The sequence below is a fragment of the Dipodomys ordii genome, unplaced genomic scaffold, assembly GCF_000151885.1.
Source record: "Dipodomys ordii isolate 6190 unplaced genomic scaffold, Dord_2.0 Scaffold203, whole genome shotgun sequence".
Taxonomy (NCBI): Eukaryota; Metazoa; Chordata; class Mammalia; order Rodentia; family Heteromyidae; genus Dipodomys; species Dipodomys ordii.
In genome coordinates this window covers 2,550,366-2,622,454 of record NW_012267419.1, presented here as the reverse complement: position 1 = coordinate 2,622,454, position 72,089 = coordinate 2,550,366, and positions in this window count along the sequence as shown.

Here is a 72,089-nt window from a genome sequence, read left to right as displayed (position 1 = left end):
TAGCCACTGTTCCATTTCTGGCTTTTTTGATACTTAATTGGGGATAAATCTTGTGGACTTCTCTGCAGAAGGTGGCTTTGAACCATGATTTAAGACTCCAGAGTTGCTAGGACCACTGGTGTGAACCACAGGCCCTAGGCTAATATATTTGCTTTATTTCCATGAGTCCACAGTACTAATGCATATCATATCATATACCTTGCTTTTTGATATAATTATAATTTATCCTTTCAATTGTTTTGATAAGGTCTTTATGATGATCATTTTAATTTCTAAAAGTAGATCAATAAGTAAGCATCCTACTTATTTTAGCTGATAACAATATTTTATATTAATATTATTTCCATATTTCTATTATAATTCAATATATGACTTTACTGAGATAATCATAAACTTCTAAGTAGGAGGGAGTACAATATTTTAAAAATAGGATAAAAAATTAAACAGGAAAGTAGAAGAATAGACTTGAAAAGTCAATATCAGAAAATAAATAACTAATGTTATAACAACAGAAAATATACAACTTTTTATGTTTTTTATTGTAAAAATAGTATACAGAGGGGTTACAGTTACGTGAGTAAAGTAATGAGTACATTTCCTATCTAGAATTATTACATCCACCTTTATTTTTTCCTTACCATCACTTTCCTCCCCACCTCCCCAACTACTTCCTCCCCTCCTCCACCCCCACCCCACCCTGCCAAGATGTAAAGTTCGTTTTCAGCATAGTGTTTTGTATATGTCATTATTATAATAGGTCAAACTGCATCTTTGTTTCAGCATTTTATTTCCCTTCTACACCTCAAATTAGAAAAAGGTCTATACAACATGCAGGGAACCGACGTCAAACACAGTGAAAACAGGGTTCCCAAGGGGAAAGAACATACAAGAGAAACAAAAAAATCACATAGTACATTTTAGATACCTTAATAACAATAGCAAGAAAGTAAAAACAAATTGTGTCCCTACCTTTGAGTTCATTTCACTTAACATCATCTTATATGGTCATATGCACATGGTTTTTTTTTTACCTTTTCTGCTTGTCCTAAACTTATACTAGTTATTGCAAAGAAGGGAAACCATGGGACCTATGTTTCTTTAGGCCTGACTTACTTCGCTTATCATAATTTTTTCCAAGTCTTTCCATTTCCTAACAAATGTGGCAAGGTCATATATATATATATATATACACATATATATATGTATATACATATATATCACATTTTCTTGATCCATTCATCTCTACTGAGGGGCATCTGGTTTGCTTCCATATCTTAGCTATGGTAAATAACGCTGCAATAAACATAGTTGTGCTGGGAGCTTCAGTATAGCCTTGTTTGTGATCGTTTGGGTAAATACCCAAAAGTGGGATTGCTGGGTCATAGGGGAGCTCTATATGGAGTCTTTTGAGGTACCTCCATACTGATTTCCAAAGTGGTTGAACAATTTTGCACTCCCACCAACAATGCAGTAGGGTTCCCCTTTGGCCACATCCTCTCCAGCATCCGTTGCTTTCAGATTTCTTGATTATAGCCATTCTAACTGTAGTGAGGCAGAATCTCAATGTTGTTTTGATTTGTATTTCTTTTATGGCTAGAGAGGTTGCGCATTTCTTCATGTGTCTATTGGCCATTCTTATTTCTTCTTCAGAGAAGTTTCTCTTTGAGTCTTTAGCCCACTTATTTATTAGGCAGTAGTTTCTTTGAGGATTTGTTGCTGAGGGATTTAGTTTTTTGAGTTCTGTTTTAGATATGAGACCCTTGTCCGTTGTATGGCTAATGAAGATTCTCCAATTCATGGGTTTTCTATTGATCTTGCTAGCTATGTCCTTTGCCATGCAGAAGCTCTGCAATTTCATGCAATCCCATTTGTCCAACTTTTCCTTGACTTGTTGTGTTTTTGGGTCTTTATTAAGAAAATTCCAGCCTGTGGCAAGGAGCCCTAGAGTTTTTCCCATAGCTTCCTGTAATGTTTTCAGGGTGTCTGCTTTGTCTTCGAGGTCTTTGATCCATTTGGAGTTCATTCTGGTGCAGGGTAATATATAAGGATCTAGCTTTACTTTTCTACAGGTGATTAACCAATTTTGCCAGCACCATTTACTGAAGAGGCTGTCTTTCTTCTACTCTATTTTTTTAGCTCCCTTATGGAAGATTACGTGGCTGTAGGTCTGTGGGTTCATTTCCGGGTCTATTCTATTCATCGTCACATCTGTTCTTGTGTCAGTACCAAGCTGTTTTGATTACTATGGCTTTGTAGAAGAGTTTGAAATTTCGTATTGATATTCTTCCAGCACTGTTCTTTCTGTTAAGGATTGTTTTTGCTATTCAGAGTCTTTTATTGTTCCATATGAATTTTTGGGTTTCTTCTATTTCATTGAAGAATGAGGTTGGAATACTGGTAGGTATCGCATTGAATTTGTAGATAGCTTTTGGCAGTACTGCCATTTATAAAATAAATTTTACAAAAGAAAAAACAAATCATTAGAAAAATAAAAGAAATACCTAAGCTATGTGCATTTCAACAGTCAAAGCAAGACAAATTATAAATGGAACATAAGCAAGAGTATTTAACACATAGTGAATGAGGAAAATAAAGAACTAACTCCTTAGCAGGCTTAGGGGAGGGGGGAGGCTGGGAAGGGATGTGAAGGGTAAACCAAAGGAGGAGGCTGCAATGCTTGGTAAGAAATGTACGCATTATCCTGCCCATGTAATTGTAACCCCTCTGTACAGTATGTTCACAAATAAAAAATAAATAAATAAATTTAAAAAAAAAGAAAATGAATGACAGAATGCTAAACTAAGAATGGCTGACTGTAATCCCATTGTATAGTATCTTTACAATAAATATAGATAGATAGATAGATAGATAGATAGATAGATAGATATGTATATATTAAAAAAAGAATGGCTGAATCATGATGAGGAAATTCACTTAAACTGGATGAATATAAAATGTAGGCAGTAATTGTATCTTTGACTAGTTAAAAACTGTCTATTGCAGTCCACTTTTATTCTCGTTCTGGAATGTACAACTTCAGGAGTCAAAAAATACAAAATGTTTAACTTTTGGAATAAATTGCGAATCATTTGTAAAAGATTTAATAAAGCTAGTAAAAAGGCAAAGTTTTAAGAAAGAATACTGATTTATAATCAGTATTATATCACATATTGACCAAAATAACTGATACAATTTCACATGCATGCTAATATTGAAACAAATCAGAGAAGCTAGAATATTATGCCTCAGTTTATAAGTTCACCAAGATAAATTAGTTAAAATATATCCTTGATTCGCTGATTTTTATATTTGTTTTTGTTGCAATTTAAATATAATATGATTATGGGGTAGGCCCTGAGTATACAGAAAAATAACTATTGATTTTTTCAAAGACTGTATCTTAGTGAGAACTAAATTTTATAAACACTTGAAAGGAAGACCTATTTTATCCTCTTGCTTTTAAATGAGAAGAATAAAAGGATCATTCATTTTTGTCCTCAATTCCCAAATGTTTTTGTGATGGAGGTTGCAATTTGAAGGGATTGTGGCTTTTGAGATTCTGGGGGAATGCAGAGAAGAAAAATGTCAAAGATATTGAGATAGTTTTACTTCTGGAGGATACTTCAGTATGGGTGAGTCATTAAGGTTATCATCTTGTACATTTCAGTTTTGAAAAATAAGAATACAGACTGGTGTACATAGAGAATGGAAATAATTCCCAGAAATGCTTCTTGTCTACACTTTACTTTTATATTGTTTATTTTTCTGTTTCCACTCATCTCATTAATTAGGTCAAATTCTTCCATTTCATGTAATAACACATTTCTCACTTTCAGAATTTATCATATTTACTCATTTGTATATGTTGTAATTAGTATTATTTTGCAAAAAGATTATTTTTTTAACCCTCAGAATAAGGAAAAGACATCCTCTATCATCTTTTGTGATAGCCTCCTTGGGATTTTTTTCCTTTGAAACAATCCTTTGCTGACAAAACAAGGTTACAAAAAAGTTTTCTATAGGGGAAATGAGAGAGGAGAGATTTTGAACAGTTGAGAAACTAAATCAGTATCAGGTCAAGTAAAAACAAGAGACTTTTTCTTCCTACAAACTAATGGATAAAAAGCAATGCAATCTTTTCTCCTTTGCCCGCCTAAATTAACTTTAAAAACAGAATAGGTAAGTTATATTAAAGTATTCAGTCTATTCATTTACTTCACCTTCATTACTATTTTTATTATATAAGCATGTTTGCTTCATAATTAAGCTGAGTTTCTCCCCGTTTGATTTTGTCTTTAGTTATTTGAGTTATCCTGAATGAGCTGTGAGAATCTGGGGTTCCCAAAACAATATCAAGTTTTTGTGAGTCAGATAAAACTATTTTAATGAATCTTACAAAAATGCAAATGATATATGTTCTTATCCTTGACAAACTTGGTAAAATGTGTTTTTTGTATTAGTATAGATACTATGAAAGAAAATTATATAAAATATTCCATATATATATATATATATATATATATAATTTTGAGGGTCGTGGGTCTTGAACTCTGTGCCTGGGTGCTATCTGTCAGCTCTTCAGCTCAAGACTAGTGTTGTATCATTTGAGGCACAGCGCCATTTCTGGTTTTCTGGTGGTTAATTGGAGATAAGACTGTCATGGTCTCATGGATGTTCCTGCCCAGGCTGGCTTTGAACCACGATCCTCAGACTCAACCCTGAGTAGCTAGGATTACAGGCATGAGCCACAGGCACCCAGCTCCTTTATCTTTTGTTGTTGTTGTTGTTATTGTTTTATTGTGAAAATACCATTCAAAAGGGTTACAATTAGGTGGGCAAGATAATGAGTGCATATCTTATCAAGTATTGTTGCCTCCCCCTTTGTTTTCCCTTCCCATCCCCCCTCCCCTGGCCAAAGTTGTAAAATTTGTTTTTCAACATAACAACTTGTACATCTCATTGTTGCAGTGGGTCCACTTGTATCCCTACTTAAACGATTTGTTCTTGCCCTTCCTCTCCACAAATTATGCCAACATCAAAAACAGTGAAAGCAAGGGTCATACCGTGGGGGAGGGACATACAAAGCAACAAAGAAATCATCTTATAAATATGTTAGAAACAATCGCATGAAAGGAAAAAAACATTTGAACACTTATCTTGGGGTTCATTTCACCAACTCCTTTATCTTAAAATGAATTTATTTTACAATTTCACACTTTTTTTTGTCAGTCATGGGCCTTGTACTCTGGGCCGGGACACTGTTCCTTAGCTTTTCAGTTCAATGTTAGCGCTCTACCACTTGAGCCACAGTGCCACTTCTGGCTTTTTTCTGCTTGTGTGGTGCTAAGGATTCGAACCCAGGGCCTCTTGCATGCAAGGCAAGCATTCTAACACTGAGCCACCTTCTCCGCCCCAAGTTCACACTTTTTAAACTAAAATTAATTCTCAAAACTACTGTCAATTTTTTTGTTTCTGTTCATATGATTCCAGATATATGGAATGTCTTTTGGGCTCATATAGTCCCATAGGTTTCTTTCCCTATAGTGCACTGCTTCTTACAGGAGCTTCGTGTTTGTCCTGTCCATTCTATCTATCCTATATGGCAATTAGTGTTGTTAAGAATTAGAGGAGAATAAAAAGACAAGTAAGTGCTGATGTTGTCACTATAGCTCCATATCTTTATAATTTTCTTTAAATCCCTGATCTGGCTATTAAATGACATAGCATAGCTTAAACCACTTCTTCTAAAGTACAGAGCATTTAACTATCTTAACACCATATGCTCATTAATCAAAAATGTTTTATGTTCCCAGATAATCCACTGCTAAATGCCATGAAAAGATTCATCTAAAACATATAGACTTAAAATATCAGAATGGGCTCTAGAGGTATATACAATGGGGACTAATACCTGACCTCTTTCTTGATAGTAATCTATGAATCACTATCCTTTAAATCATTTTTCCTGCTTCTGATGCTTTCATACTGATGTAACTAGGAAGAAAGACCTAGGTAAATTATTCAGTCAATTTACTTGATTCCCAGACTCTAAGGTGATCATATTTGCTAGACTTAAATTGGACCTAGAAAGCTATTAAATATGTTTCAACTTATTTTTAGATATTATAGTTAGTTTAAAATATGTATGCTTTTTGTGAGATATTATTACAATCCTCATTTCAAATACTCTATCTTGAAAAAATTCAAATGACTAATTTTGCTACCAATAACACCTTTCCGTTAATGTGAATAAAATAGTCTCAAAGAACTCATGATATATGTCAAACATGACAGTCTGTTTTTTATATTGCGCTCAATCCCTCTAAACTGTAGAGGACATTTTAAAATTTTCACTTTCTTCCTATTTTTATAAAGAATGTTCCCATGTACATAGCTAAATAATTAATTCTTTCAATATTTAACCCATGTTAGTGGCAGTTTTCACTGACTACCTGGCTGCCATGAGTAGTGGTACCCTTTAATATATATTCTAGGAATGTTGAGTATTATTGTGCACATAAAAATATAGGTTTGGTTGCTTAAAAGCCATGGCTAAGTTCATACTGCTATTTGTGTAGCCAGAATGTATAAACAATTTTATTTAATTGCTTGAATAATCTTGCTAAGTTTCAGTATCCTTATACAAATTTTAGGGTAGTACTTGGTACAGAAAAATAAATGAGATTAGGGTATAAATACTGGTAAAACATATTTGATACTAACAACAGTAAAAACAATGGGCTAGGGCCAGGCATGTAACTTCAGATTTGAGGAAAACATAGATTGGAGGATTATGATCCACAGGCCATCCCTTGGCAAAAAAAAGGACAAGGCCTCGTTCAAAATTTATGTAAAATATAAAAAGATGTGCCTATGGTTCAAGTGGTAGAGCACTTACCTAGGAAGCTCAAGGCCCTAAAAGAATTTCAAATCCCATTATAGCTTTTTAAAAAGTGGAAAAATGGAATGGGCTGAATGTGAAAGATATTGAAAGGTAAGGAGAAAGAAAAAAGAAAAAAATCATATGAATATACCTAAAATTTGTTTCAGGGACAGCTAAGATATTTGGTAAACTAATTCCCCAATATACATTCAAGTGCTATAATTCAGTGATACATTTTTGTTTCACAACAAATGGGCTAAGAGAGAACTTGTCTCATTGCCTATATAATAACATGTATCTATTTTGCATATAAGAGACATTGGGAAGTTGAACAGCATTGTGAAGAATTGGAAAAACTTACTTAAGAGCCATAAGTATGCTTTTGGCGACACATCAGTAACCCTCTAACAAAGAAGTTAACGTCTCTCACCTGGACAAGTCTCTAGTGGAATGAACATTTCTTGACAATGGTGTCAGAGTTGCATTGGTTATCTGAATAGTCAATGGAGATAAAAGAATTAATAGAATAAAATTGTTCAAAACAATTCCCTCTCCACTTCTTCATGTTAAAAAAGTGACTGACAAACATGATAGCAACAGGCCATATATCTTGGAAATCAATAAGCTGCCTTGTAAACAGCACAAAATCATTTTTGCACCCAGTTCAGATGGAACAATTCTTAATGCACAACTGTAAGACCAGATATCAGGATTCTCATGTAAAGATGGAGCTCTTTCCATTGAGCCACATCAAAAGGTGATGGAATAGTGTTATTTGGTCACTAATAAGAGACCAAGACTCACCTCCAGTTAAAATAGCAAAGATATGAACTTTTGAAAGTAGAAAAATAAAGCTTTCTTGTTAACAAAGTAAAGCACAGTAAGATAAAACCTTTCTAAGTGCTCTACACAACAAATCATTTTCTTTTCTTTTTCTTTTTTTTTTTTTTTTGGTCCGTCATAAGGGCACTCCCTAAGCTCTTCAGCTCAAGGCTGGTGCTCTACCACTTGAGTCACAGCGCCAGTTCCAGATTTTTCTGTTTATGTGGTGCTGAGGAATCAAACTCAGAGCCTCATGCATGCGAGGCAAGCACTCTACCACTGAGCCACCTTCCCAGTTTGTTTTGAATATACCAAGTCCTAGTTGCTATTTTGGAGGACTGCAGCAGAACAATTGTCAAAAATTAGCAAGAGACCTATCATTCTCAACAAAAACAAGCCATTTGTGAGCCTGTAGTCCTAGATGCACAGCAGGCATAGGTAGAAGTATTCTGGTCTGAGTATGGCCCTGGGTAAAAAGCAAAATGCTGCTTAGTAACATAAAGCAAAAAGTGTTGGACATGTGGTTCAAATGGTATAGTGCTTGTTTAGAAAGCATAAAATCCTGAGTTCAAATCCCAATGCCACAAAAAAGAAAACATACCAATCTTCTTTACCAATAAGTCAGCATCAGAAATGGAAATCGTTTCTCTAAATAAACAATTATTTTCAATACACAACTTTCCTGAAGTACAACTATTTATAGTTTAATTTTCAGAAATTGTTGGATTTTCCTACTTCACTTTATACACAAGAATTAGAGTTAAGCTGTGGCTCATGCCTAGAATCCTAGCAACCCAGTAAGCTGAGTTTTGAGGATCATGGTCTGAAGCCAGCTTAGACTGGAAAGTCCAAGAGACTCTTATCTCCAATTAGCCAGTAGAAAATCAGGAGTGGAACTGTGGCTCAAGTGGTACAGTGCTAGACTTGAACAAAAGAGCTTAAAGGACAGTGCCTAGGCACTGAGTTCAAGCTCCAGGACAGACAGGCACACACACACACGCGAATTAGAGAGCATTATTATTATTATTATTATTAATGCACTTTTAGCATTGAGATCACTGCCTAACTCATTCTCTTTTCAAACAGTGATGTACTATCAAAAAACTAAATTTTATTGAAGCTATTTTTAGTTTATAATCAACAATATGAGGATCTCTCATGATGATTTTGCAACTTGATAGCACAATTTTAGAAAGCCTTGGAATTGTGTAGTAAAATTGAGATAATCATGTCATATATCTTCAGGAAAGAAGATAGCAATAAAGAAGGCAAATTCAATGTCTCCTGGATAGAATTGCTGCTTAGTCTCTCAGTTGAATTTTATTTTCTTAGAAAGAGTAAAAGATAACATGGAAACTAAAATAAAATAAAATGGAAGCAATGTCCACTGTTCAATGTATGATTTTCTTGAATGACCCAGTTTGGCTATATGATATAGATGTATCTGGACTGGAAAGTGGGAGTATATTATCAATTTGTCTCATAAATCCTAAATAAAGCATAGCTATAACTATTCTAGTAAAGTACAATGTTTAAGAACTATATACTATCTCTTGGTGAGTCCACCACTGCCAATTCCTTTTTTATTGGAACAGATGGCTCTGTCTTCCACTGAGCACCAGATAAAATCACTGGATTACATTTAGGGGCCATACTGCATGAAAAATATATATAATAAAAACAAGAAACACATTGAACATGGCAAGATGTTTTTGGTATGAGAAGTTATTGAAACGTAGAAAATAGAAGGATCATATGGAACCTCTCACAATCACTACAATGCATATGCTCATTGAGTAAAATGGCAAGCTGAATTGTCCATTCAATTTAAAGTCTCTATTCTTGAATTCTTAAATAAGGAACTATCTAATTTCATTTTTATAAATTAAGTGTGTAAAAGGCAACTCCAATAGAGACATGAGGTTTCAAATTCAAGATCTCCTCTGATAACAGATTATTATCTGGTTGAAATTGTGTTGGGGACAGTTTGATAAGAGGTCGATATAAAATAATCAAAACCTGAAAATTCTTCACCAAGATATCTCTAAGAGGATTCAGCAGCATACTTCCTATTTGCAATTTCTTAAGGCAAATCAAATAATTTAAGGATGAATGTAGCTGCATGAGTTAATATGTAATATAATCAATACATAAAATTTCAATAGGCTTGAAAATGATGTAAATCTAGCATCAAGTGAGATGCACGACTTATATAATAACTGAAGTAAGACATGTGGAATCTATTGCTCCACAAATGCCATGTAAATATTGAGAGTTTATAAAGACCAACATTTTCAGAATTTGAGAAATTAACCTGTTTTCAAATGATCCCAAGGAAATGTATACAAGTAAAACTTAGCCTTCAAAGAAAATAGAAGGGTTTGAGGAATTTTTAACTTACCCTATTCACATTTACCTATCTCCAGCTCCACGGTACATTTTTGGAGAAAAAAAGTACATTTTCAGCCATAAGGTGGAAGAAAACAAGATTTGAAACTAAAAAGTCTCATCCCCAGAGCATCGTCAAAATTTGACCTGCTTGGAAGGTTTCTGTGAAAGCTCCATACACAGATTATTTGTGCTATTTGATCTGGCTCAGAGCTTGTGCCTGGGAAGTCTCTATTCCCCAGGTGTTTTCTGAAAACAAGCAGCTGCTAATTGTTTAATGTTTCTGCTATATAAAAGCCATGGTATTATTTGGGACAAACAAGAACATAGCCAAAGGGAAGATCTAGTTACAGGATGATTACTGGGACTTCAAAAACTCTGATATCTTCTTGGGGATCTAGAAGGCTATGAAAGAATTGTATATGTAAAGGAAAGACGTGAAAAGACCCTAACATTTTGCTGTTGATATTGAGGTCCTATATAAGCAAGAAAAGAAGACTCAGGCACTTTTTAAATTTATTTGTTGATTGTAAAAATATACCTCAATATAAAGACAGAGCTTCTCAGGAATGGATAGGCCTAATTGAGCAAAGATATTTGAGGCAATTTCTACCAGCTATTTGATATCACTTAACCTAGCTGAGCAGACAATTCAGTGGTTTCAGATTATGTAAAATATAGACTTTAGAAAATTAATTAGAAAATATTTTCTAAAAACAGGAGAATTACTAAAAAAAGACCAAGAAACACAGAAAGAAAAAGAAGAATGTATAATATTCAATTTTTATTTAAAAACTTATGAGACATGAAGGCAGGTTATGGTGGCTCATACCTGTAATCCTAGCTACTCAGGAGTCAAATTTGAAGATTACAATTCTAAGCCAACCCAGGCAGGAAAATCTATGAGACTCTTATCTCAAATTAGCCACCAAAAAGCCAGAAGTGGAGCTTTGGCATGAATGGTACAGTACTACATTGAGCAAGAAATCTCAGGGAAAGTGTCCAGTTCCTGACTTTAAGCTATATGATACACACTCACAAACACACACACACACTCACACACACACACATTCATGCATGCACACACTACATATTCATATAGGAAATACATAAACAGGAAAGTACAGTTATTCAACTGATCAAAGATTGTCAATAGAAACTGTCATCAAGAGTATCCAAATCACTTTAAATTAAGTAATGTAAGTATGCTCAAAGAGTGAAGAATTCTATCTAAAAATATAAGGGAAATTTAGAAAAATGAAATAGAAATTTGGATAGTATACTTCGAATGGATCTAAGGGTATGGGATATATGCCTGAAAGATTTAAAGATAGATTGGGCTAAAATTATTTATGTGGGGAAACTCTAAATGAATTAAATGTGAAACAGAGATTTGGCATTTAATGTTGCAGCTCAGGAAATTAGAAAAGGCTCTAATACTGTGGTTGCTTGGCTTAAATAGAGGAAATGTGTTCAATATTTGCATATTTTCAAATAGGAAAAGGCTGATCTCACTTTCTTGAACCCGTTTACATGTCCGAAAAGCACCTTAATTGAAAGGCTAGTGGAGGAAAGACTTTGGTACACTACAGAGTTTGTATGGTTAATCTGTATTTGAGCCTCCCCCCAAAAAAACCTATGACCTTGTACCACGTAACTGAGTTAAAGGAAGTAGAGAGTCTAGGAACCAATGGGCAATGACTACATACTAACTCCAGGAGAATGAAAAGATTACTGAAGCCCTCCAATCAGAGTAGAAAATTAACATGTTCAGATGGTCAGATCTATCACACAGTGGGACTATAAATCTTGCTTATGCCATGGTTAGTCCTCCAGTTCCAGAATGTTAATTGGAATAGTCTTGTCTAGAATCTGATACAAAGCTTTCTGATATCTAAACCATGGTATGAGGTTTATTGCGATGAGAAATGTCAAGTGGAAACCATTATAAACTACCTCTACCCCTGTCCCCCAAAATAAAAAAAAGATATGGATCTCTGAAAGAATTGCAGAAATCAGTGTAATCATCAAGGGCTTATAAGATGTTGTGATAGTGATTCCTATCATATTATCGTTTAAATTTACTATGTGGCCTGTGCAGTAGATTATCATAAGATTAACAAAGTGGTGATGCACTTGCTATAACAGATGTGGTTTTGTTGCTTGATTGAATTCATTCATCTCCTGGCCCTTGTATACAGCTATTGATCCAGAAAATTCACTATTCTTTTCCCTAGTCCATCAGGACCACAAGAAGTAGTATGGTTTTACATGACATGGACAACACACATTCAGGTACTTACTTAAGGAGTACATCCTACCCCAACACTCTATCTAGTTTTTAGTGATCTTTGTAACTTCTGTTCTAAAAGATATCATACTCATGATACAATGCAGATTGGTTCTAGTAAATGAGTAGTTAGAAGCTGGCAAATAAATCTGAGTCTCATTCACAAGCCTCTGTTTCAATGAACTTTCTAGGGATCCACTGGTGCAAATGCTATGTATTCCCTCTAAGATGAAGGATAGTGGGCATTGGTCCTCTCTATCACAAAGAAATAGTCAAAATTCCATTGAGAATATTTGGATTTAAAGGCAATTCATTCCGTACTGGGGACTATTACCCCAGCATAATCAAACTACCTGAAAAATTCGATAGATTTGAATCATGTCCAAAATAAAACAAGGAGGTGGAATGCTTCAGGCTCCTGTTCAAGCTGTGTTCTCACTTGGACAATAACTACAAAAACTACCACACTGTAATAAAACACACTTTTTATCTCATATATATGTATTACATATGCATAGTATATATGTATATTATATATATGTATATTATATATAAATATTTATTTATATGTGAACCTAGAGATGAATATTTATCTGGAAATCCTTGATCAGTACAGATAGATAAAAATACCATTGACATTTTCTCTCTGTGATCTATGGCTGTCTCTTCCTCTGTCTTACATTTGCAGTTACCCACAAAACTTGTGTTGAAGCACCTCAACATACTCTTCTGTTCTTTGTTTTGGATTGATTATTTTAATTCAATTGAGAGAATGAAAGTAATTGTTTTGGAGGAAATGGCACACAAATTTCCCCTTTTTTTAAATTACAAGAAATATTTGGGGATAAAGGACTCAGTGGAGGGGCCTTATATTGGGAAATGACTCATGTGCTATATTCATCAAATATTTAAAGGACTTCACAACACCAGTAGAGGATATTTTGCCAATAATTATAATGTGATAAGTAGTGAGTACTATATTTTCTTTCTTGGAAATAAATCTTCTTCTCTTTTGTATTTAATCACCTACTTTCATTGACAAAAAATGCATAGACAGAGATAAAACTGAGATCCATATGTATCATATCTATATGAAAACTGACTGGAAAAGTATTGTCCCTAAACTTGAAGTGATTGGTAATCTTCTGAAGAGTTCATGATTTCAGCCACTATGTTAAAGTTGCACTGTCTTATGTGTAAATAAAAGGGAAATAACCACAAAACTAAAAATCCTTATGGGTTTTTATATCAGCAGACATGCTAATAAGCCAAATGTTTCATAGATTTTTTTTGCTTGACTTTAAAATCAACTACAGCAAAAGACAATTGTTTTACATTTTGGAAAGGGTTAGATAAGCAAGGTGAAGTTTTCACAATCCAAAGTGATAGACAAAACAAGAATCCCTAAGCTTCATTATTTCTCATCTTAATAAAAGTTATAACAAAATCATTAAATGTTGGAGCATTGGTAATCCAGTGCACTCATACAAAATTGTTAGTCTTCAAATGGACGCATAAGTGTTATCCAGGTGATTTAAACTTTTATATAAGCTCCAGCTTCATTAAAATATAATTTATTTTCATAGTGGAATCAAGGAATCTGAATTTAAATTGATTATTGATATCTTCATACCTGAGTATTCAAGTTTGAAAAAAAAATAACTTGTACTGAGAGACAAAAAATCTTTCCCATTAAGAACAAGTAGAAAATGTATGTAAATTAAATGATATAAAATTATGTACAGCTATGCATATTTATAAATATCTGAAACAAAAAGCCAATGAGGAAACCTCAAAATATATAGCAATAAAGTTCTATACAAGGGAGAACCTTATAATAGTGAAGACATGGTTTTTTTCTAGATATTTGCTAATATTTGGCAGTAGGCAAAATGTGTGAAATTCTAGATCTTCACTACCTTCTTTTCTACATAACTCAAGATCTACTATGAGTTAAGAACAGCAAAATGATAACAAATTAAAGCAGAATTTTTTTTAATTTTTGTCATCTCCATTAATGGTAAAAAAAAATTGGAGATTGCTGTGTCTAGGATATCACTGAAAAGAGAACAGGGCTGCTCTATTTCTAATAACTGTGTCTCTCTGTCTCTCTCTGTCTCTCCTCTCTTTCTCTCTCTCACTCATGCTGTTGATGATAAAACCAGACCCTCACATACAGTAAACATATGTTCTCCAACTAAGTTACCTTTGTGCATTTATTTATTTATGATTTTAATTTTATTGTAAAGATGCTGTACAGAAGGGTTACAGTTACATGAGTAAGCCAATGAGTACATTTCTTGTCAAGCATTTTTACCCCTTGTTGTTCAAGTTAACTAAGTTGGAATGCTTCTGTAAACACAATCAGAAGTTTTGTTTATTGGTTTTTATAATCTTTGGTGCATTTGGGACAATAGAGACTGTGTGGCAAGGATTATCTATCAAATTTTCTCTACTTTGGAAAAGAATTAACTCAGATGCAGTTGGAGTCTTACATATACTTCAACAGCCTCTACTTGGTATTACAGAGAAAACAATGGATTCTTTAAAAGAAAAACCTATCATTCATATACTCTATACATTTTTATATTCAATATCAGACTATTGGTAAAATCATAAAATTCATTTTTTGTTTAAAAAGTTTCATACACATACACACACACATACACACACACGCATATATGGTATTGGAAAAAAAATTTTTCATGGAATAGGAAGGTAGATATCACTACCAAATTCATTCTGTGAAGCCTTACAGTCATTCCAAAACCAGACAGGGTCTCAACAAAAAAGTCACTTTGATGAACGTAGTTGTAAAACTCCATAATAAAATACTTGCTGAGTTCATTTATAATGTTCTGAAGAATTTTTATGTTTTTTATTTTATTTCTTCAACTTTTGTTTTATTGAATATATCAAACATTAATACTCCATAGTCTCTTTCTGCAAATATAATAATTGGATTATCTATAAGACTCTTGTCACTTTTAGTCATTGATAACTTTCTTATAGCCCTTTGAAATCCCACTTTTGGGCATTTACCCAAATGATCACAAACAAGGTCATACCAAAGCTACCAGCACAACCATGTTTATTGCAGCATTATTTACCATAGCTAAAATATGAAACCAACCCATATGCCCCTCAGTAGATAAATGGATCAAGAAAATGTGGTATATACACACAATGGAATTCTATGCCTCCATCAGAAAGAATGACATTGCCCCATTTTTAGGAAATGGAAAAACTTGGAAAATATTATATTAAGTGAAGTAAGCCAGGCCCAAACAAACATAGGTCCCATGGTTTCCCTTATTTTCAATATCTAGTATATGTATGAGTGATAGTGTGTGGGTTTCTGTTTTTTTTTTCTGTTCACAATATGGTATGCCTATGAGCCACTGGAAAAATTGTTTTTAATATTTCTGTTTAGTTAGGACTTTTCTGGGAATTTTGTTTTCTGGGAATTTTGTTTTTACTGGTACCCAAATTAAAGAACAAGCCCTGTAACTTTAAAGATAATAATAAATAGGAAATTATTTACATCCTCCAAGGTATGTGCTCGTGCTTGAAAACTAGAGATATCCTACAACCACTCTAGGGTTGTCAATTATGAGACAATTATCTTCATTTCCCTTTCCCCAATTTATTCCTAAGGATAAAAATCTCTCAGGGTCCTCGAGTTTTCTTCTCAAAAAAGGGAGAAAAAAACTAGTTTCCAGATTCTAATTTTCCAGGTTCATTTCCATTGTATAGCATGAGATATATGCCTATCATATATCAGTAGAAGTAAATACTTGAGGCAAAAAGAATCAATCTCATTTTTTGTGTGTGTCAGTCATGGGAATTGAACTCATGGCCTGTTTGCTGTCCCTGAGCTCTTCAGCTCAAAACTAGTGCTCTACCACTTTGAGCCACATCGCCACTTCCGGTTTTCTGGTGGTTAAATACAGATTCAAATCTCTAGGACTTTCCTGCGTGGGATGGCTTTGAACCTCAACCCTCAGATCTGAATAGCTAGGATTACAGACATGAGCCACCAGCTCCTGGCCCAATCTCACTATTCTTATTTCTAGTTGCATCTAGAAATACTACAGAAAACTTTAGATTAATCTAAACAAATAAGATAAACAAATAATAAATTTATCAATACCCATTATATAGGAAAGAATCAAATAAGTGGTGGATATGAGAGGGCTCTTAAAAGAACTTAATATATTATAGTTGATGATTGTCACTCATTTTCTTTGGCTGCTGTTCACTGTGCAATTAAATTACACATTAGTCATAGTTTTAAAGAATGTCTAGAGCAATATACTGTAACATTTGAAATTTGTTTATGCATTTCTAATGTCATCCTGGGATCCTGATGAGAGGAATTTTGAAAGCTATTAGAACCATTCTTATTAATTATAAGCTAAGAGAATTTAAATGGCTACCTAGGTACCAGAGGCAATTATAGCAATTGTTATACCTGGACCTCTTAATTTGTTATTGTCAAACTTTTGAAGCAATGATTATCTCTTTAAAATAGGGGAAGATTTTTATTTCAAATTATGGTACTGTGTGACAACATTAACATTGGCAGCCGGAATGTTTCTTGCTGACATGTTATATTAAAACATTGTGAAATGCCTTCTCTAAAAAGGGATGTAATCCCTTTAATAGCTGTTTTTTTTTAGAATTCTATACCTTTCAATTGTGTTTGACATATTCACTTAGAATATTTATTTCACCTTTAAATTTGGAAACAAAAATCATTTGCACCACTTTAAAAATTTAATAGTCCAGAAATATATCACCTCATAAATGAGGCAGTAGTCAAGAGAATTTTTTAATATATCTTACCTTCCAATGGAAACAGCTGAACAGTTAGAGGACAACCCAAAGATAGAGTCTTCCTTTCAAGGTAATGTCATATACATTTATTCAACAAGGCAGCCTTTTCCAAATGTCAGTTACAGCCCCAAGAAATTTCTCTGGACTCAGCAGAAAACACAGCTATTTAAATAAACTTCAATTTCCATCAGCATTCTTTCACACAATTAATCTCTAATAGGGAAGTTTACCACTAATCTGACAGTGATAGATCTGTAGAAATAAGAAGCAAAATCTCTACAATTGTTTTTTAAAATATTTTCCTAATTTTAATTATTGTTTCAATTTGTATTGTTTCTTTGAACTATTTAAGAAAAATTAATTATCCACTATTTGCAATATATTTCTTAATTATATATATATATGTATATATATATCCACAAAATGTGCATCTATCATATACAACTACATACATTTATAAAACATTCTCTGCCACACTCTATACTGAGTATTTCTATTCATTAATTATCATTATATATTTATATAACAGGTATTATTGCTGTCTCTATTTTATAGATGAAGATATAGAGACTTAAGTGTATTATTTGTCTGTAACTAGTCAGTGGGTAGCCAGAAACTTTTTCTTTTTTAATTAATTTTTTTATTGTAAAAATGTTGTACAGATGGGTTACAGTTACATGAGTAAGGTAATGAGTACATTTCATAGTGAACATTGTTCCATCCTCCTTTATTTTCTCCCTACCATCACTTTTTCCCCAACTCCTCCCCCCCCCACACCCCGACATTGTAAAGTTTGTTTTCAATATAGTGTCCTGTACATCTAGTAGTCACAATGGGTCAGCCGGCATCCTCATTTAAGTGTTCTGCAATATCCCTTCTCCTCCCCAAATTACAAAAATGTATATACAAGGTGCAGAGCACCAGCATCAAATCCAGTGAAAACAGGTGTTATACCATGGGGGGGGGGAGAACATACAATAGAAACAAAAGAATCACATAGTATATTGTAAGTACATTAAAAACACTAGGGAAAAAACCTCTTGTGTCCAACTCTTGGGGTACATTTTGCTTAACATCATCTCATATGATCATATGTACATAGCCTTTGAAAACTATTCTGCTTGTATTAGATATGTCCTGGACATGTACTAGTCAGTGCAAACAAGGGAAACAATGGAACCTATGTTACTTTGGATCTGGCTTACTTCAACTAATGATTTTTCCAAGACTTTCCATTTCATAACAAAAGAGGCAATGTCATTTTTTTCTGATGGAGGCATAAAATTCCATTGTGTATATATACCACATTTTCTTGATCCATTTATCTACTGAGGGGCATATGGGTTGGTTTCATATTTTAGCTATGGTAAATAATGCTGCAATAAACATGGTTGTGCTGGTAGCTTTGGTATGACCTTGTTTGTGATCATTTGGGTAAATGCCCAAAAGTGGGATTGCTGGGTAATAAGGGAGCTCTATGTGGAGTCTTTTGAGGAATCTCCATATAAGTTTACACTCCAACCAACTATGCAGTAGGGTATCCTTTTGGCCACATCCCCTCCAGAATCTGTTGTTATTAGAATTCTTGATTATAGCCATTCTAACTGGAGTGAGAGGAAATCTCAACTTTGTCTTGATTTGCATTTCTTTTATGGTTAGAGAAGTTGAGCATTTTTTTTTTGCCAGTCATGGTGCCTGAACTCTGGGCCTGGGCACTTTCTCTCAGCTCTTCAGCTCAAGGCTATTGCTCTACCACTTGAGCCACAGCACCACTTCCAGCTTTTTCTGCTTATGTGGTGCTGAGGAATAGAACCCAGGGCCTCCTGAATGCAAGGCAAGCACTCTACCACTCAACCACCTTCCCAGCCCCAAGTTGAGCATTTTTTCATGTATCTATTGGACATTCTTATTTCCTCTTGAGAGAAGTCTCTCTTTAAGTCTTTAGCCCATTTGCTATTGGGGCAGTTGTTTCTTTGAGGATTTGTTTTGGGGGGATTTTGTTTTTTAAGTTCTCAGTAAATTTTAGATATGAGACCCTTGTCCATTGTATGGCTAATGAAGATCTCCCAGTCCATGGGCATTGTGTTGATGTTGCTAGCTATGACCTTTGCCTTGCAGTTTCATGCATTCCCATTTGGACAACCTTTCTTGCATTTTTGTGCTTCTGGGTCTCTATTAAGAAAATTCTGGCCTGTGCCAAGAAGCCCTAGAGTTTCTCCTATACCATCCTGTAGCCTTTATTTCTAGGTCTTTGATCCATTCGTGGTTGATTCTGGTGCAGGGTGACATATACAAATCTAGTTTTAGTTTTCTACAAGTGTTTAAACAATTTTGGCAGCACCATTTACTGAAAAGGTTGTCTTTCTTCTAATTCTTTAGCTCCCTTGTCAAAGATTAAGTGGCTATAGGTCTGTGGGTTCATTTTTGGGTCTTCAGTACTATTCCATTGGTCTTCAGGTCTGTTCTTGTGCCAGTACCAAGGTCTTATGATTATTATGGCTTTGTAGTAGAGTTTGAAATTTGGAATTGATATTTCTCCAGCACTGTTCTTTGTACTAAGGATTGTTTTTGTTATTCCGGTCTTCTATTGTTCCATATGAAGTTTTGGATTGCTTCTATTTCATTGAAGAATGAGATTGGAATGTTGATAGGTATCGCATTGAATTTGTGGATAGCCTTTGGCAGTACTGCCATTTTCACGATGTTAATCCTCCCAATCCAAGAGCATGGGAGGTTTTTCCACTTGTTTAGTTCTTGTTTAATTTCCCTTTTCAGGTTTTTAAAGTTTTCCTCATACAGTTCTTTCACCTCTTTTGTTAAGTTACTTCCTCAGTATTTTATTTTTGTGGGACTATTACAAAAGGGGTTGCTTTCCTAATTTCAGCCACACTCTTGTCATTATTGGCATACAGGAAAGCCATTGATTTCTAAGGGTTAATTTTGTACCCTGCTACTTTGCCAAAGTTTCTGATCAGCTCATGTAACTTGGGAGTGGAGTCCATGGGGTTCTTTAAATACAAGATCATATCATTTGCAAAGAGGGAGAGTTTTACTTCATGGTTCCCTATTTGGATCCTCTTTATGTCTGCATCTTGTCTTATTGCTGTAGCTAGGCATTCTAATAATAGTTGGAAAAGAAGTAGGGAGAGTGGACACCCTTGTCTTGTTCCTGAATTTTGAGGAAATGGCCTTAACTTTTTGCCACTAAGTATAATGCTGGCTGTAGGTTTGTCATATATAGCCCTTATTACACTGAGGAATGTTCCATGGATTCCTACTTTTTCCAGAGCCTTCATCATAAAGGGGTGTTAGATCTTGTCAAACACATTTTCTCCATCTACCGAGATAAACATGAAGTTCTTATCCTTGCTCTTGTTGATGTGATGAATTATATTAAATGTTTTGCGTATATTGAACCAACTTTGCATCCCTGAAATGGATCCTGCTTGATCATGGTGTATGATTCTTTTGATGAGCTGTTGAAGTCGATTGGCCAAGGTTTTGTTGAGAACTTTTCTGTTGATATTCATCAAAGAAATAGGTCTATAGTTCTCTCTATTTGATTAGTCCCTGCAAGGTTTTGGGATGAGGGTTATATAGACTTCATAAAAAGAGTGTGGTAGTGAATTTTTGCTTTCAATTTCATTAAAGAGATGGAGGAGTATTGGTGTGAATTCTGCTTTGAAGGCCTTGTGGAATTCAGCTGTAAATCCATCCGGTCCTGGACTTTTCTTGGGAGGGAGGTTTTTATTCCTGCTTCTATTTTGATGCTTGATATGGGTCTTTTAATTTGTTTTAAATCATCTTGGTTTAGTTTGGGCATGTCAATATTTGCTAGAAATTTGTCCATATCTTTAAGATTCCCAAACTTATTAGCATAAGGGTTTGAGAATTATCCCCTTATTATATTCTGAATCTTGGCTTTTTCTGTGGTGATGTTTCCATTCTCATCTCTCAGTGTGTTTATTTGGGTGTGTTCTCTTTTTTTCTCATAAGATTTGATAAGTGTCTGTCAATTTTATTAATGTTTTCAAAGAACCCACTCTTTGTTTTGTTATTTCTTTCCATAGCTTTTTAACTCTAATTCATTTAATTAGGATTAATTTTAATCATTGTTTCCATTTACTGGATTGGAGTTTAGCTCGTTTTCTTTTTCAAGAAGCTTTAGGTGCCTCATTAAATTGTTGGTTTCAGATCTTTCCCATTTGTTGATGTAGGAACTCAGAGCTCTAAACTTGCCTCTGAGTACTGCCTTTGCTGTGTCCCAGAGGAGCTGGCAATTTGTGTGTTCATTTTTGTTGAATAGTATGAACATTTGAGTTTCCTTTCTAATCTCTTCAAAGACCCACTGGTGGTTCAACAGTGTGTTGTTCATCCTCCACATATTACAGGATTTCCTTTGGTGGCTTTTGGTGTTGAATTCTAATTTTATTCCCTTGTGGTCTGAGAGAATGCAGGGTATAATCTCGATGTTTCTGAATTTGAACGGTTTGTGTGGCCTAGAATGTGCTGTATTTTGGAGAATATTCCATGTACTGCTGAGAAGAAGGTGTAATCTGATGCTGCTGGGTGAAATATTCAGTAGATGTCTGTTAAATCTAGTTGATCTATGCAGATTTTAAGATCCAAAGTTTCTCTGTTGAATTTTTGCTGGGTTGATCTATCTAGTGGGGATAGTGTTGTATTAAAATCTCCCACAATTAATGTCTTTGGATCGATGTGAGATTTGAGGGAAAGTAATGTTTCTTGGATAAATTTGGGTGCTCCATTATTTGGTGAATAAATGTTTAGAATTGTAATCTCCTCCTGAAGGAGAGATCCTTTAGTTAGTATGTAGTGACCTTTATCTATTCTCAATGATTTTAATTTGAAGTGTATTTTATTTGATATTAGGATTGCAACTCCCACCTGTTTATGGGAGCAATTTGCTTGTTAGATTTTATTCCAGCCTTTCAGTTTCAGAATATGTTTATTTTTGTGAGCAAGGTGTGTCTCCTGAAGACAGTAGATAGAAGGATCTTGGTTTTTGATCCAATGAACAATTTATGTCGCTTAATTGGAGAGTTAAGGCCATTAATGTTAAGGGTTAGGACTGAGAGGTGTCTGTCTGCCCCTACGTTTTTATCCATATTTTGGGGGGAAACTGTACCTTGGCTGTTCTTTTTGTGATTACATATTTCTTTGTTTGTGGACTGCTTCATTGCCTATATTCTGTTTTTGTTGTTTTTCTATATGTAGAATGTCTTTGAGGATTTTTGGAGAGCTGGTTTGGTAGAGATATACTGCTTCAGATTTTTCTTGCTCTGGAAGGTTTTTATTTGTCCTTCTGGTATGAATGAGAGCTTGGCTTGGTAGATTATTCTTGGCTGGTAGTTATTTGATTTAGGCCATGGCATACCTCATTCCAGGCCATCCTTGCTTTTTTGGTGTCTGCTGAGAAGTGTGAGGTGATTCTGATTGGGTTTCATTTTTATGTGATTGTTCTCTTCTCCCTGACAGGTTTAAGAATTCTTTTTTTAGAGGCTATTGAGGCGGTATGGATTATAATGTGGTGGTGAGTTGACCTATTCTGGTCTGGTCTACTTGAGGTTCTGAAAGCATCTTATATCTGGATGGCCTGTCTTTTTGTATATTTGGAAAGTTCTCTGCTAGGATTCTGCTGAATATACTCCCTAATCCATTGGCTTCCACCAGGCCCTCTTGTATACCTATTATTCTCAAATTAGGCTTTCTGAATGTATCCTGTATTTCCTGCAGTGATCTGTCATGCTTCTTAGTTTTGTTAGGAATAATTGTGTGCTCTTTCTCTATGGAGTCTCAGATATTCTCTTTTTGGCCTTCTCCATTGTACTTAGAAGGCTTTTGACTTCAGTGGCTATCACCTTTGCTTCTTGTTGGTCTTTCTTAATGGTGGCCAGCTCCTTATTAAGGTATTCTTTTAAGTCTTGAATAGATTGCCTTACCTCCTGGAGTTGGTTCTCAGGCTTTTCTTTCCACTCCTTAATCTGGGTTCCTATCTTTTCATTAGCTTCTTTCTCCCTCTTCTGGAGTTCCTTTATTTAATTGTGGAGGCCATGAAGTCATCCATTAACTTCTGGTTGGCCTCATTGTCTTCTCTGATAACCCTATTCAGGGTGTCCAATTTTTCATTCAGTAGGTTTACCAGTCATGTTTTTCATCTATCTTGAGCATTATCCTCTAGGTTGTTCTGGGACTGCTCTGTAGCTTGTTAATTTGGAGATGGTGTTGGTATTTGTTGATTGGCCATGTTCCTTGTGTTTCTGCCTTTAGTTCTATCCATTTGGAGACAAGAACCACACTGGTACAACAGTAGGGCAGTCTATTTTTTGGATCAGAGCCAACTCGGAGTCTTGTAGATGTATAGATCTTAGGGTTTCAAAGTTATGTGTAGGTGTTTTCGTATTTAGCTCCTTTTCTTTGCTTCAAGAGGGATGTATATGATGGCTTCTGGGTCGAAATTATGTGTAGTTGTAATTTTTGAGACAATCTGGGTTTGGCTGATAAGTACTTTGCTCCTCAGAATTATCAAGATTGGCCCCTTATACTCAAAATAGTCAATTGGAACCAATTTTATGGTTAAATGTAGAACCAACTTTAAGTTGGGTCAGATATAAACCCTTAGGGATCAATGAGCTGGTACAGATGGAGAAGTGAAGGGTTAGGATTAGAGAGATATGAGTTCAAGTTCAGAAAAAGATGGGTATAAACAGCTTAGGGGAGGGGTATCATAGTAGGAGGAGAATAAACCCTTTTTACTGAGTGTAAGAAGTGGAAAAGAATTTAAAGAAAAGTTATATAGGGAGTAACTTAGAGATCGAGATAAAGGTAAGTAGAAGAAGTTATATATAAGTGTATTTGGGAGACTTGCTGAGATTAGAAAAAAATATTCAGATATTATTGGAGACTCACTTAATCTAAGATAACTTCTGTAACTATTGTTTACACACAGAGAAGGAGGCTGTACTTTGTCTATAGAACTAGGGAGGGTAGCTCTGAGGGAGTAGTAGTGTAATGTGGAGAGAAAGAAGGAAGGGAGAGTGAGAGGAAAAGAAAGAAGAAAAGAAAAAAAGAAAAGGAAAAAACATAGATTAGGAATTTGGAAAGTGGGAGAAAAAAATAATAATTAAAAATAGAAGCTTTAAGTGGAATAGCAAATCCTAAATCACAATATACATAAGTAACACATACAAATAAAAACAAACAACAAATGATCAGAGATTAAAAACAAAACAAAACAAAAACAAGAACAAAAAACTAAAGAATGGGTTTTTCAAGTTCTTTGGGGGAGCTTTAATTCTTGATAGAACCTTGTATGCCTTGCTGTTGTCCACTTTCCTTGTAGCTTGGTTGGGAGTAGATGGCCTTTTGATGAGGGAGACTGCCTGCTATCTATAGTCCCACACTCAGGCCTGGTGGAAAGGAGTTTTGGGGTTTTCAGGTTTGTTGACTGCTAACATAGGCCTGGAGCTGTGTTCCCAAGCTTTCCCAGGTAGCCACAGGAGCTTTAGGAACAGAGCTTATGTCCGGTTCTGTTCTGGTATGATCCCTCCCTTTTGGAAGCGGGCTTGGGTCAGAGTGCTTTGGGATCCTGCAGTGAATTGCCACCCAGGGAGTGGAACCTGTTGTGTTACTCACGAGGTCTGTGTCTGGTGGTATGCTGGACCACAGAGCCTGTGCTGTGGCAGGTAGGATGGAGTTGGCAGGTTCTCAAAGGGTCTGGATGTTAGCAGGTGCAGGTGGCAGGGTGGCTCTGCTGATGCTGAAGGGTCTCCTCTGGCAGCGTGGGTAGTCCTGGCATTGGGTGAGCCAGGTGGAAGTTTGTGCAGCCAGCTGGTGTGGGCTGCGGGGTCCGTGCTGGTCTGTAGCAGAGGAGGTGGGAGGTGGCCAGCTGGCAGCAGGCAGCCTGGGGGTGGCTGCTAGTGGCTGCTAGGTGGGTCTGTGGGGATGCCTGTAGCAGTCTGGTGGTACCTCAGCTGTGAGAGCCTGGGGTGGCAGCAGGGAGAAAGCAGGTCCCAGCAGAGTGCCCAGTCAGCAGGGAAGTTGACACTTAGAGCTTAGAGCAATGGATTGGCTGCAGCTGTGGTTTCCTGGGAGCTTTGTGGGAGGTTGGCGGGTGCCAGTCCTGCAGTCATGGACTGACATTAGGGGCTTACCCGGTGGTACCAATTTCTGGCGATTGTAATGGCAGTATTGTTGAGTTTGCTCCTTCCCCGTAGCCACCCTAGGGGGGCGGGTTGGGGTGGGGGCCATTTGTCAGCTTAGAGGCCTTCACCAGATTCCCTCCTAACTTTCCATGGATCTAGTGTTGAGTGCTTTCTCCAGTTTTTGGGTGCTCTTCTGCTTGAAGTCTGTAGAGAGCCGCATGGTGTAGCTGCTCTGCAGGGGTCGTGTTCACTGTTTCTCTTTTCTCTTTCCTTATTTGCTTGCCAGGATAGTCCTCTTGTAATAGAATTTTTTTTGGTATTTAAAGTTTTATTGGAGTAGATCCCTTGAGGTAAAGTGTGGCTGTGCCCCTATATCTTCTTTTGGTTAGAGACATGTAGTGGGGCTACCTGTGAGAGCCCTGCCATCTTCCTTCCTTCAGGGAGACAGAATTTTGACAAACTATATACCTATGTTACAAACAAAAATTGAATTTTAGTTCCAATCACCAAATGCCAAACATCATGAATTTCAATAAAGCAATATATTGCTTCTGGAAAACTGTGATTATTTCTCTCAATGACTAGAAAAGCACACAATCTAAAATAATTTTCACTTAATTTAGTTGGTAGAGAAGCTAGAATTGCCAATGAACTTTTTTTTCCTGGATGTTTCCTTCTACTTAACGTATTTTGAATTCTAGTTAAGAAAGCAACCCACCTCACTGAAATGTCAAAACTTGATTTGCAGAGTAAAGCAAAAGGTGATCATTTACTAAGTACTACAAAAAACTCTGTCATCATTACTAATGTTTAATCTCTGTAATTACCAAAACTTCCTTTAATGTTTGATGAAAAGATGTTCAATCATAATAATAACCTGAGGAGCATTAAAACAAGTTACCCATCTTTGCTGTACAAACTCACAGCTATTAAAGTAATATCTAATATGAGAAATATATAAAATCATCTAAAATTAATGGAAAATTATTTTATTATATAAAAGTATCCTAAAAGTATGTCTAAAATTATATCTTAAGCAAATTATCTAAGGAATACTTTCTTACTCTCTATTCATTAGTAGGATGAACATTGTATTTAGGTTTAAAGAGATCTGATTCACTTTGTGAGATTGTTGTCATTGTGACAAAATACCTGCAAAACAACGGGAGGAAATATGGTTTTGACACCATTTTGGAGGTTATAATCCATGGTTATTTTGTTTCAATGTTTCTGGACCTGCGATAAAGTAAATCATCATGGTTGTGGGAACAGGTGACAAAAGAGGATACTAACTTCATGATAACTGGGAAGCAGTGAGACAGAGAATGCCTGAGCTGGTGGGTTTCTTTCTTCCCCATTTTGTTGCATCTGAACCCCAACGTTATGGGATGTTTCTCCACACATTTAGTGTAGGTCTTCCCCTCTTAGTTAATTTCTTTTGTAAACACTGTCCTAGACTCATGCTGATGTGTGCTTTATTGTTAATCTTCCATGTTGACGAAATTAATAATCCAGAATCCATGTCCTGTAAAATATACTCAAATACAACTTCTTACACCATGTTGAATATCCAAATAAAGACAATAACATGGTCACAATTCTATCTACTACGATGTAACTACCCTAAGTACAAGAAAAGTACCCAAATTCTTTTGCCGATAATCTCAACACTTCCAGCCTTACACAAAAATTGAAATTAAAAGTCTTTTCTGAGATTTAAGGCAAACTTAACTCCAAGTACCCATAAATTTTTAAAGGAAGCTACATATTTCCAACATTCAATGCCACAGGGTAAAAATTTCCATTCTAAAGGGAAGAATGGATAATGGAAAGAAGGGATAGAAATACAGGCCAATTAAAGCCCAGCAGATAAATAATTAAATGTCTGATTTCTACTTTTTATTCCATAAGAACTCCCAAACTATTGAATGTAGCTAATCACATTCAGTGTGGGTCTTGAACTTTTAGTTAATCATCTCTAGAAAAATACCTTTCGAGAAGTACTTCTCAATCCAATTTAGTTGACCACTACATTAACTACCACATTAACATCACAAATACACAAGTGTCGTTGGAAAAGTAATTAGACACCTCCAAGGAGAGCTAATATCGATAAATTTTTTAAATATTTTGCATAAACACATATACAAGGATTTTGAACAGTTTGGGACTGATTAAACCCTTTTAGTTTTCCCCGTAAATATAGAGATATTAGATATTTCTGACACTTGAAATTGAATTCTTTTTCTCTTACTCCTTCAATTATAGCAGTTCTGTCTTCTGTATAATGAGAAATACATATTCAACTACCCCTTGCTATGATTTGACTATATTCCCCAAAGTTTATATATTGAAAAATCAATTCCTAATGCAAAAGCGTTGGGACATAGGCTTAATGAACAGATTAGATCATGAAGCTATGTTCTTATTAATTAATAAATGCCATTAGAGTGGGAGTGAATTAGTTATTTGTGAGAGAGGATTCTTTTGAAAGTGAGATGAGCCAATCTCACCCATTGTCATGCACTATTCCTCTTCTGATCACTGCAGTGGAGCAGATTCATCAAGGAGGACTTCATCACACTTTGACTTATTAATGACAACCCATGTAGAAGAGCCTCAATGCAAATATATTTTTCTTCTTTATAAATTACCCACTAGGGGCTGGGAAGGTGGCTCAGTGGTAGAGCACTTGCCTTGCATGCAAGCAGCCCTGGGTTCGATTCCTGAGCACCACATAAGCAAAAAGAAAAAGCAGAAGTGGCAGTGTGGCTCAAGTGGTAGAGCACTAGCTTTGAGCTTTGAGCTGAGGGACAGTGCCCAGGCCCAGAGTTCAGGCCCCACGACTGGACCCCCCCAAAAAAGATCACCTATAAATTACCCAGTATATGGAATTCTCTTATAGTGTCATGAAACAGTCAAAGATATCATTGGTATACTTATATTATGTAATATGATATGTACCCCACAAAACAGATCTAACTACTTGCCTGACAGTTGACTACACAGAAATAGTTGAGTCTTGAATAAATCAGAACTGCTCAGCTGAGCCCAGCCCAAATTACCAACAACAGATTCACAAATTAAATTAATTATTGTTGAATTTAGCCAGTAAATTTTTCAGTGGATTTATCCCATAAATCAATTGATGAAATGTTTCTAACATTCTCTTCTTTAAGCAACCACATTAACTGAATATTCAGAGGAATATTCTTTTGCATCAAAACATACTATTGGTTAGAAAGATGACAGAAAAGAATCATAAACATATTTTTGTCTATGGTGTTCCAAGTTATTATAGATAAGATGAGAATAACATCAAGAATGGATAAAATCAAGTCGTATCTATAGGAACAAACTAGATCATTAAAAAGGAAAATTCATTCTTCTAGAGTACTTGATCCCTGTCAAATAAATGTACCAGTATGCATTGCCATCATCTGCGTGTCCTTGTACTTGAACCGAAGCAAATTAAGAGAACTGGATTTGTTTTAGCTGAGGAAAAATAAAACACTGGTATGGGTGTATGACATCCTTCTTTGCTCCCAATAGAAAGTCCTCATTGGGTTGATAGTGATTGCTAAAAGCTTTAATGATGAGTTGGCAGAAAAATGAGAGAGAGGAAGCATTTCCATCTGTGAACTTGTTATAGAACATGTTAGAAAGGGGATTGATGTTTTCCTCTTTCTCTTTGCTTCCTGCTGGGAATTCCCTGCCATTGTTGTTAAACACTCCTACCAAAGCTGTAAATCAGTATGTTTACATGATCTTAGACTGGTACCTCCAAAATCCTGAGCAAAAATAATTCTACTGTGTTTATAGGTTACATATTTTATGCTAAGTTGACTAACATAGGGGAAAATAGTGTCATTTCATGGAACTGTTGTAAAGACAAAGACAGTACACATATACACACACACACACACTTATCTTACCCTGTAACTGGTATGTTTTATTAGCTGAAAAATTACAATTAATATCACATGTGTTTATTATTGTTGTCTTATTTTCTTTGCATTATAAGAAAAAGCAACTACTGAGCTGAAAACCTGCACACAGGGGTTTGAGAAATTTATTTCTACAATGAGTTAAAAGTGATCTTTCCACTCATTCAAAGAAAGTCCAGTTGATTTCAATTATATTTAAGAATTCAACGTGCTTAAATTGTTACACCTTCTTTCTTTTGCTGCTTTTCCATTTCTTTACATGGAAAATGATATACTTTTTTTTTCCTTTGGATTAATTTCTGTATTTAAACAGGATCTTTGAATGTCTGAATAGCAGTACATAGAATTGGAAGAAATTCTACCCTGGTCAATTGTGCATTTAGCATGTGGGCTGTGGAATGTGGAAGGCTTATAAAGCATACTGGGATTCTTTCAAATGGATCCCTATTATGGAAACAGTGAGTGGTGCTAACTATGACCTTAAAATTCTCTAGGCAGCACCACTCCATTCCCAGTTTCTGTTCTCTATAACTTACTAGCTAGGAATAGGATAATAAGACCCTTGTTTCACACACTCTATCTCTTCTACAAAGAAAGCTATGAGGGGCTGGGAAGGTGGCTCAGTGGTAGAGTGTTTGCCTTGCATGCAAAAGCAGAAAAAACGTGAAGTGGCATGGTGGCTTAAGTGGTAAAGCGCTAGCTTTGAGCTGAAGAGCTGAAGGACAGTGCCCAGGCCCATACTTTAGGCCCCATGACCAGCAAAATAAAATTTAAAAAAAGCTATAAGAGCCTACTTAGATCATCAATTACAATCTCTTCAGTGGAATTCTTTTCATTTACTTATGTATGTTTCCTTTTGCTTTCTTGTTTTCCATAAATGAATTTCTCTCTTTAACAACCTTATCTTTAGCCATTATTTTTAGTCAAGCTATAGTCACAGGTTTTGGCTAGCTTTTGTTCTGTCTTCAAGGATATAAGAGCTGGGATATACAGCTTATACTCATCTGAATAAAGGAGCATTTTGTTGGTTGTTAGTGGTATTTGAAATGGGAAAAAATTCATTGGCAGAAGAATCTTATGTTTTGTATCTCAAGTGCTATCAGATTTCCTTTTACTCTTTGAGCTGGCATATCCACTGACATTTTTATCCATTACACAGGCTCATCAGCCAATGCATGTGAAGGTACTTTTGAAATGCTGAGAAAAGAAAGTGTTAATACTGAATTTTAACAAATTTTGCTTCCTTTGTGCCTCCTTTGAACATCTGTCATTTGTATCCCAAGAAATGCAGAGGTTAGAGTGTCAATGATTCACTTTATAGTTCTGACAAGGTTGTTATGAAATTATCTGTGTTTTTAATGACATACAGTGATGAAGAAAGGAAGACTCAGAGCTCTTCACATAGTGTGCCCTTGTTATTCTTCTCATTTCGATTGCTCTAGCCCTAATTCCCAAGATTTCACACAATCAGTTTTCAATGTTTCCCTCACTCCTAGCAACTGAGAAATATAAATACATAAATAGAAAAAAGGCATGTCTGGTTGTAATCTCAGAAAATATATATAATTAGAAATTACCTATTATTTTCTGTTAGTTAATTTTTTCCTCAGCAAGAATCATCAAGTGGTGGCTACATAAAACAAAATGGAAGTAGCCAGGCACTGGTGCCTCACAAGTGTAATCCTAGATAATAAGGAGGCTGAGTTTGAGGATAACAGTTCTAAGCCAGCCTGGTCAAGAAAATCTGTTAAACAGTTATCTCCAATACACTACCAAGAAAAGCTGGAGGTAGAGATATGGCTCAGTGGTAGAGTGCTAGCCTTAAGCAAAAGAAGCTGAGAGACTGTACCCAGTTCCTGAATACAGGACCAGTACTAAAAGAATGGAAATAAAATTTGCTAATTAGAAACATTTCTAGTTTGTGTAGGGGTTTGATCCATTATGGTAATTAATGATGATATCATAAACATTTCTAGAGGACCTCCTATTACTAAGATCATTATCTGCATTATCTTAATTATTACTAATAGCAACTTGATAATGTAGAGTGCTAGCTTTGGGAGAAAATGCTCAAACACAGTGCCAAGGACTAGAGTTCAAGTCCCCTCTCTCAAAAAAAGTCCTGATTAAAAACTATATTCACCTTTTTTTCTAAATCAATACCAATATCTCTTAACCTAAATACATATTTAAAAAATAATCCAGGGGAGCCGGAGGAAGATGGGGGAGGACAACCTGGCTGCTAAACAAGCTCTCACATAGAAAATAGTTTTAGTGTTCTAGTGAACAGTCCAAGCCTACAGAATCACACCAAGTGTGTCACAACAGTACAGAGAGTTTAGCAAGAGAGGGAAAATCCAGGCAAGGAGACAGATCTGAACACTTGCTGGTAGTTGCGGCTGCCACAGCAGCGGCAGCAGCTGTAGCCTCCATACCTACAACAGAGTCCGGGACAAAGGCACCAGATGCAGCAAGCAGATTCTGCTCAACACCAGCAAGAACTGACAAGGATGAGATATCTTCATCCTGCAGATCACAGAATAGAGATGGCCTAGGAACCAAGACTCTGGCGTGAGTAGAACCCTGACATCCTCCTTCTCAATGAGCAAAGAAGGAAGGATGCCCCTCCCCCACCACCGAAGATCACCATCTTTGATACTGACACAGGCCCCTCTGAGCAGCTAGCTCCAACTCAGGCACAGGAAGAAAACAAGAGTCATTTAGCAGGTCACAGGAACCTGACCTGACCTGCCAGGCTCAGTTCCACCCAGGGGAAAGTCATCTAGCCCAGGCAGAGACAGCTCTGTCCCTGGAGGATTGACTGTCTTCACTGGGTAAACAGAGCCAGAGGCTGTCCCTCACTAAAGCAGCCTAGATAATCAATTGAAATTCTGTAAATATAAACCCTGAGATTGGCTCCAGGCTGGGCTTTGTGAGTGTCTCAGGAGCTAGCTCCTCAGGGAAAAACTACTGTTTGCTGGTATTGCTGAAAGGCCTCAACCCTACTTAGAACCTAGCCTCATCACAGCATCTCCAAAACAGAGGAAACAGCCATCTCCTTATTTTGTGATACTCAAAGCAGATCTCCCTCCCACTGAGGAGGACCACAAAATGCTGGGTAATGAAGAGAATGTTTCTGCCTGCTCAAACAAACTGACTTAAGAAACCAATCAAGCCAAGGGGGTGGGGGGAAGGGGAGGACACAAGAAGACCAGAGACTCCATCAAGAAACTGGTTACAGACAGGGAAGATACAGGATCTTCACATTCTCCCTCCCCCCTCCCCCCCAAAAAAATCAAAGAACTCTTTTGTGAACCTTTTTTAAATGTTTATTTATTTTTAAAAATTTGTTTTCTCTTAATCTTTTTTCCTCTCATAATTTTTATTTTAGATGTAGGTGTGTGTGTGTGTGTGTGTGTGTGTGTGTGTGTGTGTGTGTGTGTGTGTGTGTGCTTTTTCATTTTATCACTTTTGACCATTTGGTCCTTTTCTTTTTTTTATTCTTTTCATTTTTTTCTTTCTTTTTTTGTGTCTTAATTGCTGTTCTGCTCATCCCCAGATATATACCCATCATGGATTATTAGACACTATCCCCCATTGTGTACATACTTAATGCAGAAATGTATTACTCAATTCACAACCTCTTAGGCTTAACTTCTTTAATAGCAGTATTATATCTTTATACCTATATAATTTTAAAGTAACTAATTTTAAGAATTTTTTTTTTACTTTTTCATGTCTCCTTTCTATCCCTCCCCTCCTGTCATCTTATCCTTCTCTTCTCTCAGTATCACTTCTTTAAACTTGCATAATTTTTGTGTTTCACTTTTGAAATTTAAATTTTTGTTTTTCCATTATTTTCTTTTTTTTTAAATCACTCTCCTACCATTCTTTCCAATCTATTTTCATCTCTGAGATTAGGACTTGATTAAATTCACTGTCCTTTTACCTCTCCACATCCACATCCCTCTAATCATATTATTTCCCACATTTCTCCCTAAACATAATAATTTCTGGTTTGCCAAATTCTTCTTTGCTGTTCTTAGCCCATTAATCCATAGTTGTTTGATGTTGAATAGATTGTATCTGCTGAACTAGATTGTATCTGCATCCATTTTGACTGTGCAAATACAGGACTCTGGTTGATGCTTGCCATAAAATAGTGTTCTAGCACAAAATTGGTGTTCCATTCATACTAAATAGGCAGAACAAGCTGGGAAAACACAAGAAAAATGGCAAGTCCAGGTATCTCAACCCCCATTCCTGATAATCCATTGACAGGACTGTTAATAAATAATCCAGAGGAGAGATCCCAAAAAGCTACAAACACTACTGGTAAACATGGTGAATGAAAAGATTGAAAACTTGCAAAGTACTCAGTGTGAGTGTGATGAGAGAGAGGAGGCAAATGAAAAATTAATACAGGAATCTCATGAGTGTGATGAAGCTACTCAAAAACTGATACAGGACTTGTGTGAACATTTTGAGAACAGGCAAAGAGAAATAAAAGAATTGCATGAGCAGGCTGAGAACAGACAAAGAGATAGGAATTTCGTGAGCAGGCTAACAGTAAAAGAAAACTACAGGAATTGCGTGAATGTGAGGAATCTAATCAAAGAGTAATACAGGACTTGCAAGAGTGGGATGAGAATAGAAAAAGATCAATAGAGGCATTCGTGGAATCCATAAACAGACAGCTGAAAGAAGTCAGGGAGACCACAAAGGGAATGCTGAATGGAGCCAGACCGAAGGAATGGGAGTCCAAGGAAACCATAACCAATCAACTAAATGATTTGAGAATAAACACTGAACACCAAATTAAGGAAGTAAAGAAGTTCATACAAGATCTAAAACAAAGCTCCAACAAGGAATTTGAGGTCATTAAAGGAAAAGAAATAAAAAACAAAGTAGAAAGTCTTGACAGTTGATTAGACCATGCTGAAGATTAAATCTTGGGGATTGAAGACAGCCTAGATATTATAGAGAAAGAACATACAACTATCCAAAACAAATCCAAGGAACATGATAGATCTATTCAACATCTGGAAGACACCATCAGAAGGTATAATCTTAGGATAATGGGTGTAGAGGATCTCTCCTTCAGGAGGCTATTACAATTCTAAATATCTATTCGCCAAACAATGGAGCACTCAAATTTATACAAGAAACACCACTTTCCCTCAAATCTCACATAGATCCAAAGGCATTAATTTTGGGGGACTCTAACACACCACTATTCCCACTAGATAGATCAACTCGGCAAAAACTCAACAGACAATCTGCAGATCTAAAGAACTGCATAGATCAACTAGATTTAACAGACATCTACCGAATATTTCACCCAGCAGCATCAGAATACACATTTTTCTTTGCAGCATAAGAAACATTTTCTTGATTAGACCACATTTTAGGTCACAAAGTAAGCTTGTCTAAATTCAGAAACATTGAAGGTATACCTTTCATTCTCTCAAACCACAAGGAAATAAAATTAGGACTCAACACCAAAAGCCACCAAAGATAGTCCTGTAACACATGGAGGCTGAACAATGCACTGTTAAATCACCATTGTTTCACGGAAGAGATTAGAAAGGAAATTCAAATGTTCATGATAGTCAACAAAAATTAGCACACAAATTACCAGCTGCTCTGGGACACAGCAAAGGCAGTACTCAGAGGCAAGTTTGTGGCTCTGAGTTCCTACATCAACAAATTGGAGAGATCTGAAACCAACAATTTAATGAGACATCTGAGCCTCCTTGAAAAAGAACAGCAAGATAAACCCCAATCCAGTAGACAGAAAGAAATCATTAAAATTAAATAAGAATGAAACAAATTAGAATCCAAGAAAACATAGAAAGTATGAACAAAACAAAGAGTTGGTTCTCCAAAAAAGTTAAAATTGACAGACCCTTGCAAAAAAAAAAGAGAGAACACACCCAAATTAATAAACTCAGAGATGAGAATGGAATCATCACCACAGAAACAACCAAGATTCAGAAAATTATTAGGGAATATTTTCAAACCGTTATGCTAATAAGTTTGAGAACTTCACAGAAATGGACTTTGTCCTAGCAAATATCGACATGCTAATCCTAAACCAAGATAAGTTAAACCATCTTAACAGGCCCATATCATACATTGAAATAGAAACAGCAATAAGAGACCTCCCATGCAAGAAAAGCCCAGAACCAGATGGATTTATTGAGGAATTTTACAAGGCCTTCAACCAGAACTCACACCAATACTCCTTCAACTCGTCAATGAAATTGAAAGAGAAAGCTCACTACCGAACTCATTCTATGAAGCCATCATAACTCTCATCCCAAAACCAGGCCTATAGACCCATTTTTTTAAGAACATTGATGCAAAACTTCTCAACAAACTTTTGGCCAATCAACTTCAACAATTCATCCAAAAAATCATACACCACGATCAAATAGGATTCATTTCAGGGATGCAATGCTGGTTCAATATACGCCAATCAATTATATAATTCATCACATCAACAAGAGCAAAGATAAGAACCACATGGTTATCCCAATAGATGCAGAAAAAGCATTTGACAAGAACGAACACCCCTTTATGATGAAGGTTCTGGAAAAATTAGGAATCCTGGGAACTTTCCTCAATACAATAAAGGCTGTATATGACAAAACTACAGACAGAATTATACTTAATGGTGAAAAACTAAAGCCATTATCTCTTAACTCAGGAACAAGACAAGAATGTCTACTTCCTCCACTTCTCTTCAATTTAGTATTAAAATGCCTAGCTACAGCAATAGGAAAAAATGAAAACATAAAAGACATCCAAATAAGGAAAGATGAAGTAAAACTCCCCCTCTTTGCAGATGACATGATCTTGTATTTAGAGAATCCACAGACTCCACTCCCAAATTACTCAAGCTGATTCAAACTTTGGCAAAGTAGCAGAGTATAAAATTAACCCTCAAAAATCAATGGCTTTTCTGTATGCCAACAATGAGAAAAGTGTGGCTGAAATTAGGAAGGCAACTCCATTCATAATAGGCCCTCAAAAAATAAAATACATAAGAATTAACTTAACCAAAGAAGTGAAGGACCTCTATGGTGAAAACTTTAAAAACTTGAAAGGAAATCAAAACAGAAATTATAAAGCGGAAAACCTCCCATACTCCTGGATTGGAAGGATCAACATGAAAATGGCATTACTTCTCAAGGCTATCTACAAATTCAATGCGATACTTATCAATATTCCAATCTCATTTGTCAAGAATATAGAAGAGGCAATCTAAAAATTCACATGGAACATTAAAAGACCCTAAATAGCAAAAATGATCCTTAACAGAAAGAACAGTGCAGGAGGAATACAAATACCAAATTTCAAACTCTACTACAAAGCCATAGTAATCAAAACAACTTGGTACTGGCACAAGAACAAACCTCAGGACCAAAAGAATAGAATTTTTTTTAAATTTTATTTTATTTGTGAACATACTGTACAGAGGAGTTACAATTACATGGGCAGGATAATGCGTACATTTCTTACCAAGCATTGCAGCCTCCTCCTTTGTTTACCCTTCACATCCCTTCCCAGCCTCCCCCCTCCTCCCCAATCCCAATCCTTCTCCTTCCTCCCCCTTCGTCCCCACCGCACCGAAGTCACAGAAAGGAACCCATAGACCTATAGCCATGTAATCTTCGATAAAAAAAAATAGAATGGAAGAAAAAAAGTAGAAAAGAATGGAAGAAAGACAGCCTCTTCAGTAAATGGTGCTGGCAAAATTGGCTAATCACAGGTAGAAAATTAAAACTGGATCCTTATGTATCACCCTGCAACAGAATCAACTCCAAATGGATCAAAGACATCAGAGTAAAAGCAGACACCCTGAAAACAATACAGGATGGAATAGGAGAAACCCTAGGTCTCCTTGGTACGGGTCAAAATTTTCTTAATAGAGACCCAGGAACACAACAAAGCAAAGAAAGGTTGGACAAATGTGATTGCATGAAATTTCAGAGCTCCTGTTAAGCAAATAACAAAGCTAGAAAGATCAATAGAAAGTCCACGAATTGGGTGAAGATCTTCACTAGCAATACAATGGACTAGAGTCTCATATCTAAGATATGCCTGGAACTCAAAACATTAAATCACCCAACAACAAATACACAAAGAAACAACTGCCCAATAAATAAGTGGGCTAAAGACTTAAAGAGAAACTTCTCTGAAGAGGAAAGAAGGCTGGCCAATTGACACATGAAGAAATGCTCAACCTCCCTAACCAGAAAAGAAATGCTAATCAAACAGTATTGAGATAGCACCTCACCCCAGTTAGAATGGCTATAATCAAGAAATCTATTAACAACAGATGCTGGAGGGGATGTGAACAGAAGGGAACCTTACTGCATTGTTGGTGGGAGTGTAAACTTGTTCAACCACTTTGGAATGTAGTATGGAGGTTCCTCAAAAGACTCCATATAGAGCTCCCCTATGACCCAGCAATACCACTTTTGGGCATTTACCCAAATAATCACAAACAAGACCATACTAAATCTACCAGCACAACTATGTTTATTGCAGCATTATTTACCATAGGTAAGAAATGGAACCAACCCAGATGCCCCTCAGTAGATGAATGGATCAAGAAAATGTAGTATATATACACAATGGAATTCTATGCATCCATCAAAAAGAATGACATTGCCCCATTTGTTAGGAAATGTAAAGACATTGAAAAAATTATGTTAAGTGAAGTAAGCCATGCCCAAAGAAACATAGATCCCATGGTTTCCCTTATTTACAATTACTAGTATCTATCTGAGCAAGCAGAAATTGTCAGATAAGTTGATGTTAGGCAAAATGAACCCCTAGATAAGGACTCAGATGTTTTTTTTCTTTCTTACTATTGTTTCTAACATATTTATCAGAGGATTTCTTTGTTGCTTTTTATGTTCCTCCCCCAAGGTATAACCTCTGTTTTCACTGTATTTTATGTTGGTATGATTTGTGCGGGGGGAAGGGAAAAACAAATTGCTTAACTAGGGATACAGGTGGACCCATTGCAACCATTAGATGTACAAGATGTTATGTCGAAAAATGATATTTAAAGCTTTGGCCTGGTGGGGTAGGGGATAGCAGGGTTCATGTGGGAGATGGAAAAACATGGGAAGGAGAAACAAAGGAGGAGGCAACAATGCTTGATGAAAAATATACTCATTAGGCCTGGGAAGGTGGCTCAGTGGTACAGCACTTGCCTTGCATGCTTGAGGCCCTGGGTTCAATTCCTCAGCTCCACATAAGCAGAAAAAAAAGCTGAAAGTGGTGCTGTGGCTCAAGTGGTAAAGTGCTAGCCTTGAACTGAAGAGATGAAGGACAGCGCCCAGGCCCAGAGTTCAGGCCCCACAACCGGACCCCCCCCAAAAAAAGGAAATGTACTCATTACCTTGCCCATGTAATTTTCATCCCTCTGTAGGGTATTTTCACAATTAAAAAAATACACATTAAAAAAATCCAATCCAATCCAATTATCTGTCCAGTCTGTGAACCTTCTCCACAACATCGGTCTTGTTAAATACCTCTAATGCCTTTGAACTCTTTATTAGAAGTTGTCCATTTTCCTTCCATAAAGCATCACATTAAAAAATTCTTTTATCAGTTAATTTCTATAATATCATGAAAAGTTAAGCCATCACTCTTCAAGATAAATAAAAACAAACTATTATAGCATGTTCAGGAATAGAAACTCAATATTGTTAAATACCAATAATCCCAAAAGTGATTGTGGAGCCCACACAAAGATGTATATGGAAAAATATATGGTGCATGTAGAGATGGTATTGCAGAAAGTGGTTAAAGGATATATTATGGAACAAATGATTCTGGAGAACTGAATTTGCATGTACTTTCTATTATATGATAAAATCAATGTGATAGGGGAAACATAAATGCTTCCCTACCTAGTACACATCAAAGTCTCCTAAAGTGTTTGTTTAAAAACAGATTTGGGAGACTTTACATGGAAATTCTGATAATGTAATTCTGAAGTGGGACCCAGGAATTTGCATCTTTAACAAATTCAGAGGTAATGTATTGATGCTAACCAGGGTATGACGTAGGAGAATATTTTCATAACCTTGAGGTAGAGTAGGCTTTCTTTATCAAAACACACATGCTAAACTGACAAAATAAATGTGCATAAGTTTGACTACATTAAAAGTTTTTTTTAAATATTTTTATTAAAGACACATTAGAAATAAAACTCAAACCACACTCCCAGAAAATACTTGTTTCTATATATAATATAAATCAATATCATCCAGGACACTGAAAGAGCATTTACATATCAATAAGAAAGTTTTTATGTACATACAAGAAAAGTATGGAGAAAAGTTGATTAGACATTGCAAAGAAAAGGAAACATGATGGCCGAAGAAAATAGAGAAGAGGTTCAATCTTACAAGTCATAGTTATAAAACAAATTAACCATGACTAAATACAATTTATGCTGATGACTTTGGCAATAACTAAAACAATAACAAGTATTAACAACAGTATGAAACATTAGATATTTTTACACCTAGTGGGGAAGAAAAAATTGTCATGGAATAAAAGTTCAACATTATCTCCTAAAGCTGAAGATATGAGATGTAGTTTAGACCTGAAACATTCCATTTTTCTCACGTTCTACTCCCAGTGGACTCAAGAAAGGAAGCTCATGAAAGAACCATTCATAAAACCAAGCCCTGAACACAATCTCAAAATCTATAAGCAGTTTCCAGGATAAAGAAATTATGTCACACTTACACAATACAGCAGTGAATTACTTGGATGCAGAGTAGTAGGTACATTCATTAGTATGCATGAATGTCCAAAATATACTCTAGAGCAAAAGAAAAACATCACAGAAGAACATATATATAACACTGTAATATTAACATAAAGTTCAAAGTCAATCAAAAGTAAATAATATGTTGTTAGTGATTGTATATGTAAGAATATTAATGAAGGGCAAAAGAATACAAATTTATAATTATGTTTACCTTTGGAATGTATCATGGTATTATATGGACACAAAATAAAAGGAAAATAAATTCCGATTGTGCTTCTGCTTCTTAAACTGGTAGAGGAAATGTGGATATTCTTATGTCATTACTACTATTCTTTATAGTGCATCATATATTTTGGTATAGATAGATAGATAGATAGATAGATGGATGGATGGATGGATGGATAGATAGATAGACAGATAGATAGATAGATAGGTGATAGACAGATAGATAAATAGATAGATATTGATATAGATATAATAAAATATCCACAATAACATCTCTTGCTTTTGGATTCAAATTAAAATTTGTCATGATTTCTCAACCATGAGTAATCTGGCCTTTCTGTACCAAATCATTGTCTACTCTTTCTTGCAATGCACACTATCTTCCATGTGTTTCTTCTGCTATTTCCATAATATGAATGTTCCCACTTCTCTTCACTACTTTTGTGAAAAGGACTATCCATTCTTAAAATATAAAGTATATAGAGATTATAAGACTTTGTTATTCATATGTAAATTTAAACGAGAAAACTCCTTGACATTTAATATACTTTAATTAAAAAATAGAACTTGGAAGTAAAGTTCACTAACAAAAATTGAGCATCCCCATCTGAATACCACACTTAAAACTTCTAGTATTGAACTTACTGCTCAATGAAAATCTATCCAGATAATAAATCTTGAAAGTCAGCTTCTTAAAACTTAGGAGTTTCAGGAAAACTTTTCCAAGAATCTATTTTACATTGCCTCATTCTTTTTATGTTTATTTTATTTTGAGCTAAGTTAGCAGTTTGGCGTCAAATATTTCAGTAGTTACTTGGCTTCTGATTATTTCCCATGCTTAACATACGTCCTATCATAAGTATGCTGCTTTGTATATTGTTACACCTTAATATTTTCAGAGTTGGCGAAACATTCAATAAACACTTGGTGATTATGGAATTTGGTTGAAAAGTCTATAGGGACTCAAATGTTTTTTGTTCTTTCTTGCGATTGTTTCTATCATATTTATAAGATGATTTCTTTGTTGCTTTGTATGTCCCTCCCCCAAGATATAACCCCTGTTTTCACTGTATTTGATGTTATTATAATTTGTGGAAGGGAAGGGAAAAAAACAAATTGTTTAAATAGGGATAGAGGTGGACCTGTTTTAACAATGAGATGTGCAAGACGTTATGTGGAAAAACAAACTTTGCAACATTAGAGCGTGGGGGGGGAGGGGACAGGAGCGGGGGATTGGAGGGGATGGGGGGAGGGACGGGGGGAGTGTAAAAAGTGATGAGAAGGGGAAACAAAGGAGGAGGCAAAAATGCTTGATAAGAAATGTACTCATTATGTTGCCCGTGTAATTGTAACCCCTTTGTATGGTATTTTCACAATAAAAAGTTTATTACATAGAGTATATCCAAACTTATACAGGCTTAAAACCATTCCTAAATATCTAGCAAAGTAAATGCAAAAAGTAGTCAAAGGTTGTTGTAATGCATAAAGATTTTTTTACCTTCATTAGCTCCCTGTAGGAAGATAGAAATCACTAAATTGCCTTAAAATGTATTTAATTAAATCACCTCAATATGTAATTTGCTAGAAATGGAAACAATGAATAAGCAGGCATCATATTACTGAAGCTGAAGTAATGCTTACATTGAAATTTAAAATTTCATTGATATTTTTACCTCATATACATATTCATATTTGCTTGCAAACTCCCTTTCTTGAAGTTCTCACTCCAGCAAAACTACAATATCATCCAGATGTATGCATAAGCAGGTTTATATGATAATACAATAATGTTCATAAAGAAACATTGCTGTAGAAGCAATTTTCTTATAGCTCCAAAATTACTGAATTGAAGCACAATTATTTCATAGACAAAATAAAACATATCTTTTGTCTTTCCTACAACTCTTCATTCAGTCCAATTGTAAACTTTTGCAATGAGCTCCAAACAGTAGCACTATTCTTTTGAAGTGTTTGTGAAACCTGCAGAGCTCAATCTCTTTGAATTTGGACGTATAAACATTGGCTTGCTAGGCAGCAGAACAATTCTATTGTTATCTCCAGGCTTGCTTTCTCTAGGAGTTCTCTTGGTAGATTTAAAGAAAACTGATGAAATATTTGGCTTATAAATAATATTTGGAAACACTACATGACATAGTATCAGCTGTTTTTTTATTTGTGATGAAAATAAATGAAAGAGAATTTCAAATTTTCCTTCATCGGGTTTCCAACATTTCTTTGTGGGTCTCTAGCTTATCCAACTGCTTCATTTTCATTACATAAACAGTGTTGTCTAAGTGAAAGTCTCACATATCAGCTAATGTGCCTTAATCCAAAAAGAGCTTTAAAGTCTAGTCTACCAATAGAAATGGAGAATTCATATCAGAACACTATACCCCAAACTTCAGGTTTTGAACTTATTGCTCAATGAAAGACTATTGAAGTAATAAATCCCTCAAACATTAAACTCCTACATAGGAAAAAGTGTTTTTAGCATATTAAATGAAAGTACTAAAATGTTGTGGTTTCTAATCATTTTTCATATTGCCTTCATACAGAAATAAGGCTCATAATTCTGAAATTTATATGTTGATTTTGCTTCATTTTATGCTATAAATAATATTTGACATAATACTTTATGATTATGTGTTCATTTTATTGTTTTCAAGAACACAGTTACAATTTACATGAGAGATAATAATGGAAAAGCACAACATATTTTAGATGATGTCACAGTATAATTAAACATTAAACAAATTATTTGGCTATCTAGAATGTCCAATAAATATTCTGAAATAATTTGTTTAAAATATGAAAATTGTTTAGTGTAGATCAAACTTCAAAAGAAAGCCCTTTTCCAGGATTCTTCTCCCTTATTTTATGACTTACTGTCAGAAGATGAAATATTCCCTAATCTGAAAAGTGAGTCAGCTGAGGTGTTTCAAGTACAATGATCTAAACCATGTTTTGGCTTATCATCAACTTCAACACAGGAGTCAAGTGAATTTAGATTTTATGTAATTGTATGTTACCGACTTGCTCTCACTTTGAACCTTTTCTAACTTCCCTTAAACTCTTGAACAATAGCTCCTTTCCACCTCACAGCAACAAAGTGAAAGAGACAAAGCAATTAGAGAATCTTCTGTATAACAATAGGACACTTAAAATGCCCCTGGAGATGTCTAGAAAGAGATGAAAAGTTATTGTACTTGTCAGTTCATTTCTTTCAGATCCTGAAACTCTTTTGTATTTGTGGAGTGGGGATTGTCGAAGGTGTAATGCAAGGGAATAGTAGAGAGAATAAGACAAGAAACAATGAGACCTGGACATGATACAGGCAATGGTACTACTTTATTGCTGATTTTATCATTTTAGCATTGACAGATGGAGTAAAGTAAAGCAATCCACCATACCTGAGAACTGTGCACAGTTCCAGCTGGACCAATTTAAAGGCTGTGAGGTAATGTCAGTCATTATTAAGGGAATTCCTCTGAAAGAAAGAAGCTGAAGATTGGTTCATAAATGTCTCCCCTGCAGGGGTTCTGGTAATGTACTGCAAACTGAACCTGTGCCCATCTCTCATTAACTCCCATGCTAGTGGATCATTTTGTGTAATACACCTCCAACTAATACTGATGATCCATTGATTGTATTTCATGAACATATGCAATTCATTTGGAAATACAAGGGGTGGATATTTGCTCTAGGCCTTATATAATACTTTTCTCCTGATGATTAAGGTGTTAGTATTTGTAATGCACAGTGAAGATGAAAGTTGCTAGATAAATAATAGCCATTATCCTGTGTACGTTCAACAACAGCTACTCCATTAAAGAAGGCAAAAGAAAGACAGTAATATAAGACAATAATAACTCAAATGTAGACTGCCCCATAAGCCATGGCTCTGCCATATCATCCACTGAAGTGTGCCACTTGACTTAAAAACAAACCAGTAAGCCAGATCTGAAGAAATAATTCACGATTACCAGTAAACAATGTCTGTGAAACCTGCTATGTTCAGGGTACACACAGTTGAACACTTCAGTCTGGGCTTGACCATGATACAGAGGATTGTAAAAACCATGTTTTACTCAGTTACTGCTTCTGGGTTTGTGTGGTGCTGAATGAAGACCCCCAGGTCTCTGACATAACCTATGCTGCCACTGGGTAAAGTTAAAATTGACAAAACGAATGTAAATTTAAGTTACAGTTCACTTGTAATTAAAGTGTAAACGTAAAAACTAGCCTATATGGAAATGTGTGTCATCCAAGGAGGCACACTGACCTGTCTCTCTAAGAGTGTACCACCAGAAGGCTCAAGGAAATAGCTTTGTGTTTAAAAAAACTTCTTAATGCTAAGTGGTTCTTTTTTTTATTCATAATATGTATTAAATATATACTAGCTAAAAGCTAATAACAATCTATGTTCTCAAATACATGGGCAATTTATTTTATTTTATTTGTGAACATACTGTACAGAGGGGTTATAATTACATGGGCAGGATAATGCATACATTTCTTACCAATCATTGCAGCCTCCTCCTTTGTTTACCCTTCACCTCCCTTCCCAGGCTCCCCCCTCCCCACCATCCTTCCCTCCCTCCCCCCCACCGACATTGTAAAGCTTTTTGAAATGACAATTTGTACTTCTCATTGTTGCAGCAGGTCCACCTGAATCCTTAAACGACTTGTTTTTCCCCATCTCCTCCACAAGTTATATGGTTCTTAAAGCTAGACTCTCAAATCTCAGGGAGGCTCTATATTGGATTTTTTAAAACTTCACACCACTTTAGAATATTGGATAGTAGGAGAAAAACAAAGGAGGGGGTAACAATGCTTGACAAGAAATGTACTCATTACCTTATTCATGTAACTGTAACCCCAATGCTTGACAAGAAATGTACTCATTACCTTATTCATGTAACTGTAACTCCTCTGTATAGCATCTTTACAATAAAATGAAAATATTATATTTAAAGATTTATTAATACAACAATTTCAAACAATAAGGTAAATCTGAAGATCTACAAGGTAAAAAATAATTATGTGTAAAATAGAGTGTGATAGGAAAGGATGTAAGATCTTTCTATTTTGCTGTCTCTTTCTCTCTCTCCTCGAATTCTTTTTCTCATGTGCATGAACACACATGTACACACACACACACACACACACACGCACACACACACACACACCCCACACACTCCAATATCTCTTTCTCCCATCCTCACTGCATAAATTACACATTAATTTTAAAGAAATTACTACCATAGTCTAGTAGAAACCTTACCTTGGACTCTTACTGATGCCTACACCTGTTGTTGGAAAGAGTTTTCTAGAAGACTTACAGTAGTCTTACACCATCAGATAAATATAGCAGGGAATTGGACTCATTTAGAATAATTAAAAGCTTCAGAAGAATAAAATAATTCAGACTAAAATAGGATTAAAATGTTATCCACATACAAAACTTCTCCACCATTGAATTCCAAATATGAAGACATATGTTAGTAATACTGTTTAATATTAATTAAACTCATTAATTGAAATAATTCTTATTTAATTTTCATCTCTCACATTCACTTTATTAGCAATTCTATCACATATAGTTGATAATTCTGAATCTATTACTCACTCAGATTCCCCTATTTCAAGCAATTTTCTACTGATTTCCATACTATTTGGTTTTGCTGCTTCTAGTTTTGCTATCTACAATCTGCTATCCACACAACAGATTCAACTTTAAACAATAATAGAAGTTTCTAGTGGCTTTCTATTGCACTTCAAAATATAATCCCAAACATAACATAGCATAAAATTTCATAAATGACCTAGCCCTGTGTAACACTCTCATTACATTACATTATTCTCTGCCATGTTCAAGATGCTCCAGCATCACTGACTTTAATTATGAACCTCTACTATTCAATTCTGTTTTTTCTTCAAGGACCTTAATTTTCTCTTCTTTCCCTGAGAAGCATTATTCTATCAATTATTGATGACACTTGTTTCCTTTTCTCATTCAGATCCTAGTAAAAATAATTTGCTAATATCTATCACTTTGGCCTATTTTATTTTTGAATGGTTATTTTATTAGCAATTATTATTATTCTATTGATATATATTAACTGTATAAACAGTTTCACTCATAAAACTTGTGTGATACTTCTATACAAGCATGTACTTTGATCTACTTACATTCACCCCTCCCACATTATTCTTCCTTTGATCTATTTTTAATAAAATAGGATACAGTGTGAAATTATTTATTGTGTATTTATGACATATTTATTTTTGTTAATATATTTACTGACTTATTGTTGCACTTTGAATGTTTTATGAAAAGTCTTGCTATGGCTTCTTCACTGGTATACACTTACCATTAGTTAAGAATTAGGGTAATGCAAGTCCTGGTGGCTCACACCTGTAATCCTAGCTACTCAGGAGGCTGAGGTATGAGGATGGTAGCTCAAAGCCAACTCATGAAGATAAATCCATAAAATTCTTATTTCCAGTGAACCATCAAAATGCTGAAAGTGGAGATGGCTCAAATGATAGAAGACCAGCCTTGATGAAAAAGCTAAGGGACCCAGGCCTTGAATTCAAGTCCTGTCGCAAAAATGTCTTAGAATAAGCACTGAAAAATATTCAATAAATCAAGTCAATAAATCTTTGTTGATAGAATTGATTCATGACTTTTCTACTTATAATGTTCAATTTGTTATGAATATAACAAATAAACTTGTAATACCACTATTAATTAAGCATGTTATGGTTTTCATTTTAGAGATAAAAAAGCTGAGCTCAGAGCATAAAATTTTCAAAGGCAATGGAGATAATAAATATCAATATTGGAATTTGTCATTTGATCTAACTTTAGGGTCTATTTTCTAAATCTCATGTTATACTTTTCTTTATCTATCTTAATTAGAAAATCATTGTATTTTCATATTCAAAATATATCAAAAGTAAATGTACTGCAGACTGATTTTCAATACCAAATTCCACTATTCTAGACTTGAATGATGACAACAATGAGAGATATGTAAAGGGACTTTCAATCAGATATTAAAAGAATGGGAAATTGGCTAGAAGTGCAGTTCTTCGTGTTAAACTAAATAAACCAGACTGAGAATGATAGATATCACATGTTTTATCTCATATGTACAATCTAGATTGAAAAGGCCATGGGAATAGAAAGGGAGGTATTTGGAAAGAGGACAAGAAGAAATTAATAGGGAGAGTGAATATGATCAAACTATACAATGTATGTTATATCCATACATGAAAACAACTATAATGAGCTCCATTATTTTGTATAGTAATTTTATGTTAATAAAAATTATGTTTTGCTTTATTGAATGAACTGAGAAGGAATGGATTGAGAGATCTTTAATTTATAAAAAATGTGTGTGTGAACCTGGGTGCTGTTCTTGAGGGTTTTTTTGTCAAAGCTAGTGCTCTACCACTAAAGCCACAGCTCCACTACTTGCTTTTTTTTTGGTAGGTTAGTGGAGATAGGTAGGAGTCTCTAGGACTTCCCTGCCTGAGCTGGCTTTGAACTTTGATCCACAGATCTCAGTCCCTTAAGTACCTAGGATTACAAGACATGAGCCACTAGAATCTGGCTCTAAAGAATATTTTTGAAAAAGCACTTGAAAGTTTTGACTTTAAGCAAGAAGTAAGCTAACAGGTTGACAAGGCTATCATAAACAAGTAAGCCACTAGCATGGACATATTGGAATTTTCATTGTTCAAAGTGTCACAATCAATTATGGAGATCTAATAAAAGATTCAAATAATGAATAGACAAAGGGGAATTGACCAAGAATATACATTGCCTGAAAATAAATATCTAATAAATAACATTTGAAGGATGTATAACTTAGATCAGAAAATGAATAGACTTACAAGTGCTAAGGGACAACTATTTAGGAACTATTCATCATTTTTCCATAATGCAGAACTTTAGCTGGTAAATAGAACCTAAGAGGATCTACGTTACAGAAAAATACTTATAAAATCTTTGTAATACTTTGTGTTAACAGTGGAACCAACTGACTAACAAAGGGCAAGATTCTGTCACGTAGAAATTTTCAAACAGAGACAAGAAAACACTTGACAGAAATACTATAGATGTATTACTGCATAGAGAATGGAGTTGGACCAAATCAGCAATTCCAAAATGTCAGTTCAGTAACTGATGATAGGCTGTAAAAAAATACATATTCTCAGATATCACCCTGCAGGTTTGTCAAGGGGACAGTAATATGTATACACACACACACACACACACACACACACACACACACACACATCTATAGGATCCCATAGAACCCCAAGACAAATATTTTGCAATTTCTCATCACCTTTTGTGGGATGTTGCTAAAATGCCACTAACTCAAGTTGTTGGAGTGGGAGTTCCTTCAAAATAAAGAAAATGACATTGCTGCCTGAGCAATATATAACACCTAAGTCATTCATTAACATTAGTTAAATATAAGTAGATTAATCAAATTTGTATGCAGCAACACAGACTTCCAAATATTTTTATCAGGAAGAAAATGGAATATAACTAAATCAGACCTATAAAATGAAAAATCGTATGTAACATGTTGCCCATTTCCCAATATTTAAAGGTGTTTTCACAAAACAGAAGATGGGAATACTTAGGATTTTTTTTACACTGTAAATAATGAGAGGCCTATTAGTTTACTAGGGCTTCAATAACTAACTAGACAAAAATTTTGTGTGTTGAAGCAGTAAGAATTCTTCTTATAGTTCTGGACATCAAAATACAGAAATGACAGGGTGCCACCAGTTCTACAATCCCTCTGAAAGCCCTAGGGGAGGATTCTTCCTTGCTTGTTTCACTGTCTACTGGTTCATGGCATTCCTTGATTTGTAGTAGCTTACCTATACTATCTGCCTTCCCTTATTTTTCTTTCCTGTCTCAATTCTCATTTTTTTTGCCTGTTGTGGGGGCTGAACTCTGGGCCTGGGCACTGTCCCTCAGCTCTTCAGCTCAAGACTAGGGCTGTACCACTTGAGCCACAGTGCTACTTCCCACTTTTTTCTGCTTATGTAGTGCTGAGAAATTGAACCCAGAGCCTCATGCATGTGAGGCAAGAACTCTACCACTGACCAACTTCCCAGCCCATGTTTTGTTGTTGTTTTGTTTTGTTTTGTTTAATTTTTCTTTTATAAAGACATTAGTAATTAGATTTAGGGCTTCCTCTAAAGAAAGTATGATCTCAATTTTAAATTTTAATTTAAATTATATGCACAAAGAACCTATTTCCAAATAAGATCACATATGTTGTGAGGAAGAACAACAGGAGACCACAGAGACAGAGTACAGCCAATAGACAGTCTATTACCAAGCCGGACGCCCATGGCTCATGCTTGTAATCCTAGCTACTCAGGAGACTGAGATCTGAGGATCATGATTCAAAGCCAGTCCAGACAGGAAAGTCCATGAGGCTTATCTCCAACTAACCACAAGAAAACCAAAAGTGGCACTGTGGCTCAAATAGTAGAGCACTAGCCTTGACCTGGTGAGCTGAAGGGACAGTGCCCAGGCCAAAAGTTCAAGTCCAATGACTAACCAAAAAAAAAGTTTATTACCAGCCAGGACTATACTGGGCAGTCAGGTGCCCAAAAAGTGTAGTACCAAGCCTGACCTCATGGCCCTTTTTAAAGCAGAAAACCCACCTCCTCATTTGCTCAAGGGTGGAAAGTCCCTAACGATTCTTTCCTGCAGGTACAAGCCAAGTGTGAATTTACAGAAACCTAGACAGTGCTGTAAGAAGGCATTGAAGGGGCAACATGACACACTAACATGATGTTTCTTTGACCAGTTACTATGATTGTTACCTAGAAACAGAAATGGAACAATGGCTACATGTATCTTTAAATGTCAAACTATAAGGAACTAGTCTCACTATTGGGGGGTGCAGTCACTACAGAAGCTAAGAGTAAACTCTAAAACCCTGAGGTTTTATAAGCCCTATTACAATATATGGTGTGTGTGTGTGTGTGTGTGTGTGTGTGTGTGTGTGTTTTTGAGTGTTTCCATGGTGGTTGTTGGTTAGGAGGTAATCTTATTTTTACTTGAATAGTTCAATTAAAAATAGGAGGAAATATATAACATAATAATTATAACTACCATTTAGTGAGTGCTTACAATTCATAAGGCAGTTTAAAGCACTATGACTTCATCTATCCACTTAATTGTCATAATGATTACATCAGATGAAAACTAAAACACTAAGAGATATTTTACGTACCATAGCAGTAAGTGGCAGAGCTAATATTCAGAGACACTGTGGCTCTAGAATTAATGTTAACTGCTTTGTTATGTCTTTGGTTTGTTCTTCTAATATGTTTTGTTTTGTTATGTTTTGTTTGTATGTCCCACCATGTTTCCCATGCTAACATGTCACTCAAAATAAAGCCCATTGTAGCCTTGGATATTCCTGTCACCTCCTCTAGAGTGCGATACATATATATATATATATATATATATATATATATATATATATATATATATATATATATATATATATATAGTGATGTATATATCACTATGTATATAATGCTAGTTTTCTATATATACATATATATATATATATATATATATATACACATATATACACTGAAATTATGTTGTGTGTGTGCCTGGCTACTGATTCTTAATTTTTTTTGTCAGTTGTGGAGCTTGAACTCTGGGCCTGGGTGCTGTAGATGTGCTCTTCAGCTCAAGGTGAGCGCTCTACCACTTGAGCTTCAGTGCCACTTCCGGTTTTCTAGTGGTTTATTGGAGATAAGGGTCTCACGGACTTTCCTGCCCAGGGTTGCTTTGAAACTGGATCCTCAGATCTCAGCCTCCTGAGTAGTTAGGATTACAGGTGTGAGTCACCGTCACCCGGCTGATTCTTAATTATTAATAAAATCATGATAGCAATAAATTCAAAGTTGTGGACTTCCTATGGATTGCAACAATCTTGAAAGATAATTGTTTTTATGATTTCCATTCTATAGTAAATTAAACTGAATCTCAAAGGGCTCCAATAAGTTTTCTAAGATTACACATGTAGAAAGTGATGGCTACATCTTAGAGTTGGTGTACTTATTAACTATATGACAATGACTGACTGTGATTGAAACTCATTCGTTATTCATTGCTTTCTTCCATAGTGCATTGTGCATACCATATGCCCTGTGGAACTTGGATGAGAGAACAAATGAATCAATTATATTAATGACGCTGTCATAGTCACACTTTGTTCACTTTCACTCTGCTTCTCTGTTCTATTTTCTCAGAGTCTTGATCTCTATCACTATTTTTTTCATGCCAACATGTTAGTATTGAAAAGTAATTTTGTAATTCATCCAGATGCACCTCTGGAAAGGAAACTTTAAAGAAACATGTCCACAGGGATATGTACTTCAAGTGAATGTTGTCTTCAAAACAATCCAATTCAAATCAAAGAGTAATCAAATGATTTCTGAAAACAAAATCAAAGCTTCATCAAATACACTGAACACATTTCTTTAGTTCAGACCATATACCAAATCAACTGGATGACAAAATCTTCCTTATTATGGCAATATTTCAATTATCAAATCACACTTTTAAAGTCCTGCAGTAGATGACAACAAAGAGAAATGAATATCTTGTCCTAGCAACCTTGTTTCATTTTTTCTCTTTGAAACTGTTCATTAGTGTAAAGATCTAATTTTAAGTTGAGATATAGCTTTCAAATCACTAATAATAAATTAAAGGTCAAATTTAAGTTATATTGTAACCTTTGTCCACAATGTTAATTTTTTTTTGGGGGGGAGGTCGGTTGTGGGCTTGAACTCGGCCTGGGCACTGTCCCTCAGCTCTTCTGCTCAAGGCTAGCACTCTACCATTTGAGCCACAACACCACTTCCAGCTTTTTCTGCTTGTGTGGTGCTGAGGAATCAAACCCAGGGCCTCATGCATGCAAGGAAAGCTTTTTAACACTGAGCCACTTTCCAGCCCCCACAATGTTGATCTTATAATATCAACAACATTGCTACACATATTGCCAAAATCTAGAGAGGCATTACAACTATTACAGCTTTTGTGACTGGAATTCCCTGTAGTTGGAAAGTACACAAACTTCAGGGCAATATCAGGAGATTCTGGGCAGCAGAAATGACTTGGAGTAACAAAGGAGCAATTCAAAAATGCAGTTAATTACAAAGACTACTGAACCTCACTAGTGATATTTCAAGTTTTCTCGAAGTCAAAGAGACTGCTACACTTGCAGGATTGTTAAAGTTGAGTAGTAGTCTGACCTGGCTTTGATGAGCTGACAGAATTCAAGTGAAGGGCAAAGCTCAAAACTTTGGATTTTAGCTGAACCTTTTCTCAACTCTTCAAACCTCCAGGTACTAAATACCTCACAGGAATTGGCTTTCTTGTGAAATTTTGTTGTAGTTTCCATTAAAGGTTGTTAAGAAGGGGAAATACATCTTAAGGGACTAACTAAAGACACTCCAGTACTTTCTAATAACAGTGGGAGACCTGCCCATGCATAAAGACTTGGGAGATCAAAGCCTGCCCTACAAACAAGGAGGTGCTCATGCTGCTCAGAGGCTTTTAGTGGCTGTCACTTCCATTCAGAATAGCTGCTGCATAATCTTAACTGATTAGATATCCCACCTACACTTGCCCAAATTTTCGTTTATCTTTCACTATTGCCTTTGCCTGGAACTCTTTTTCCAATGGCTGATTCATATACAGTCTATATCTCCTTGCACTTATTGGGTTTATATATCTAGTTAGCAATAAATAGTAAACACAAGAAACAGGCATTTTAAAATGTCATAATTTATTAAATGTGGCTTGTGTGCCAGAAAGAAATTTAAATAATTTTTTTTCCCATTCAGTGCTGGAAATCAAATGCAGGATATCTGACACCAGTACTAAAGTCATTACCACTAAATTAGATTACCATCTTACAAATAAATGTAAAGAATTATCAGGATAATTACACTGGATGGATCCAGAATATATACATATAGATAGATAGATAGATAGATAGATAGATAGATAGATAGATATAGATAGATAGATAGATATGTTTATTTATTTATTTCCAGGTCAGGGGGCTTGAACTCTGGGTCTGGGTGCTGTCCCTCAGCTCTTCAGCTCAAGGCAAGTGCTCTACTATTTGAGCCACAGTGCCACTTACATTTTTTGGTGGTTTATTGGAGATAAGAGTTTCACAGACTTTCCCGCCTGGGCTGGCTTTGAACCGTGATGCTCAGTTCTCAGCTTCCTGAGTAGTTAGGATTACAGTAGTGAGCCACCAGTGCCAGACCAGAATATGTGTGTGTGTGTGTGTGTGTGTTGTATGTGTGTGTCCTTTTCCCCATCTTCCTATTTATCCATCTCTCTTATTAGATTTTTTTAAAAAGGTACAAAATCCCAGCAAAATAACTCAGGAATTTTTTCTAGCTAAATAGTTCCAGGAAATAACAAATTACAAAGAAACATCAGAGTCTATCATTATTAGTTTACTTGTTTTGACTACTATTTACATCCTGTTGTACTTTAAATCATATAGAAATCCAGTCATGAGAAAATAGAGAAGCCACATTTTGAGAGGTCAGATTTTGGAGTCTATTGGAGAGCTAATGGTCTGCAGGTGGCCAATTGTTACAAAGACTTGCAGCCCAGAACAGCTTGCACCAAGCTTTTAAAGACAACAGCCCCATGTTTGAGTGGAGACCAAGCCTCAGCAAAGCAGAGGAACAGGGTTCCTAGTGGCTAAACAACAAAATGTATCTACTTATTCCCCCAAGCTGGGCCTTCCTGGCTCTACCCATTGAGCCAAGTATCTGAAATTCAAAGGATGACTTGTCTTACTTCTAGGCCTTGGATCTTTGCCAGGATGGCTGTGAAAACAACATCCCCCATCACCTGGCTAGGTGCCAGGATGCCTGTGACATTATTTAGACTCAGTTTCCTCACTTCCATGACAAACTGTAATTTCTGATTATATTTTGTAACATGGAAAAGCTGAAAGGTGATTGGGTGTGAACAACTTAACATCTGTAATTCTAGCTACATGGGAGATTGAAAGCATCATGGTTGAGATCAGTACAGACAAAATGTTAATAATTCAATAAATCAACTATGGAGGCTTACATCTGTGGCCCTAGCTAGTTGTTAGAAGAGGTAAGAGGATAGCAGTCAAGGTGGGCATAGGGATGCAAAACTGTCTAAAAATTAATGTAAAAGCTAAAAGGACTGGTCAGAGGTGTGGTACAAGTGGCAGGTATTAAGAAACTGAGTTTAAATTTAAATATCATCAAAAATAAAGGAAGAAAAGTTGAGAGGTTTATTTTCCTTATTTATCATTTTTTAAAATTCTCATTGCAAAACAAATTTACTTTCCTTATGAAGTATGAGGTGGAGTAATTTCTATTTACAGTATAGAAAATACACAGTGAGGCAAAATTTCTTAATCCATTTTTGAGAGAAATCAGAATCAACCCATTTGGTTTGAAATTATCCTCCAAAAGTTTTCTAGCTTTTCAATAAATTCTTAAACTTTCCAAAGAGTCTAGCATCCACATTTATTTTTTAGGTTCTTAAATTGTACGCTGTGAAAACTACAGAAAACATTAAAGTTGCACATAATTCTAAATTGCAAATAACATGCAGCTGCAATACCATCAAATCTCAGCACAACCAACACTAGATAACAAGAACCAGTGGGTCTCTGTCATTTCTCAGTTTCTCAAGAGATTCAGAATTGTATAGACTTTTCCCCCTAACCTATTTCCACCTAGCTCTGTATCATCCATCCTTCACCAAATTCAGGTATATTTTTCTGTATATCTGTAATGTGACATAGATCTAGCAGTATTGTGTTTCTTGGTTAGATATTAACCAGGTCTTCTGAATTATAGCCAGAGACAAGGCATATTAATATTTTATGCATTTGTTGTGTAGAAACCTGTAGGCAAGAATAATAGCTAAAATTTGGCAATTCTGGTTACTTGTTAGCTATATATATGCCCCATTTAGCAGAAAAGAAAACCGAATGCCAGAGATATTATAGAAATTTAATTCAAGTCCTTTTCATTTGGTTTATGGTCCAATTGCATGATTTTCTTATATCTAAACTAATTTTAATATTCTAACTTTTAGATTGATCCTATTTTGTTCTTCCTGTAACAGAGAGTGCAGGGTTTTTGACTCTCAAGCTCACTTTTTCTCATTTAATCTATTTTCTCTTTCTCAACTTAAAATAATACCAACAAAAATAAAAAGGAAACCCTGACCTTTGTTGTACCAGAGAAAGTCTACAGGGTGGATTGCTGGGTTACATTCAATATTAGAGCAAAGGTTCAAGTGAGTTGGTATTCTAGCCACTTTAGACTGATCTGTTTCTGTCCCCTTATAAGCTTTTGCAATTTATCTGTTCTTTAAAGAAGAAATGTGAAATAAGAAGGCTGGTATCTCAGAACAGAAGAAATATAAAAGCCCATTTTCATACTTTCTTCATCCTTTGTGTTATTGAATAATTAAAAAGGTAAAATATTTTATAGTCTTTTTACTCTCTAGTTCTCTATACTTGTATCAGGTAGAAAATGTTTCCTCATCAGGAAGAAGTTGCCGAAATTATATGCATCTCTTCAGCTGGAAATATAATTGGATATTCTCTTAATCATTTTTCCCCTTTTTTATATTGCTCACCCTATCAGTTTCTTTGTGAGCAGATGTACCTGGCCTTTCATCTTATCCACCTCTTTCTTCCTACCTCTTTTCCTCTTCTCTTTCTTTTCTCAATCATTCAAATCAATTCCAAGGCTTTTGATGTGTAAAGACAAAAATTCTGCTATTTTATAACATCTGAACTTCAAATGAATTTTTGCTTGGAATACTATATTGCTGGGCCCTGTTGACATTTACCCTTGCTTTGCCCTTAGGACATATGACAAGCGTTCATGAACTTTAAGAATCTTTCCCTGTCTTGAATCCCCAGCTAGGGAAACATCTTGCTATGTGAAGCGTTAACCATTTCTTTGCTTGAAAATATTATAACAAAAGACCTACTATCTGCCTTGCAAAATATTAGCAAGTGGCAGTATAATCAGTCTCACAGCAAAAAAAAAAAAAGTCTTTTTCTAATATTGGCAGACCTCTTAGGGGAAATGACTTTAATTATCAAATTTAAATTATTAAATACATTAAATTATTTAATTACTTTATTTCCTCTTTTTAAAAGTAGATAGTTTTATGTTTTGTAATTCTTTAGTTTTCCTAAAAATTTCATACATACTTACACATAAAGTCACTTTACATTCTCCTCTTGGGGCACACCTAGGTTTTAAAAAAACAAATTGTATATCCTTTTCAACACAGTATCCTTGCTTGTTAGTAAAGACATTCTACTATTTTCTGAGGCCTCCTTCTGATGATAACACATGATTGACAAGCACATGAGGAACAAAACTGTTTTTCATTTCTTATAAACACTAATAGGAAAAAAATATGAGAAAGGGAATTGTAGGAGAGAGAAACATGTGACAATTAACTATACAAACTTAAGGACTTGTAACAAATGAAGAGCAATATCTCTAAAGTCTTTAATCTGTATGAAAGTGAGGACTGAGCTGGGTGCTGCTGGCTCACACTTGTAATGCAAGCTACTCAGAAGGCTGAGATTTGAAACCAGCCCTGGCAAGGAAGAAAGTCCATGAGACTCTTATTTCCAGTTAAACACTAAAAAGCCAGAAGTGGAAGAGGACTAGATTTGAGTATATAAGCTCAGACACAGTACCCAGGCCCTGAGTTCAAGCCCAGGACTGGCAAAAAAAGGGGAGTGGGACTGAGGTCCATATACAAATTTTTAACAAATACTTTTGAAATTATGCCTAAGCTTTTCATATGATTTTCTTACAGTGTGGAAAGTTTATTCTTAAGATGGCCACATGCCAATGTCAGAGTTGATTTATTTGAAAAGAGAAGAAATGGAGCAAATACTTACTTAGATACTCGAGAGAGTCATACTTTTGTGAGGGTCTTAGCTCTAAAATTACATCGCATGGTTCATGGTTACAAACTGCAAAATAGGATATAAACTGCAGCTCTACCCTTGAAACTAATCTATATCCATCTTGATCATTCATTAACATCATAAAGAAAATGTATCACTTAGTAACATTTCACTGCAGCAGCAGAGGCAGTAGCAGCAGAGTGAGCAGCTTTTCCTCAATGCAATGCCAGACCAACAAGCTTTGTAGTAATACTTGGATTTTTCTGTTTCCCCAGTAACACTGAATGACCCTGAGACCAGGTCAAGTGTGAGGCTGCTGTTCGAAATAGGCCCCCTGAAAAAAATCCAAAGAGCTATTTCGATTTGGGTCCTCAAGATCTATTTATTTTAAAAAGAAGTATTTATCAATTGACAAAGCAATGTTGAATCCAAGTTTTTAATCGGCAAAACACATGCCATGAAACTGAATGTAACCCAAAGTGCAAGGAATTCAAAAATAAGCTTATGGTTGCAAAGCGTACAAGTGCTCTCATACTCTACCTGCAACAAAGCTTTGTCATCTATCCAAACATTAGTGTTCCTCAGAAGCACTTTTGTCCACTTTACAAATTTCTTCCTATCTACATTATTTCAAGCCAGACCTTTGAATTAAGAGTTTATTATTAATTTAACATTTCAGGTGTTGGGATAAATACAAATTAAATATAAATACAATAGAACTATTAGTTTATCTGTTCATTGCTTGCAATTGTGATAACTAATGTCTATAGCATCTTGTTTATTCCTCATAGTAATCTTAATAAAAAGCATAATTATGCTCAAATATCCATTCTACCCCTCAAACTCCACTTCATTAATTTATTTTAAGATAGTGAAAGATGACTGTTTTGCTCTAAATGAAAGTAAAACAGTTTCAGAAGAAATAGATTTGGGGGCTGGGAAGGTGGCTCAGTGGTAGAGCGCTTGCCTTGCATGCCAGAGGCCCTGGGTTCAATTCCTCAGCACCACATAAGCAAAAAGAAAAAAGCGGAAGTGGCGCCATGGCTCAAGTGGTAGAGCGCTAGCCTTGAGCTGAAGAGCTGAGGGACAGCGCCCAGGCCCAGAGTTCAGGCCCCATGACCAGACCCAAAAAAAAAAAAAAAAGAAGAAATAGATTTGTCCTGAAAATGGAGCAACAAACAGGAGAAGACTCACATAATGTTTTCCCCACTGACTGCTGAAATTATTTGCTCTGAACTTTCTTAACCTGTCTCCAAACCTGACTTTTTTACATGGAATGAGAAACATAAATAAAAGCTTGCCTAAAATATGGAGTTAATACTGAAGTAATATATTTTCTATAGGGCTATATGCTTCATTTTTATTTCTTTTTGCTAAACTAAGAATATATTCCAGTACCAAAATTTCTGACATTGCTTCTTTTTTTATGTACTATATGATTTTTTTTAATTTTTATTGTAAAGATACTATACAGAGGGTTACAGTTAAATGAGCAAGGTAATGAGTACACTTCCTATTGAGCATTGTTACGCCATCCATTGTTCTCCCCCTAACATCCGTTCCCTCCCTACCTTCCCAGAGGTTCTTTTATTTTTTTAATTATGATTAAGTGATTACATAATTTCCTAAATTTCACAGTATTGTGGAATAATGATGCTCATTTAAAGTCATAAGTTAATTCTAACTTTCCTGGAGCAAATTTTCTATCACGGTCTATAATATATAACGGTGTACACATATACACCATACATGTGATCAGCAGCATGGGGATATTTGGTAGTGGTTTGACCAGATGAGTGGAAGTTCTTTGTTTCTTAAGTCCTGTTAATTTTGTCATATCACATAATATTTTAGATTTAGCATCCACTTATCGGGGAGACCGTTTGTCTCTTTGCTCTTGGCTTACCTCGCTCAACATGATTCTTTCTAGCTCCATCCATTTCCCTGCAAATGCCATTATTTTGTCATTTCTAATGGCTGCATAATATTCCATTGTGTATAGACACCACAATTTCTGGATCCATTCATCTGTGGTGGGGCATCTGGGTTGTTTCCATATCCTAGCTATTGTGAACAGTGCTGCAATAAACATGGAGGTGCACGTGTCCTTGTATATTGGCTCCTGTTGTTCAGGGTTGATGCCTAAAAGTGGAATGATTGGGTTATAAGGGAGGTCAATCTTTAGTTTTCTAAGGACCCTCCAGACTGCTTTCCAAAGTGGTTGTATAAGTGTACATTCCCACCAGCAGTGTAATAGGGTTCCTCTTTCTCCACATCCCCTCCAGCATTTGTTGTTGGCTGATTTGTGAATGTGGGACATTCTGACTGGGGTAAGGTGGTATCTCAGGGTTGTCTTTATTTGCATTTCAATCACCGCCAGGGATGATGAACATTTCCTCATGTGTTTCTTTGCCATTTTTATTTCTTCATCTGAGAAGTCCCTCTTTAGTTCCCTTGCCCATTTAGTAATTGGTTTGTTAGGTTTGGGAGGGATTAGTTTCTTGAGTTCCCTGTATATACAGGATGTTAGCACCTTGAATGATATATTGCTGGTAAATATTTTTTGCCAATTAATTGGTTGTCTTTCTAGCTTGGTTGCTATAACTTTAGCTGTGTAGAAGCTTTTTATTTTAAGGTAGTCCCATTTGTCGAGTCTCTCTCCAATTTGTTGTGACCCTGGGACTCTGTTCAGGAAGTCCTTTTCCTGTGCCTATTAGTTCAAGTGTCTCTCCTACTCTGTCCTGCAGTAGTTTCAGAGATTGAGGTTTAATGTTAAGGAATTTAATCCATTTTGAGTTGATGTTGGTTCATGGTGATAGGCTGGGGTCCACTTTTAGTTTTCTGCATGTGGCCACCCAGTTTTCCCAGCACCAGTGGTTGAAGAATCTGTGTTTCTTCCACTGTATGTCTTTGGCTCCTTTGTCGAATATCAGCTGGATGTAGGCCTGTGGATTTATTTCTTGATCTTCTATTCTGTTCCATTGGTCTTCGGGTCTGTTTTGGTGCCAGTACCATGCTGTCTTTGTTATTATAGCTCTGTAGTAGAGTTTGAAGTTCGACATGGATATCCCTCCCATGATGTCTTTATTCCCTAGAATTGTTTTGGCTATTCTAGGTCTTTTGTTGTTCCATATGAATTTTTGGACTGTTTTCTGCATTTCAGTGGTGTACGTCATTGGGATTTTAATAGGAATTGCATTGAATTTGTATATTAATTTTGGCAATATTACCATCTTCACTATATTAAGTTGGCGATCCAAGAGCATGGGAGGTTTTTCCATTTCCTGGTGTCTTCTGCAATTTCTTTCTTTAACTTTTTATAGTTTTCATTAAATAGTTCTTTTACATCTTTGGTTAGGTTAATTCCTAAATATTTTATTTTTGGGGAGGTTATTGTGAATGAGGTTGCTCCCTTTATTTCCCTCTCTTCCTGTACATTATCAGTGTATAGGAAGGCAACTGATTTTTGTGGGTTTCTTTTGTATCCTGCTACTTTGCTGAAGTGACTTATGATTTCTAAGAGTTTGGGGATGGAGTTTTTGGGATCGTGGAGGTATAGTATCATGTCGTTTGCAAAAAGGGATAGTTTAACTTCTTCTTTCCCTATGCGGATCCCTTTAATGTTTTCTCTTGCCTTATTGCCCTGGCTAAGGGTTCCAGGATTATATTGAAGAGGAGTGGAGACAGTGGGCATCCTTGCCTTGTTCCTGATTTTAGGAGAATTAGTTGTACCTTTTCCCCATTAAGTATAATATTGGCTAATGGTCTGTCATGAATGGCTTTTATTGTTTTAAGAAATGTTCCTTCTATTCCTATTTTCTCCAGAGCTTTTAGCATGAATGAATGTTGAATTTATCAAAGGCCTTTTCTGCATTTGTGGCGATAATCATTTGATTTTTCACCTTGGCTCTGTTGATGTGTTGGATTACATTTATTGACTTATGTATGTTAAACCATCCCTGCATCACTGGGATGAAGCCTACCTGGTCATAGTGTATAATTTTTTTATGTGTTTCTGGATTCTGTTAGCTAGAATCTTGTTAAGGATCTTTGCATCTGTGTTCATCAAGGAAATTGGCCTGTAATTCTCTTTTTTGGTTGGGTCTTTGCCTGGTTTGGGGATGCGTGTGATATTGGTTTCGTAGAATGAGTTTGGGATAGCTCCCTCCTTCTCTGTTTCTCTGAAGAGCTTGAGGAGTATGGATATTAGTTCTTCTTTAAAGTTCTTATAGAATTCTTCTGTGAATCCATCTGGTCCTGGGCTTTTTTTTTGTTGGAAGACTGTTGATAGCTTCCTGTATCTTGTAGTAGGATATTGGCTTATTTAATTGGTTTACTTCTTCTTTGCTCAGTTTGGGCAACTTGTATTTCTCTAAAAATGCTCCATTTCTGCCAGGTTTTCTTCCTTTAGAGAGTATAACTTTTGAAAGTAGACCGTTAGGATTGTTTGGATATCTTGCGTACGTGTTATGATTTTTCCCATGGCTTCCCTAATCCTGTTAATATGGGTTTCCTCTATTCTTTTTTTAATTAATCTTGCGAATGGTCCATCGATTTTATTTATTTTTTCAAAGAACCAGCTTTTTGTTTGGTTAATTTTGGCTATAAGTTTCTGATTTTCTAATTGGTTCATTTCTGCTCTTAATTTGGTTATCTGGCTTCGTCTAGAAACGTTAGGTTCCATTTTTTTCTTTTTTTTTCTAGCTGTTTTAATTTCAACATGAGATTATTTACTTGGTCTGTCTCCATTTTCTTGATGTGGGCACTGAGGGCAATAAATTTGCCCCTCAGGACTGCTTTTGCTGTGTCCCACAGGTTTCTTTGTGAGGTGTTTTCATTTTCATTGAGTTATAGGAAATGTTTTATTTCTTCTCTGATCTCTTCCATTACCCAGGCATTGCTAAGAAGTGTGTTGTTCAATTTCCATGTATTAGAGAAATTTCTGCGGTATGCTTTGTTATTGAGAACTTGCTTGATTCCACTGTGGTCAGATAAGATACAGGGGATTATGTCGATCCCTTTGTATTTGCTTAAGTTCCTTGCATGAACTATGATATGGTCTATTTTGGAGAAAGTTCCATGAGCTGCTGAGAAGAATGTATACTGTGTTGTTTTAGGGCGAAAACTCAGTAGATGTCAGTAAGTTCTGCTTGAAGAATGGCCACACTTTCTTCGGTAGCTTCTTTGCCAATCCTCTGGTTGGAAGACCTATCCTTTGGTGAGAGTGGTGTGTTAAAGTCTCCTAGTATTATCGTATTGGGATCTATTTTATTCTGTAAGTTTGAGAGTATTTGTTTAACATATCTGGCTGCACCTATATTTGGGGAACATAATTGGATAACAGTAATATCCTCCTCTTGGATTGTTCCCTGTATTAATATGTAGTGTCTATCCTTGTCTTTCTGTACTGACTGTAATGAAAAGTTTATTTTGTCAGATATCAGGATAGCTACACCTGCTTTCTTACTGGGGACATTTGATTGGTAGATCCTTTTCCAACCCTTTACTCTGAATTTGTTTGTATGTTTGGCTGAGAGGTGGGTCTCCTGAAGGCAACAGATGGATGGGTCATGTTTTCTGATCTAGTCTGCAGTTCTTTTTTTTTTGATTGGCAAATTAAGCCCATTAATATTAAGAGGAAGTATAGAGAGATGCATTGTTGTCCCTGTCATTCCGTTTTCCTAAGATTTTCTTCTTTGTTTTCCTCCTGTGCTTGCTCAGACTTTGATTAATGCCTGTCTGGGTGCAGGTCCCAGTTCCTGGTTGCTTTCTTCAGGTTGTGTCCCCCCCCCAGTATTCTTTGTAATGCTGGCTTAATGTTTATGTATTCATTTAGTTTTTCTTTGCTATTAAAAATTTTCAGTTCTCCATCGAATGTGAATGCTCACTTTGCCGGGTATATCATTCTGGATTGGCAGTTATTGGCTCTCACGGCTCGTATGGTACTTTCCCAGGCCTTTCTTGCATTCAGTGTTTGTGAGGAGAGATCTGCAGTGATTCTAATTTTTTCCCATTGTAGTATAGCTCCTTCTTCATTTTTGCTGCATGCAAAATTGTTTACTTATTATTTAGATCTATCATTTTTACTATAATGTGTCTAGAAGTTTTTTCTCCTGGGATCTTGCTTGTTGGATGTTCTATATGCTTCTGTTATGTAGGTAAGATGTTCTTTTTTGAGGTGGGGAAAATTTTCACCGATTATCTTGTTGAATAGGTGTTGCATTCCTTTGCTTTGAAATTCCTCACCTTCGTCCACTCCGATTATGCGAAGGTTAAATTTTTTAGCATTATCTGCCTGTTCTTGAATTTCCCTTTGGCTTAATTTGAGTGACTTTTCCATATCTGTCACTTTTTGGTCCAGTTGGTGTATTCTGTCTTCTGTATCTGACACTCTACATTCCATTTCATTCACTCTATTAACCGTGGCTTCTATTGTGGTTTGCATCGAGGAAATGGACTCCTTTATGGATTCGATGTTGGCTCTCAAAGTACAGATCTCACCTCTTAATGAGGTATGTACTGCCTCTAATTTGGCATTTATCTCACTTCTTACTGAGGTTTGTGCTGCCTCTAGTTTTGCATGCATCTCCTGTTTGATATCCTGTATCTCTTTTGATAGTTCATCCTTGTGCTCTTTCAATTTCTGGTCTATTTCTCGCTTTATTTCTTGAGTCATTGCCTCCATCATCCCTTGGATGTAGCTTTTGTCTTCCATTCCTGCTTTGCTCCCACTGGGGCTCTCCCCTGTGTGGCTGCTGGCTATTGAGGATAGCTTGCTATCCTGGTCTTTGATAAACCTTGCAATTTTTCTCTGTGATTTTCACATGGGTGTTCGGGGATTATTGGAGACTAATCTGCAATGTTGTTTTGGTGTTTCTGTCTTTGCTTGGTTGCTGATTCTGTATTGGTAGAGAGAGTCTGTGCCTGATCTGGGTTCTGTTGGGGGACTACCTCCAGCTGCTGGTCTGACCTACATAGGATTCTCGGCTCTCTGCTGTAGATTGCTGGCAATTCCCACCTTTGGAAGGGTTGAGCAGCCTAGACTGTTTGTGTTTTCTCCTACGGGTGCTCTTGGCAAGATGGGATGCTCTGAATGCACTCTCCCAAATGCTGGAGTCTGCTATGGGCTCCTGATGGGTTTTTTTTGACCGGTTGTGGGCTTGAACTCTAGGTTTGGGTGTTGTCCCTCAGCTCTTCAGCTCAAGGCTGGCACCTTACCATTTGAGCCACAGCACCACTTCTGACCCTTTCTGTTTATGTGATGCTGAGAAATCAGATCTAGGGCCTCATGCACCCAAGACTATCACTCTACTGCTGAGCCACCTTATCAGCCTGAGCTCCTGCCTACTATCAGGTGCTGGCAGCGTGTGTTGTCCAATTCCCAGCCTAGAGTATATGCGTTGGGTTTTGGTGGGGTTTGGGCTTCTCTTGTCCTGAGCCTCCAGGTCTTTTGTTTTCACAGGCGTGCTTCCCGGGGGTGCAGTTCCCAGTTTTTCTCCCCTCTGCTGAGGCGTATGCTCAGCTTTTGACTTCAGTTGGGAGGAGTTGGTTGTGTTGTTCAGATGTCGGATCCCTAGGCCTGGTCCCGGCCCCCCACCTGGGGCATGCCAGTTGGGCCTGTGCTGCTGTGTACACTACCTAGATTATGGAGCCTGGGGTACACAGTTCAAATTTCTTCTACTGTTGTTTGTCCTGAGCTAGGGGCTCTGTTCCTGGCTTGGGTGTTTAAGCTCTCTTCCAGGGGTGTTCTTGCTCTAGCCTGGCCAGCGGAATGTTCTCCACGGGCTGGTGGAGCTCTTGAACAGTTCCCAGTTTTAGTGGGTCCTGTGGTCCGGGTATTGGGGTAGGGAGTCTGGGTCAGGGTCTGGGGATTCCCTCCAGCTTTTGTCTCCCTTGAGGGATACACTGTCCCCTGTCGGGTACTCACCCTGGAGCTAGTTGTTTCTGTGTGGTGTAGGTCATCAGATGCTGTTGCAACCTGAGTTCATTTGGGGTGGTTGCAGGCTGGGCTGGGTGGTGGTGGCTCTATGTGATTCTCTTCTGTCTGCCTCTGTCGAAGCTGTCGGGTCCACAGTGTCCACTCCCCTGGAAAAGGGTGGGGGCTGGGCCTCCATACAGGTTCTGAGCACTGGGGTTTGCACTCTCTGTATCAGCACCAGTTTCTTGTAGTTCTTTTGCTTTGGTGTCCTGTGTAGCTCTGGGGCTCCCATCGTGGGGCCGAGTTCCGGGCTTGGGGGTTTCTCCGTTTATCGCAGTCAGCGAGTATGGCACCTCAGGCAGCTTCTGCATGAGTTAATCTGCAGGTCTGACACCAGTACCTCAAGTGGCTTCTGCATGGGTGATCTGCAGGCAGCCCCCTGTGTCTCTGGGACCCCGGCAGCCCCCAACAGGTCGTCGCAATCGGCGGGTCTGACACCGGTACCTCAGGCGGCTTCTGTGTGGGTTATCTGCAGACCGCCCCTTGTCTCTGGGACTCCAGCAGCCCCTGCCGGGTCGTTGCCTGACATTGCTTCTGAAAGCTTCAAAATTCTCAATACCCATCCAAGTACTAATGAGGGCTGACATTGCTTCTGAGTTCAGATGGGGTCTAGCACGTTCAGGATGGTATGGTTGTAGACACCTTGTATTCATTATTTGACTTTTGCAACTATAACATCTCCATACATTACTGTTACAGTAAAAATTAAAAAAGAAATAAGACAGCTGAGTGCCAAAGGCTCAGACCTGTAACCCTAGCTACTCAGGAGGCTGAGATCTGAGGATCATGGTTCAAGGCCAGCCCAGGCAGGAAACTCTATGAGACTCTTATCTTCTATAAACTACTCAAAAAAGGTGGAAGTGTCCTTGTGGCTCAAGTGATAGAGTGCTCACCTTGAGCAAAATAAGCTCAGGGACAGAGCCCAGACCCAGAGTTTAAGCCCCAGGACCAGAAAAAAAATCAAAATTCTCAATAACTTATTGCACATTGGACATAATTTGATGATGGTCATGATGTTTGTAGTTTTGTAAAACAAAGATCCAATGAAACTGTGATATGAGCAACATATATAAACTCACAAGATCAATGTACCCCTTCTATATTAACCTAAAACTTCTGTTTCAATATGTTTCTGTTTCATGCACCTTGCCTTAGTGTCTTCCCAAATACTGCTTTATCTTTAAGCATTTTATGTTGGACTTTAAAAACCTTGAATATTTTCATATTAAAATTATCCAAGAACATTTTTTATCTCTCCATTTTAAATTTTAGAATTTGATGGTCAATCCTATCTATTTTTTTCTAACTATTCTCAAACTTATGACACTTAAAGTAATTCCTAATCCTATGTGTTTAGAAAAAAAGGTGCTTCAAATTCATGTTCTATTATATAGCCCCATCTACGAACTGTACACTATTCTTCACATTGTTAGAAGAAAGTATTTTTATGAAGTATAGAAGGCAGTGGATTGCCCTATTTAATTAACACACATCTTTATGGATCTGACCTGAAGCAAGTCTCTCTCATCATGAAAACAGCTAGTATTTTCAAGCTATCCATACTTCTATCTCTCATAAAATTAATTTTTTGAAACAGCCAAAATGTGCCATGGGTTCTCTGTGATTTGTCTGAAATACTTTCCTTGTCTCTGATCTTGCCTTGCAAAACTGGCTGGCAGCATGAGGTCTTGTTTTCTGATTGAAAACATTCTAAGGAGGGGTTTTCAATTGCAGATCTAGGACACAATTGAAAAGTCAAAGTGAATCATAAACTTACTCACTTAAATTAACACATAAATCAGATTTATTAGGTTAATTTGAGTGAATGATACAAAACATGGCAAATAGCACAATTAAAAGATCAGTAAATTCACTGCAGAAGATTTTGAGAGTTTTGGTTGGCTTGTGCTTGAGCTCTGGAACTTCCCCAAGAATGACAGCTCCAATGTTTAAGTAGCATTTCTTTGGAAGGATTAGTGAATTCCAGCTAGACACTGGCAGTACTGCAGCTGTTAAGGTATCTTAGTCAATCATGCCTAGAAGCCAGGAGAACACAAAACTAGAAATCTGCATACTCCCTTTCCTCTAGCCTGACCATCTGTGTATGGACATAGAACCTCAAAGTTGTGCAGCTGTCCTGATAATGCCCTATTATGAATAGAATCATTTATCTTCAGATGTAATTCATTTCTGTGTTGTCAATGGCTATAGTACAATGGTGAGAAAGAAGTAGGGCGTGTGGGTGAGGACAGTGTAAAGGAAATTCATCATGTTTTTTTTTTCTTTTACATGAACACTATAAAGAGATGGTTCAATTATCAGTTTGCAGGTGGTAAGCACATGCTTTATTGAGTGCTTTGTTTTCATAATGGGAAGCAACATTTTTACATGTCACAGGAGCATAGCAATGATAACGTACTTAGTTTCCCAAAAACAATTTTATTAACAGACAGGATCCAATCTAACTCAAAAAAATTGCAGGAAACACATAATTTCTATTCCTAATAGGTAGATGATAGATAGATAGATAGATAGATAGATAGATAGATAGATAGATAGATAGATAGATAGATAGATAGATAGATAGATACATGTATAGAAAGTTTTAAAACTAAAGTAAAAGACATTTATAAGTCATGAGTTATAGATAGACATTTCACTAAATGTGGTATCCAAGTTGTATGTAGATTAAGTTGTTAAAAAAGTAGAGGCAGTATTCAGAGAGTAGGTTTTTTTTGTTTGTAGCCAAAGACTATTTCATAGCAAAGTCATGTTATCTTCTATCTTTGAATTGTTCCAATAGAGACAATTTCATTCATTTCTCCTGAACCTTGAGTAGGAAGATCAAGACCAGCTCCTTTATTTTAAAATAATCCATGATTTACTTAATCTCAAGTATTGGTCCATTTAAATTATACACTTAACAAAGCAAAGTCAGGGAAAACATACTTAAAAAACAGCAAAACTGAAGCAAGACAGAAATGGTTATATAAAGGGATAAAATTCTTTATGATTCCCTTTAAAGCAATACAAGAATTAGTACTGTGTATTACAAAATGTGTCTGATTTCATTTATTAGCCTACTCCCAGGCTTATATTTTCATGCTACATATCTATGGCTGCCATTTTAGGCATAGCAGAGATCTGATGATATTATTAAATTCTATTGTTCAGACCCCAGCAGGAAAATGGTATGTACTGCAAGTACTTTTTTTTTCAGTGTTGTACTTAATGAATAATAATCACACTACCTTTGTGTCTGTCCCTCATGGTTCAGCAAAGCAGAAATTACTGTACTCTTGTCTCGCTTGCTGTATGTGTCTTTTCACATTAGGAGTATCAATATGAAAATTAAGCTTAATTATTTCATTCTGACATGGCTCCAGTCATGCTCTCAATATACTTTGAACTTTTAATGCCATTTTAGTAGACAGAAAAAAAAATCCCTTTAATTTCTTCTTCAGTTTGATATTAGTTTTATATTGTCCATTTGCAAGGAAATCTGAAAAGTAATATAGACAGAAGATGAGGTTGATCCCCAAAGGGAAAAACATTCAGGTGACCTTATTTCTATATTAGCTTTTATTTTATTTATTTATTTATATATTTATTCATTTATATTTTGGGTCTGGTCGTGGGGCCTTAACTCTGGGCCTAGGCACTGTCCCTCAGCTCTTTAGCTCAAGGCTAGCGCTCTACCACTTGAGTCACAGCATCACTTCCAGCTTTTTTCTTTTTTTTGCTTATGTGGTGCTGAGGAATCGAACCCAGAGCCTCATGCATGCAAGGCAAGCGCTCTACCACTGAGCCACCTTCCCAGCCCATAGCTTTTATTTTTAATCATATTTTGTTAATACATATTAGTTGTATTGCATGAGAAGTTTTACTTTGATATTTTCATACATACATATGATATACTTTGGTCATATTTGACCCATCTATTATTATTTTCATGTATCCTCTGTGTAGCTCCTGTTTAGTATTTTTATTTTAACTTGTGGGTTTTACTAGGAGCTCTATCCACTAATCTATGGCAGAATATTGCTAATTGTAAGACTAATGCTTTTCTCTACATCCTTTTTATGTTAAATGACTGAAATTCTGTACCATGCAACAACAATACTCCAATTTTCCCTCTTATTTTTATGAGTGACTACTTCAGATAATTTTTTGAAAAATCAAATCATGCTGCATTTATCTTAATGTTTTTTAAGTTTTATTTTATTTTAAACATGTTTTACAGAGGGGTTACAGTTGCATGAGTAAGTTAATGAGTAAGTTTCTTGTCTAGCGTTGTGATCCTGTCCTTTGTTTTTTCCTTACTATCCCTTCCCTATTTCAAACAGTGTCTTGTGAGTGTAATTGTTACAATAGGCCATCCAGTGTCCTTGTTTCAGTATTTTGTTATCCCCATTCCCTCCTCAAATAGGTAAATGTATATACAAGATGTGGGATAATAAAAAATACAGTGAAAATAGGAGATATACCCACATGGAACCAATCCAGATGCCCCTCAGTAGATGAATGGATCAAGAATATATATAATGGAATTCTATACTTCCATCAGAAAGAATGACACCGCCTCATTTGTTAGGAAATGGAAAGACTTGGAAAATATCATATTAAGTGAAGTAAGCCAGACCCAAAGAAATATAGGTTCCATGGTTTCCCTTATTTGCAATGATTAGAATACATCTAGTTTAATCTCATCAGCTGAGTTGAAAAGCTCAAAAGCTATGTACATGTGACCACATAAGTTGATAATAAGTGGAATGATCCCCAAGATATGGACACAAGAGGTTTTTCTTTGTGGTTGTTGTTTTAAATGTAGTATGTGATTTTCTGTTTCTTTTGTTTTAATCTTTATTTCATTTTTCTGATTTCTGCCTACATTTCTTCTTTTCTGATTTCTTAAGATTCAAGAATTTTTATTTCTAACCAGATTTTTTTGATAAACATCCCTCTCAGAACTGTGTGCCACATCCATATGTTATTGGGCTACTAGTAGATTTACAAATTTTCCAAAAATTATGACGATCAATTTCTAGTTTATTATTATTTTATTCAGAAATTATACTAGAAGTGTTTAATCATAAATTTGCTATCACTTATTTTGTGGCCTATCCTGAAAAATACTCTGTAAGTGTTTCAGAAGCATATACATTCTGTTGTTTCATAAAATGCTTCAGAAATGTTTTTTAAGTCCATTTAATGCAAAACGAAGTTCAGTACCAATGGTTCTTTACTCATTTTATTTCTGAATGATATTTCAATCATTAGAACTGAAATATGAAATATTGTGATATTTCATACTGTGCCTTGCTTCAGATATATAATATTTGCATCATATATCTTGTTTTTTGAAGTTATCTGTGTATATATAACTACTACATCTCAAAAAATCAATACCTTTAATATTAAATAGTATTTTTGTACATTTAATGTTTTTATTTTGCACTATTCTTGTTATGATATAAATATATTTACTTCTGTACTCTTTTGGTTTCCCTATCCATTAATTTATTTCCTTAAATGTGAAGTGTTTATATTCAATGTATAGTTGAATTTAGTTTTCTGTGTGACTACTGCTTAATTTTTCATTGAATAATTTAATCCATTTATATTCAAAATAACTATCAATCAGTAAATATATTGCAGTTTAATTTTGTTGTTTACTTATTTTTAACTCACTTATTCTGATCTCCTCTTGTCTTCTTTTTTTTTGGGGGGGGGGTCCGGTCATGGGGCCTGAACTCTAGGCCTGGGCGCTGTCCCTCACCTCTTCAGCTCAAGTCTGGTGTTCTACCACTTGAGCCACAGTGCCATTTCTGGCTTTTTTCTTTTTTTATATGGTGCTGAGGAATCTAACCCAGGGCCTCATGTATGCAAGGCAAGCACTCTACCACTGAGCCACCTTCCCAGCCTCTTGCCTTCTTTTTGATTAGATGCTTTTCTATGGTGATATGCCACAATTCTGTAAATTATACCTTTTATATACCTACTTTTTCTGTACTGTGGTTATCACCAAGTTAATGTAAAATATTTTCTAATGATAGCCATTTACCTTGAACTAATAACCACTTAACTTTGATAGGATAAAAATTCTCCATTGTATTCTTTCTATCCCTTTCATATGTTTCATGTTTTGGAAGTCACAAATTGTATCTCATTGTATTATTTACCATTAAAACTATTCTTGCTACTATCATAATTTTTCTGTCTGTTAACCTTCATACAAGAGATATAAGTTGTTTACATGCAATTATGAAAGCATTAGAGTATTATGAATTCGACTGTGTACTTACTTTGGGAAATGAGTTTTTACTTTCTTGGGTTTTATATCATTCATTAATATCATTTTCGTTTATCCTCAAGAACTCTCTTCAACTTTTCTTATAAAATAAGACCAATGAGAAAGAATGTCTTCAGCTTTTGTTTTTCTAAGAAGCCTTCTATCCTTCATTTAAAAAAAAAAAGCAAAACAAAACGAAAGAAAGAAACAAACAAACCATTTAGCTAGGCACCAATGGCTCATGCCTGTAATCCTAGCTATTCAGGAGGCTGAGATCTGAAGATCACGGTTCAAAGCCTGCTCCAGCAGCAAAGTCCATGAGATTCTTCTTATCTCCAATAAAGTACCAATAAACCAAAAGTGGTGCTGTGGCTCAAGCGGTAGAGAGCTCGACTTGACCTGAAGACAGCA